The 70,900-nt window shown below is 44.5% G+C and overlaps 3 protein-coding genes and 1 long non-coding RNA gene across 9 annotated transcripts; 2 read left to right on the top strand and 2 right to left on the bottom strand.

Moving 5' to 3' along the window:
- Positions 1–4,525: 4,525 nt before the first annotated feature.
- LOC117310056 (uncharacterized) lies at positions 4,526–18,173 on the bottom strand. 2 transcript variants are annotated; one of them, XM_073798681.1, is made up of 6 exons: positions 18,003–18,173; positions 10,208–10,289; positions 8,416–8,542; positions 7,599–7,694; positions 6,992–7,071; positions 4,526–6,535 (listed from the first exon to the last, which is right to left on the bottom strand). In XM_073798681.1, exons 2-6 carry the CDS (start codon positions 10,217–10,219, stop codon positions 5,738–5,740), a joined length of 1,113 nt encoding a protein of 370 aa, XP_073654782.1. In that variant the 5' UTR covers positions 10,220–10,289; positions 18,003–18,173; the 3' UTR covers positions 4,526–5,737. The 2 variants fall into 2 exon arrangements, with proteins under 2 accessions (XP_073654782.1, XP_073654783.1); XM_073798682.1 differs by having other exon boundaries at positions 4,526–6,532.
- Positions 18,174–25,785: 7,612 nt separating this feature from the next.
- On the top strand, positions 25,786–31,373 carry LOC141277509 (uncharacterized). Its single transcript, XR_012328999.1, has 3 exons — positions 25,786–25,838; positions 29,651–29,731; positions 31,247–31,373. It is a non-coding gene; the product is annotated as an uncharacterized lncRNA (long non-coding RNA).
- A 10,965-nt stretch (positions 31,374–42,338) lies between these two features.
- LOC101328791 (uncharacterized) lies at positions 42,339–61,455 on the bottom strand. 5 transcript variants are annotated; one of them, XM_019921565.3, is made up of 9 exons: positions 61,179–61,455; positions 58,158–58,310; positions 53,648–53,935; positions 53,298–53,368; positions 47,739–47,825; positions 45,805–45,931; positions 44,989–45,084; positions 44,422–44,498; positions 42,339–43,961 (listed from the first exon to the last, which is right to left on the bottom strand). In XM_019921565.3, exons 5-9 carry the CDS (start codon positions 47,748–47,750, stop codon positions 43,311–43,313), a joined length of 963 nt encoding a protein of 320 aa, XP_019777124.1. In that variant the 5' UTR covers positions 47,751–47,825; positions 53,298–53,368; positions 53,648–53,935; positions 58,158–58,310; positions 61,179–61,455; the 3' UTR covers positions 42,339–43,310. The 5 variants fall into 5 exon arrangements, with proteins under 5 accessions (XP_019777124.1, XP_019777125.1, XP_073654784.1 ...); XM_019921566.3 differs by having other exon boundaries at positions 61,276–61,455; XM_073798683.1 differs by lacking the exon at positions 61,179–61,455 and adding an exon at positions 59,230–61,162.
- Positions 61,456–61,494: 39 nt separating this feature from the next.
- LOC101326915 (sperm-associated antigen 11A-like) lies at positions 61,495–65,373 on the top strand. Its single transcript, XM_073798684.1, has 4 exons — positions 61,495–63,428; positions 63,707–63,962; positions 64,062–64,188; positions 64,980–65,373. The coding sequence occupies exons 3-4, from the start codon at positions 64,125–64,127 to the stop codon at positions 65,138–65,140; spliced, it is 225 nt and encodes a 74-aa protein (XP_073654785.1). The 5' UTR covers positions 61,495–63,428; positions 63,707–63,962; positions 64,062–64,124; the 3' UTR covers positions 65,141–65,373.
- The last annotated feature ends 5,527 nt before the right edge of the window (positions 65,374–70,900 follow it).

Here is a 70,900-nt window from a genome sequence, read left to right as displayed (position 1 = left end):
TGGCTGAGGAAGGAATTTCCCTTTCATGCTGACTTTATACTACTCTAAGGTCACAAGACCTTGATGAGGCTTATTTTTAACCAATCAACATTATATGTCACCTTGTATTTATCAGTGTCTTGAAGACACATTTAGAAAAGAGAAATATCTTATGAATTCACTTATATGTGGAACACTAAACACAAATACAAAAAGCAAATAAGTAAAAAAGATTAAAGAGGAAAACAAATGACACAAAAACAAACACATATATTCACAGAACAGAGCAGTGGCTATCAGAGGGTAGGATCGGGGGGTGGCCAATGAGTAACATGGGTCCACAGGATGGCAACAAAAAAACTCAAGTTTTTGGTGCTAAGCAATTTAATGGTATACTGGGGTTGAAATATATTTCTGTGCACATAAAACTTATCTAACATTTTGACCGAATGATACCCTACAAAAATAATTAAATTAAAAGATTAAAGCGTCTGCGCCCCGTTGCCCACATCAGTACATATTTTGTCTGCTGTCGGATTTCTCTGACAGAGAAGCTGAGCGCCACATTTAAATCAAACAACCTGAATCTTAGCTGTGTACCTCTTACCTGTCAGTAGATGCTCAGAATGGTGGGTGCTGGATACTCTGTGCACCTTTGAAGGGGGCTGAGGACAGGTCAGTGGGGGAATTTCACTTTCACAATGCCTTTGATTCTGCTCCCAGGTCACATGACCTTGATGAGGTTTTTCTTAACCAATCAAGGTTACGTATCACCTTCACTCTAATAATGTCTTGAAGACACATTTAGAAAAGACAAATACCTTACGACTTCACTCATATGTGGAACACTGTATACAAAGAAAAAGCAAATAAGTAAAAAAATTTAAAGAAGAAAGCAAATGACACAAAAATAAACACATATATTCATACAACAGAGTAGAGGATATCAGAGGGTAGCAGCAGGGGGATGGCCAATGAGTAAGATGGGTCTACAGGCAAAAGAAAAAAACTAAGTTTTTGGTGCTGATCAGTTTTATGGCATACTGGAGTTGAAATATATTTTTATACATATAAAACATGTAATATCATAACCCAATGATACCGTATAAAAATAAATAATTACATTAAAAATTAAATTATCCATGACTCATTGCATAAAGCCACATCTATACATATTTTGTCTACAGTCCTGTTTCTCTAGGGGATACACTGAACACCAAATAAAATCAAACAACATGAAATCCAGCTGGTACAGGAGTTGAAATATATTTTCATACACAAAAAACTTATCTAATATTATAACCAAAAAATACCTCATTAAAAAAGTCTACTGTGCAATAAATTGAAAAGAAATTAAAGAATCCGTATCCTTTGCCCATAGCCACATCATTATTTTTACCACTGCCCTGTTACCTGAGGAACAAGATGAACACCAAATATACAGCAAATCAACCTGAAATCCAGCTGGGTACTTCCTGTTGGTAGATCATCAGAAATATGTGTGCTGGACAAACCCCCCCGGACACAGTGTGGGTTCCAAGGTGCCTGAGGAAGGGTCCATGGGAGAAGGGTCCTTTTCTTGCTTGCTGTTATACTACTCCAGGTCACGTGACCCTGTTAAGACATTTGTAGCCAAGGAAAGATATCTATCCCTTTTTTTCTTACCTTGTCTCTAAGGAAGGTTTATACATTGTGATTTTTTGTTATCATGCATTTTAAAACTAGAGGGACGCCTGTACACACTTTTAAGAATAATCATGATCTGAAAGAAAATTAAACATTTTTGCATATGCTTATTTTTTCTGAGAATCACAATTTTTACTGTGGTAAAACACGCATGGCATAAAATTTACTGTTTAATCACAGTGAGGTGTCAAGTCCTACGGCATCAAGTGCACTCATGTTATCTTGCAGCCACCAGCACCATCCATGTCCTGATAAAAAATAGACGGAAAAAGAAAGACAGCATTTCCCCCCATGGAACAAATAATCATGCGATGAGAAAGCTGCATTTAATATTGTGGTACATGCAACTGAAAATCAAAGGAAACGATGCTTACTTCTTGAAAATTCGACTTTCCCATCGGACATCAGAGCAGGCCATTATCAAGTACAAATTCACTCAGGAAAAACATTTCCTCCTCTATTAAACTAGAAGCTTCACAGCTGAGCTTTAAATCTTTTCTCTTCAGTGTTTCTTTCTTTTTTTTTTTTTTTTTTTTTGCGGTACGCGGGCCTCTCACTGTTGTGGCCTCCCCCATTGTGGGGCACAGGCTCCGGATGCGCAGGCTCAGTGGCCATGGCTCACGGGCCCAGCTGCTCCGCGGCATGTGGGATCTTCCCGGACCAGGGCATGAACCCGTGTCCCCAGCATCGGCAGGCGGACTCTCAACCACTGCACCACCAGGGAAGCCCTCAGTGTTTCTTTTTTATCTAGTTTCTGTTAATGGAAGACAAAGAGGTTTCAGCTAAGAATGAACAAATCCATTATTTAGGCTTTCAATGCCTATAGAAAATCCCACCTTGTTTTGATAACTGCTGTTTCAGTTCCCCACATAAACCAGAATGCTGATTTACATGCCCTCTGAATTTTCATCTTCTTGTAATAAATAGTGTGAAGAGCGATGTATTGTATCAGTTTCTGTTTTCAGAATTACCCTTAAAAATAAAGAACCAAGGTCACGAACTCACACCATACACAAACCTGAACTCAAAACACATGAAATACTTGCATATAAGACCTGAAACTGTAAAAATGCTAGAAGAAAACAGCGACAGTACACTCCTTGAGATAGGTGGTCATCAATGGAAAAACAGATAAAGAGGAGGTAGTAGGTATTTAATGGAACACTATTCAGTCATAAAACACTTGACATTTGCCATTTTCCACAACATGGTGGGACCTGGAGGATATCATGCTAACAACATAAGACAGGCAGAAAAAACAAACACCTTATGACTTTACCCATACGTGGAATATAAAAAAATTACAAGAAAAAATTAATGATGAAACCAAAGGGCACCAAAACAAACACATAGATGCACAAGACAGAATACTGGAAACCAGAAGGGAAGTGGCAGGTGGAAGGCCCAATTTGTAAAATGCCACAAGATGGTAAAAGACAGAAACTAAGTTTTTTGTCCTGAGCAGGTGCATGGTATACAGGAGTTGAAATATATTGTTGTAAACATAAAACTTATCTAATATTATAACTGAGTGATACCTCAGTAAAAAAAAAAAACAATAGAAATGTAAATTTTAAAAAATTAAAGAATCTTTACCCCATTGCCTAAAGCCATATCACTACATATGTTGACCACTGTCCTATTTCTCTGGGCGATTAACTGAACACCAAATTTACTTCAAACCAACCTGAAATCCAGCCGTGCTCCTCCTATCTGTCAGTAGAATCTCAGAAAAGTGGGTGCTGGACAAACCCCACTGGTCGAGATGCAGTTTCCAAGGTGGCTGAGGAAGGGTCCATGGGGCAAGTTTTCTTTCTGAGCTGACTTTTATGCTGCTCCAAGCTCACAGGACCTTGTGAAGCCTTTCATACCCAGGGAAGGAAATCTGTCACAATTGATAGACAATAGAATTGGTTGCTCATCCTCCTCACACAAGACTGTTTTTCACCCTGACTGTTCCTCAGAATCCCTTGTGGAGATTTGAAAAGTAATGATGGGTCAGTATCATCCTTGTATGTGTTCCTGTAAAGGGACTCGGGCCTGTGGTTTGGGAATTGTGCTACTTTATGCTACAAGAACACAAGTCATCCCATTGGATATCCTGGAAGAATTTCCCTCGAGATTTATGTTCAATATTGGTTTGTGTTGAAGGATAAATTCCAAGTCCTGCAGACAAAGTGGGGAGATCTGCTTTGTGAGAACATTCATTTTTTTCTTGGGGAAAAGTACATTGCACTAATTATTTTAAAAACTGGCTTACATGATGGCTGATAGTTTTAGGCATTTTATATTCCTCGAGGCTTATTCCATGAGCTTATGTGTGGGTAACGAGGCTGGGTTCCTCTTTAGTGAGACTGCTGGGTGCATAATTCAGGAATCAGCTCAATAAGATAGAGAGTACGATCCTGGAAGGAACTCTTCATCCACTTAGCTCAACTCAGAGGTTTTGGGAGAAAATAACAAAAGAGATTTCTGAGGTCTGGGAGGGCAGAGATGCCTGTCTCTTTAGCCCCCGGTGGTTTTCCATCTGCAGAAATATGTTGAGGGGCCTCAAAAAGTGTAGGACTAGATAGATGTCTTTGAGACTTCCTCATGACCTTGCCTGACCTGGTTGATGACATTCTGGGAAACCTGGCCAGTGGAGCTGAAGATCAGAGCTGTGTCACTACCAGGGCCTGAAAGGGTAGATGGGGTTGAGGGATGTTGAAATGAGTGGAGCTGAGTTGTGTGGAAAGAGCTGTGGAGAAAGGGGACACTCAGAGAGTGGGGCTGAGTCTCCGCCCACTATCCAGGAGTGCAGATCTGAATCTCTGTTTACAGGGGCACAAAGAAAACCAGACACCAACACTTGGCTCCTTTAGCCACAGACTTTATTGTTTGAATATTTGCAACTATTATTCTATACACAAATTTTAATTTCTTCCAAACTCTACATTCTATATTGCTAGATCACTTCACTCTCCATTTTATGCTACATTTTCATGAAGAGGTATTTCCACAAATCACAATTTGCCTGAATGTGTGTTAAAGGATTCTTTAAGAGGCTCCCCTCCCACTCAGAGGGTCAGTTTTTTCTGATACAAGATCTAGCTGTAGTTCCACTTTGAGTTTTAGGATTGCTACATCCTCAGTGTGAGAATTTAATGTTGACTAAGAATTAAGTGATCACTGAAGACTTCCCTTCCTTAACGACACTGAGGATGTGTTGTACAGTCTGAGCACACATGTTCCAGAGAGGTTGTTCTATGAAGAATTTCTCATGACTTTACATTGATTCACTTCTTCAGGATGAATTATTTATAAGTATGCTTTGGTGTTGCTCAACATACTTGGGTATTTCTCAAGAGTTTACATCTTCGTTCTTGTTTTAGTGTTTATTTCTTGGAGGAGTTTCTTGTGCACATCAAGCCTGGTGATCAGCTGAATGTTTGTTAACAGTCATTACAGTCTTAGTGGTTCTCCACCTGGAGTTGGCTCGTGTTGAAGAATAATCACCAAAAAAGAACTAGGGGTTGGTTATCCTCTGCTCAAGTCTCTAGGGCAGGGGTCCCCAACACCTGGTCCACAGCCTGTCAGGTACGCGGCCGCACAGCAGGAGGTAGCACGAGAGAGAGCCAAGCTTCATCTGCTGCTCCACATCACTTGCATTACCGCCTGGACCATTCCCCATGCCACCCCACACACCCCCGGCCCGTGGAAAAATTGTCTTCTACAAAACCAGTCCCTGGTGCCAAAAATATTGGGGACCACTGCTCTAGGGTCTTTAGAGTGGGGAGCTGTTGCTAAAAACACCTATATTGTATTTATAGAGTGAGTTCTACTAAGTTACCTAAAATTAGGCCAATGACTAAAGGCTTTGCCACAGAGAGAGGGCACGCACGTATGGATTCACATCCACAGGTGATGCCTGTCTGGACTAAGGAGTGTGGTGCCTGAACGAGTGTCCATATTGATTACAGACAGAGTTTCTTTACTGGGTGTGAACCTTGGTATGGTTAAATGCTAAAGCTATGCTGGTGTTCCATCCACATTCCTCACATGTATGATGCCATGTCGTCTCAGGTCAGGACGTCTACTGAGGGCCCTCCTGACTTTCTCTCCAGTGCTGGGTTCCCTCATGTCGTCTCAGGGAAGAGCCACGACTGAAGCATTTCCCACACCACTGACATTCATAGGGCCTCTCTCCAGTGTGGGTTCTCTCATGTCTTCTCAGGTTTGCATGCTGACTGAAGGCATTCCCACACCGCTGACATTCATAGGGTTTCTCTCCTGTGTGGGTCCTTATGTGCCGAGTCAGTTCAGAAGTTTGAGTGAAGGCCTTCCCACACAGAAGACATACATGTGGTTTCTCTCCAGTGTGGATTTTGTTGTGTGTGCGAAGTCCAGAACGTTGATTAAAGGTTTTCCCACACAGATGACATTCATAGGGCTTCTCTCTGGGATGGATTTTCTCATGTTTTCTAAGGTAAGAGATTTGACTGAAAGTTTTCTTACATAGACAGCATTCATATGGCTTCTCTCCTGTGTGAGTTTTCTCATGTCGTTTCACGAGGGAACTTTGATTGAAGACTTTCCCACACACATGACATTTATATTGTTTCTCTTCAGTGTGAATCATCTTGTGTTGCCTGAGCCTAAAGCCAGTACTAAAGGCTTTCCCACATAGAGGACATTCAAACGATTTAGCTCTAGTGTGAATGTGATCCTGTCCATCAAGGAATGACCCTTGACTAAGTGATTTTCCATGCTGTTTGCTGACATTACTTTTCCTTCTTAAGGGAATTGGTGAATGTTGAGGTGAAGATCTAGGAGTAAATTCATCACTCAAATCAGTCCATCCAACAGGATCCCCTTGTGTGTGAGAAACCTGCTTTGGGAAAGAGATATGAGGCTGTTACTGGTTTGCCCACATCTATGCAGACACTCATTCCTCTACATTTACACCCTATAGCATCAGTCAGTTGTAGTCTCCTGTTAAAATGTTTCCAGTGTCAGTTGCATACACATGTTGTGTTACTCCCTTGCAGGCACAAACGTTCTCTTTTATAGTTTCCCAACCCAGATATCAGATTAATTTTGAAGACTTCAGTCTGTTGTAAAGACTATGAGATGAGCAACGTTTGTGCAACTGCCTTTTTTTCTTAGGTCTCATGTTGTCGTTTTGAGCTCATATTAATTTCTTAACTGATTTCAGCCTATCCAAAACTATTCCCAGAAAGAGCTCAATCTCCACTTAATTACATATCAGCAATTGTGCTCAATTGCCAACTTATCTCACTGCCAGGTCCTTCATTTAGATGACTGTTGTTCTACCCATGAAACTTACCATTGGCATGGTGGCAAATATGTGCTTCCTGTAGACACTTTGCGTGAATATCATTTCTCGTCTAAGCGGACTTTCACCATCTAAAGAAATGGAAAAAATATAGATTTTAGAATGGCATTAGGGAAACAGAAATGTAAACAAACACCAACGTCCATGTGAGTATCTTTCAAAAGTTGGCACTTAGTTGGAGAAACAATGTATAATAAAGAAATACTCAAGGTAGTAGAAATACTTTAAAAGTCATTGTCTATTAGAGAAAAACAGGATTAAAATATAAAAATGTAATGTGGTGGAGAGACATTGGGTCAGCAAATGATGGAAAACACATTAAATGGGGTGATCAGGACAAGAATCACTATGTGAAAGTTTAACTGCAGTGAGTCCACAAGCACCCTTTTCCCTAAAGAATAGAAAATGGCAGGAAGTAATATGAATTTTCATTGCTAGATGCAAAGAGTGATAACAACATGAAGAATTTCAGCCCAATGTCCTCACTTCCAGTTTAGAACATATCGCTCACTTCATAAAACTTTCATTTGGTGTTTCCAAGGACTTAACACACTGACTGAAACTCTTTTTCAGTGAAGCACAGGCCCCTGATTCTTACCTGGACTCTGGCCTTGGAGGCATCCTGTTGCTTCACTCCACAGCTCTTTTCCTTGTTCGAGCTGGGAAATCACATCTGATTTGCTGATCTGATACCCTGTTTGATTTGAAAAAGAAAAAAAAGTGTTGGATTTTGAGTCTGGGCTAATTACCCTTTGCTGTGCTCAAGTCCAGGGTAAGGGAACGAGGAAAATAAAGAGATAATTGAAGGTCAGTGCAGGCAACAACATCTTCAACAGACAGAACAGTGAAGGTCCTTCAGCAGACCAGGAGGAAATCCAGAGCAGCAGCAAACACAGTGAGGCCCTCTGGCGGCTGATGCCTGTGCACAAGTTCAAAGAGAGATTACAGAATCCTCAGTGTTTTCCAAATGGGAAAGATTAAAAGACTCTACAGTGGGCTGAATATTACTTTCAAACAGGAGCCAGTAAGGATACGCCTTACAGGAATCATCAAAATTATGTCATATACACGACTCTGGTCTCAAGCCTTCATGGAGTGACTAGAACAGAAGAATCATTTTAAAATATTTGATCCATTTACTTATGCATTAAAATATCCATTGAATCCCCAGTTCCATTCTGAGTGTAAACACTGAGTAGCCACAGAGATATGAAATGTGGCCAAGATTACTTTCCAGTGTAGTAATGAAAAGTGCCATGAAAAGAAACGTCTTCGTTTTAAGTAGTTATGAGGACTATCAAAGAAGCAGGAAGGACTTGGGAGTGGGACACGGGGAAGCTGATCTAAATGCCTGTTCGGTGAGTGAATGAATGCAGTGAACACACATGCACGTACATCCGTGTTGACAGACTCACCTACGGAGACCAGGTGGGTGATATTTTCCAGCATCACGTTTCTGAACAGGGTTTTCTGGGATGTGTCCAGCAGGGCCCACTCTTCCTGGGTGAAGTTGATCGCTACATCTTCAAACGTCACTGATTCCTAAAACATCAGGGATGTTCTGGTTTAGACAGAGCGGTCCCTACCACTGTCCAGGATGGGAGGGTTGAGATGAGGAGGTGATGGGATCTGGGTGGATAAAGGATCACGCTCTGTGTGGGGTTCCCCTCGGTTCTCTGCCAGCGCTGAGCTGGTGTCTGCCTTTCAGGTACATTCACAGAAACCTACACACTCTGACATCATGAAGCTTTATTTCACAGAAATATCACTTGAAGTGTGTTATAATAAGACATAGACATTTTTTTAATAACCTGGGAATTAGGACTTTCAGATAGGTGATTATAAAATATTCACTTGCAAATTCATAACTCAATTTCTGTTCCCTAATAATTTCAAGGAACTCTACAGACTCATGACAAGACAAACAATAACCATGATGGGCTACTTTGAAAACATGACTTTTGTCTTAAGTTATTTCCCTAGGGGAACCTTTCATTCCCCAAATATGAACTGCTTTGATAACTTGTTATGAGCTTTAAAACATCCAAAGTATTTTTCTATTAAGTGGTTCCTGTCTAGCAAACCTACAAGAAATACATTATTCTATCAATCAAGACCTACCTACGAAGGAATGCCTAGCATTCCTCAGAAGTGAACAAGATTCATACAGAACTAGGTACGAGGAGGTGTTTCCTCTTAACGCTACAGGACACAGGTGTTCATAACAAACTCTGAGGTCAGATGGTTCAGAAGCATAAGCCGGGGACTCAGGTAGCTGGAGTGAAGGACAGACCTAGCCTGACCATCGCTGTGACGGGAGGACTCCCACTCTCTACATTCTCAGGGACTTAGACCTTAGTTATTACGGTTTCTCTTGTAATCTAATCTTGTCTCCATGCTGAAGGATGAAAGAAGCCTAGTTATTGGTTTTGTTTTCTCCAGTTTTTAAAAAAATCTATAAAAGAACCTAATTTTATTCTACCTACTCTAGTCTTTCTCCTTTCTTTTTAGAACAATTAAGAAAATACTCCTCCCTACATATTCCTTCCAGTTACCAAATATGAATAAACGGTTACTTACTAACACGTATATAAAATGTGTGATTTGGGGGAAGAATGCTAATGACAGTTTGGTGACTTTTTCAGAAATCTTCAGTAGTGCATATATACTGAATAATTGTGAAAGGTTTCAAATGGAGAAAAAGTAAAATGATTCCCCTTTAGTTCTAAACCTGTGCTCTGCTCTTGTCAACACTGAACAGCCTCACACCACGTGGTGTAACACTGGATTCGTTACATCACAGGCTGTAACCTCTGACTCTCCAGGGACTGGAAGGTCTGCTCCTTCCTCAGCTCTGCTACCTGCCGTCACCAACTCCTAAGCCTAGCACATCCAAAAACGGTCAACAAGTTAATCTTTGTTTGCCAATCAGGACAAGGGTTGAACAAGTTAAAAGAAGTTTTCTTATCTCTTCTGTAAATACATATGATTCATGCCGGCTCTCATAAGTTTAATTAAAGAACGAGATTAGTTTCTGATTAGTCCTGACCCATGATAACTATCCCAGACACCTAGAGCAAAGTAATTTGAGCTCAGATGACTGAACACTGCCTGACTACACTTAGAACATACAAGCCAGTTTGAAAAACTCATCCATCTAATGGCACTCGGGGTGTAGCTTCAGGAGAAGGAGGCGTCGCTACTCACCAGAGGCTCCATTGTCAACAACTCAGTCGCCAGGAGTCTTGGGATTTCACTCACAGCCAATCCAAGCACTGAGCATGCAAATCTGAGGATGGAGAAGAAGCCATGAGACTCGTCCTGCGCACAACTTCCAGACCCACCTGAAATGGAGCCCCAAACTGTCACCTGGGCATGACCCCCAGCCCCTCAAACCAAAATAATTGATGCACTCTAAGAATCTTCGATGCAGGGTAACATGGTAGAAGGCTACAGACGTGGATGCTAATAAAGAAGGTCAAACTACAGACCTCTTACAAAGAAGCTATGATAAGCCTTGAGTTTTGTGTGTTCAGCAGCCTAGGGCAACCAGAATGATTCAATGTCCTCCTTAATTTAAACTCTCGGGAATCGTGACTCATGCCACATGTAGACTGTGGTTTCCTCCTGTAGGGAAACACTCTGCAACTCCTCAGATCATTCTCTTGCCTCATGCACCCACAGATAAACTACATATTATGACCAAGTAACTCATTTACCCAGGACAATTCACTAGGCCTTAGGGACCCCCAGGAAATACTGTGTAGGATTTGGATTAGCCAGAGAACATGGGAGTGTTCAAGGAGGGAAGGAAGATCTAGGAAAACTAATTCAGACTTGGCCGTGGATTATGTTTGGTTTTGACATCAAGGCAAATTCAGAGTGAAATGGACTGTTATTTTTTACTCTCAGGTTATTTACTCTACAGATAGATAGGAATATGTAAGTCCCTATCTGTTATGCAAGAAATCCCCAGGCATGTGCAACAGGGCATCCCTCTAAGCAGAACCAATATACCTAGGAAATCCCTGTGCAACTCCAGCTCTCAAGTAATAAGAATCAAAGGTTAATATTTATGAATTTTTTTAATAATTACAATAAATACCTCAAGAGATTTATTTTATCTTGAGATACTTATTTTAAAATATCTATTTCAAGACATGTAATAAATAAATGAAGAAAATCGCTTGACGAAACCCATGAAAGGAAATTAATCCAGAAAGGCAGGAAATGAAGTGTTTACAACAACAAAAAATAACACACAAGATACAGATCAACGTGCCAATAGAACTTTGCAAGGTGAAGGAAGTGCTCTGTGTCTGCATTGTACAATACAGTCACTGCCACACACGTGTGGTTATGGAATACTTGAAATTTACGTAACACTACAGAAGTAGTGAAATACAGCTATTTAATTTTATTAATTTAAATTTTATAGCCACATGTGGCTGGTAATGACTGTATTGTTGGGACCAAAAAACATCAAAAAAAAGACACAAATAGTCAAATCTAGAATTATGAGAGTGATAAAATAAATCTTGGCACAATAAAATTTAAAGACCATAAGAAGCTGCTTTGATAGGACAAAAGTCTAAAGACAGATACGACTTAGACAATTTTAAGGGAATGAAGCCACCTCACAACTCACTGTTTGGAGAATTTACCAGAACCCAAAATCAGAGGAGCTAGTGAAGCTAAAATAGATTCAGAGGCAAGTTCTGCTGCAAGCAGCCAATTCTTCTTCCTCCACCATCCCAAACTGCTCCTGTTCTGTTTCTTTTTCTGGGGACAAATGTCTCCTCTGTTTGACTTTCCTTTTACCGGAATCCTAATCTGGCTACATTCCAGGGACACACCCTAACTAGACTCTACTAGGGCTTCAGTCTGTGAGCCACACACCCTGTTCAATTGGATTGGATTTTCCAGACTGATATAAAATTATAACCCTCACACACAGTTGCAGAGCAAAGATGAAAGGACATTGTAAAAGGATATTAGGAAAATCCATTTATCCTTTTTCATCCATAAATACTTTTGAGTGCATTCTATGTATGGGGAAACATTCTGTGTCTTGGAAGTAAAGCAGGACATCAGACATAACGGAATTCTATGTACATGAAGCTGGAGTTCCCTGGAGGAAACATGTACTTACAAATAAAATGAAAGATGAGAAAATATGAAAAGCTGAAATGTAGATAATGAGGTGACAATATAAGTTATATTAGTGGGATGGAGAACTTGACTCTTAAAGCACTGGCTACGTAGAACTTTCAAGAACATGTTAATAATTTATTAATTGTCCAAAGAAAATGGGAAGATAATTTTATACTTTATTTCTTGGTTAATGGAGAAATCAATAAAAAATGTCCCTACATAGTAAAATATAGTAAATAATTTTACTTCCAGGCCATTCACAGTTGATTTATACATTTTGTAACAGGGAAGAACAAACTCTGACTCCATGTTGGATCTGTTTCTTTCACTTTAACCTTTGCTCTCTATTGCTTTTGTTACTATCTGTCTGTAGCTACAAGCATACATAATAGCCTGCCTCTGGGAACCCCGTCCCTCTGCCTGAATGATAAACTAAAGTGCCTTTGTTCAGCTCACAGGGAGAAATTCTGACCCTGTCCACCTGTGAATGGCTGCAAGAAAAGAAGAAATTAACACACCCCCTCCCCAAGCTGGCCAAACCAGATGTTTTGCAAGACTTATGGCCTTTCTTACTTTACTTCCTCACCTTCTCCCCCTCTGTGTTCTATAAAAGAAACTAGCATCCAGACCCTGATAAGATGGTACTCTAGGACCCTGGTCTGCTATCTTCTTGGATGCCGGCTAAAGTCGCTATTCCTTTCCTCAACACCTCATCTCCAATTTATTGGCCTGTCACGTGGCGAGCAGAGTGAGCTTGGACTCAGTAACAAATTTGGCTCAGCCAGCCAAGAGCCTTGCTGATCATGGCTAGCCGGCCCCGGTCAGCAATTTTGAGACAAGGCCCCAGCAGCTTCTGGGGCTATTTCTCCTGAGGATCTTCCCTTCAAAATTCCCTGAAGTGGCACCGGCCACCCCAGCACTTGGCAGTTGGAGCAAGGAATCAACAAACTTCTGCGAGACTCGCTCTTTGCAGGGTATGTAGCTCTGGTACTACTGTGAACAAATTCCCCCCTCAATTTGTTTTGCATTTGGTTGGGCTGCCCTGTTGGAGAGTGGAATTGTTCTTGGACTCTACCTGATTTGGGAACCTGTTCATTTGCCTGCATCGATGTTGGAATTTGTTTGCGTCTTGTGTGTTTTGGTGTTATCAAACTTATAAAAAAATGGGAAATATTCCATGTATCCCAAAGGAGAGCCCTTTGGGGCGTATATTAGATAAATGGGCAAAACATAGCCATGAGCCTATGACTAAGAAAGAGGTGATATACTATTGTAATGGGGTGTGGACCCAATATATGCTAGGCTCAGAGGAGCGATGGCTCCTGAATGGCCCACTCAATTACTGTACGATCTCGCAATTAGAAGTGTTTTGCAAAAGACCGGGGAAAGAGACGAGATTCCATATGCAGAAGCATTTATGCTATTGCATCAGGAGGAAAGGAGTCAGAGGGTTGCACCCTTATAGTGCAGCGGTCGGAAGGAAACCCAAGGGCAGACCTAGACAAAAGAGCTTTAACAAAATTCAGGAGATAAAGCAAAAACCAAATGAGGATCCATCGGAGTTTCTAGAAAAGATTTATCAAGGTTATAGGCACTACACAGATACAGACCCTGAGGACGTAAGGGGCCTTCATTGGACAAAGCGCCCCATATATAAGAAAATTACAGAAGTTAGATGGTGTATGTGGAATGAACCCTTCTCAATGAGTAGATGTTGCTTTTAAAGTATTCAACAACAGGGAATGAGGACAGAAGCAAGAAGATGCAAACTGAAAGGCAGCTTTTCTGGCAGCAGCATTGAATTCCTGGAAGGCGAGTAACCTAAAGGATGGTAAGCAACCATTGGGGAAGGAAAAATGTGCTTACTTCAAGGAGGAAGGGCATTGGAAAAAAGATTGCCCGAGACTAAAGAATAAGAAGAATAATAAAAAGGAGACAGGAGCCTCTCATATGGTGGAAAGAGAGGAACACTCTGATAATGAATGAAGAGGCCGGGGGACTCCCTTGGACTTGAGGCATCCGATTCTAATTTCCCCACTGGAGGCCCGGGTAACTTTGACAGGTGGGGAACAAGTTGATTGACTTTCTAGTAGATACGGGTGCCACATGCTCTGTGGTAAATACTAAGGTTGCACAGAAAACATCTCAGTCTATGGCGGTCATGGGAGTTGTTTGTTCTTACAACCTCTGGAATGCCAACTAGGGGAACTCACATTGAAACATAGCTTCTTATATATGCCAGAGTGGCCAATCCCCCTTTGGGGATGAGATCTCCTTTGCAAAGTGGATGCTGGGACACCTAATCTAAAATAATATACTGAGACAAGAAGCCCCAAAGGGAATTTAGCCAATTCTGAAAAAGTTTTTGAAAGCAGGACTGATTAAACCTGGCAGGTCCCCATATAACATCCCTATCCTCCCAGTCAAAAGGCCAAACTTGGGCTTCCCTGGTGGCGCAGTGGTTGAGAGTCCGCCTGCCGATGCAGGGGACACGGGTTCGTGCCCCGGTCCGGGAGGATCCCACATGCCGCGGAGTGGCTGGGCCCGTGAGCCATGGTCGCTGAGCCTGCACGTCCGGAGCCTGTTGCACGTCCGGAGTCTGTGCTCCACAACGGGAGAGGCCACAACAGCGAGAGGCCCGCGTACCGCAAAAAAAAAAAAAAAAAAAAAAAGGCCAAACTCAGCAGAGTATTGCTTTGTCCAAGATTTGAGGGCTATTAATGAAATAGTCCAAGACACACCCTGTGGTACCTAGTCCATACACTCTGCTCACAACTATTCCGGGAGAATACGGCTGGTTCTCAGTCCCAGACTTAAGAGATGCCTTTTTCTGCATTCTTATTGCGGAAGAATCACAGCAGCTAAAAGTAAAACATTCCAACATAGGTAAATGGGTACGTCAGCCCTTCCATATCGTTGAGGTAGCCACCCAATTCTTTGAAAAAAAGAAAAAAAATTGTCCTTGTTTTACACATCTAGTCTTTACAGGACCAGAGGTGCGGCTCCAGAAATAATCCAAAACCCACCAATCCTTTCGCCACTCCCCAAACCTTCCTTACTTATCTTAGAAAGTCATCCCAGGAGAAACTTGCCTGTATCTTTGAGATGCAAATGTCCTATCTGGTCTTGTCAGGAACCCTTATCTCTGCCATCCTTTTAAAAGAGGGCAAGGCGTAAATAGAAATCCTAAGTGTCTTTTCTGTAAACATTAGTAAAAAGATTTAGCCGTCTAGACAAGCGAGCTTGATTTGTTCCATCTGCCAGAAACCCAATTTTAATCCAATCTCTTTTGTAAACAGATGGGTTTTACGTTGCTGTACCTGACTCAGGGCTGAAATTTTGAAATGAGAGCTATGAGGTCTGTTTGTGTGTTTGTATGTGTCTATGTGTGTTGTAGATGTATGGTATCACCAAAATTAATTCGTAGAAGAACTCTACTTAATTGACTAAAAAAGAAAAACAAAACTAAGTACTTATATACTCAGGAATACAAAACTGGCCAGGATGAATTTTGGGCTCATGTAACCTAGAAAATATTCAGCATCAAACTGATATCTGGTATTGAAGGTGGCTTAAGCTTGTTGATCTAATCAATATAGACCTGTCTTTAGAGTCATCATTATTGAGTATAATACTTTCACTGCACCTAGTGTTCCTGGTGAATTTCAGGTTCTTTCTTTGTCATGAAAGAATTTGGAGATGAAGTGATAGGTAAGAATCAGATTTATTTAGAGAGAAACACGCTCCACAGAGTGTGGGCCACCGGAGGCAAGAGACTTCGAAATAGGGCATGGTTAGTTCTTTTGTTGTTGGGATTTTTTTTGTTTTGTTTTGTTTTGCTTATTTTATTTTTGGCTGCATTGGGATTCTCCCGGACCAGGGCTAGAACCCATGTTCCCTGCAATGGCAGGCGGATTCTTAACCACAGCACCACCAGAGAAGCCCCACAATAAAAGATTTTAAAGGCAAATACATAACAGATCACTTAAAAGGTAAGGAACTTAAAACCTGTTACCAAAGGCAGTTTAACATTTTAAGAAAACTTGTCCTTTTAACAGAAAGAAAGGCCAAATTCAGGTTTTGCACCAGCTTACATTTAAAATTCATTTACTCAATTAAATTTATTCTAAACCTAGTCAATCCTGACCATGCACAAAACTCTTTTCTCAGGGTTCACTTTCCACAAAACTTCCATCACTTTCTGTATCCACCCCTTTATTTTTTCCTTCCAAAACCATCCAGACTTACTTTCTTTTCCCTTCATAAAATGCAATTCCATTCCTCATACCTTCTTTACTAAAAACACACACCTTACTTTCCTTAAAAGTTTTTTTTCACATCGAGTTACTTTCCTCGTTGACAAATTTTAACAGATAGAATGAGGTCTTATTTCACCTCTAGTAAACCTAGGTACAACAGAAATATTATACTTAACATTGATGACTCGAAAGACATGTCTATATTAATTACACCAACAAGCTTACGCCAACTTCAATGCCAGATATTAATTTAGTATTGAATATTTTCCAGATGACATAAACCTGAAATTCATTCTGGCCAGATCATATTTCTGAGTATTTATATAAGCTATAAGCACTTAATTTCCTTTAAGCCAATTAAATAGAGCTCTTTTATGAATTAATTTTGGCAGTACCATGCACCTACAACACACATAGATGCATACGAACACACAGACAGAGACTTCATAGGTCCCATTTCAAAATTTCAGCTCTGTCAGGTACAACGTAAAACCCATCAGTGACAAGGGGTTGGATTCAAACTGGACTTCTGGCAGATGGAACAAATCAACGTCACCTGTCTAGATGGCTAAACCCTTCTTACTAATGTTTACAGAAGACACTTAGGATTTCTAAGTGTCCTTTATCCTTCACAAGTCAAGTTCTAAATTGCTTTACTCTCTTTGAAATTTGCATTTTATTTTATTTTATTTAAAAAAATTTTTTGTCTGCGTTGGGTCTTTGTTGCTGTTCGAGGGCTTTCTCTAGTTACGGTGAGCGGGGGCTACTCTTCGTTGCGGTGCGTGAGCTTCTCATTGCGGTGGCTTCTCTTGTTGCGGAGCACGGGCTCTAGGCACGTGGGCTTCAGTAGTTGCAGTCTCAGTAGTTGTGGTGCATGGGCTTAGTGGCTCCGCGGCATGTGGGATCTTCCCGGAACAGGGATCGAACCCGTGTCCCCTGCATTGGCAGGCAGATTCTTAACCACTGTGCTACCAGGAAAGTCTGAAACTGCATTTTAAAAGGATGATGGAGATAAGGGTTCCTGGAGAAGACCAGGTAGGGCTGGAGTATTAAAGGGAGATTGGCATGGTACCAAAAGCCTGTATTTAATGAATTTTGAGATTAGGGGTTGGAGGCCTTGTTGAGCCTCTGGTTTTATAGGGTACTGGCACCTGGAAGGGAAGTTACTAGTTTCCTTTAAGGTGATTTTTATAGGAGTGACAAACTTTGCCTTCTCTGGGATTCCCTGATCCCAGACCTGCGGAGCTATACGTTTTTTAATTTGGGGGGGAATATTTGGGGTTGGGCTGTCCATGTCTTCTGTAATACGTAGTCCAGCCAAAAACATTCCTTGGCTTTGGTTTTCAGAGACTAAGTGTTGACCACAGGCTGACAGAAAATCCCTTCCCAATAATGAGCTGGGGCATTCAGGCATGACAAGTAACTTGGGAGTTACAAGAATTTTTCCCCAGGTGCAAGTTAGAGGGGTTTTAGTTTTGGCTTTCCTTCGACCCCAACAATAGAGCAGATTACAGGGGCAAGGGACCCAGCGTGAGAAGTCAGGACAGAGTAAGTAGCTCCCGTGTCCACTAGAAATTGGACAAGCTTACCTGCCATGTCAACGGTCACCCGCGTTTCCTCCCGTGTGATGACGACGGTAAGGCCAACTGGCCCGAGGCAGGGGAACACAATCAGACCGAAACTTTCCGGACCACCCAGTTCCAGGAACTGACCTGGGGACTTTCCACCCGGCCCAGCCTGCCCGCCTTTCGAGGGGCGGGACTAACGGTCCCAAGACTGATGCAACCGTCACCGGATATTGCCAGGATACCCGAAGAGACCACCAAATAAGGAATACCCCGCGCCCTCCCAGATTCACCACACCCCTTTCCCGTCTTCCCCTATAAAATCTTGCCCAACCCTCGCCCGGGTGCGACTTCTCTGGCCCCTTTCTCTCGGACCGCGCCCGGGAGCAGCTCCCTAATAAAGCTCACTTGAAGCTTTCCTTTGTTTCTCGCGGTGCCGTTTGTTGAGATCCGACCTTACAATGACTGTGTTCTCGGGGGCCTTGGGGGGGGTCCCAGGTCCTGTCAGTCAGCCACTGCCGTGACTGACATGGAGGAATTTCCTTACTCCCTTCGGAGCTGGGGGCAGTCCCTCTTCCAGTGGCCCATCTTCTTGCAGAGTGGGCATGGCATTGGGGGTTTAGGCTGGGGCCTGTTTCCCGGGCATTCCTTGTTCCGGTGTTTGGGACTCCCACAGCTGAACAGGCTCCCTTCCCTGGCGGAGGTCTTCTGGGAGTACTTTTGGGGTGACCAGGAGGTGGGTTAGGTCTTGTCAACACAGCTGCCCAAAGCCTGGCTTGCCGTCGTTCCTTCCTTAAGTCACACTGTTCCTTCTTTCCCACCTCAGCCTGGTCTCTGTTGTTAAAGACACTGAAAGCTTGTCAATAAGGTTAAGAGGGGTTTGGGGGTCCATGGTAAGCTTCAGAAGATTCCGACGGATGTCGGGGGCTGATTGGCTGATGAAGTGGGTTGCACATACAATGTGTCCCTCGAAAGTATTTGGATCTTCTGTCTGGGGCTCCTTTTCTTCCAGGGGTGCCACTAGAGAGGGCTTTTGTGTAGCTCGAATGGGTCCCAACTGGCAAGGTTCCCTAACCTAGGACTTGCATAGCTCTGGGTTTTCTCTTAGGGCCATAAAAGCCTGTACATAAGGAATTCTGTCCATTTCCCCTGTCTTTTGCAAAAGACGTCTAACTGTAGGATGGCATTATAGTTGAGGCTTCCGTTTTCTGGCCAGGCCTCATCGTCCTTAAGTTTATACATTACCAAAGAAAATGAGCTTTTTTTTTTTTTTAAGGAATTTTGCTTTTTTTCTTTTTTCTTTTCAAATTTTATTTATTTATTTGTTTATTTATGGCCGTGTTGGCTCCTCGTTTCTGTGCGAGGGCTTTCTCTAGTTGTGGCAAGCGGGGGCCACTCTTCATCGCAGTGCACGGGCCTCTCACTATCGTGGCCTCTCTTGTTGCGGAGCGCACGCTCCAGACGCGCAGGCTCAGTAATTGTGGCTCACGGGGCTAGTTGCTCCGCGGCATGTGGGAACTTCCCAGACCCGGACTCGAACCCGTGTCCCCTGCATCGGCAGGCAGATTCTCAACCACTGCGCCACCAGGGAAGCCCGAGCTTTTTCATTTTAGAGAATCTAGAGAAAACTTGTCCCAGTGACTCCAACTGCACCCGAGGGGTGAGTCCTCGGGGATGGTGGAGGTGTTCCCCGTCGTTCCCTCGGGGAGAGAATGCTCCTGTACCAGAGAGGAGCGCTAGCGCTAGGAGGTCCCATGGGGGCTCTCTAGTCCTAATGACTTTATCCACAGTGGGGGCCAGCTACTCCCGCAAGTGGCAGTCCTGTTGGCCGCAGCGTCCTGGGGCCCGTGTCCTATCCTGGCATCCGCAGTACCCAGGATGAGTGCCCTTCCCGAGGTTTCTCTATAGATTCTATAGATTAATCCCTGTGTTCTGGTATATGTTCCCCCGGACATCCTCGTGGTTCTAAGACCTATTTAATCAAGACCCAGGCTTTTTCTCTAAAAAGGTGGTAAGTTTCAGAGAGCAGGCACTGGCCAGTAAGGGGGATGGTTTCTGAAAAAGGAAAAAGCCCTGTCTTTTCCCTTCCCTTTCGTGGTCGGCACCCCTGGGGCCTCGGTGCCACGCTTCCCCCGCCTTCGCACACGTGCTCTGGCCAGCGGGCAGTGGGGCTGGGCGCAGGGGCGGATCTGCAGCTGAGGCGGAGGCCTCGTGGCTGTCGTTGGGGGGACGGAGGCCCCGCGACCCTGAAAGGACACTCCCAATCACTCGACCCGGGGAGGCAAGCACGGTAAAGGCGGGTCAGGGCCCGGGCACGTATCCCCGGGGCGGGGCCGGGTGCAAGGCCCACCCAGCTTGAGCCGCCTGCCCCGCCCTAACAGGGCGGGGTGCCGTCAGGGTGGACCCTGGAGGGGGCGGGCCAAACACCAGGAGGCTGGCGGAGAAGGGACGGACCCACTGCCCTAAAATCCCAACAAGGCGGCGAGGGACCCTCCCCCTCCTGAAACCCCGGGAACCGCCCACCGTGGAGGGAGCACCCCAAAGGGATCGCATCTGCAGTAACCAGGGGCACGAACTCTAAGTAAGGCTGTAGTCCATCTTTTTGCACAACTGGACCTGTTACTAGTGAATTAAATGGTGCATAAGGCCAACCCAGAGGGCAAAGATCCTATGGTTAGGGTCCTTAGCTGTCTGCGAGGATAGCTGGAAGCCTTCCCCGGCATGCCCTGCGCACATGTAACAGCGGCAAGGTTGGACAATGCCTGGCAGATTTTTCCCCCCGTTTCCGGCAAAGCTACGAGATAAGAGTGGCAAGTAAGAGCGAGGTAGGGATGCAGAGTTGAGACAAGGATAGTTAGGCATAGGTGGACCAATAAGCCTATGAGGGTAGCCTCGGGGAGGCGGCGATGTTACGCTTGTACTGAGCCCACCTTTCTGCGGCAATAGCTCTGCAAATGAGACAGACTGTAAGAAAGAGAGGGAGGGAGAGAGGGAGATGGCCGCAAGTAAGGCCGCGCTTCTCAGGCCCAAGAGAGGCCAGAGGCTACGTCCAAAAAGGCAACAGAGAGTAAGAAAGCAAAAGAGAGAGAGTGGGAGAGTAATGGTGAGTAGCGCCTCTCAAGCGCAAGAGCGGCGAGAGGCCGAGGCTCATCGTATTCGTCTGACTGGCTTCGCCGATAGCTCAAGGTGAAGTTAAGGTTCTCTCTTCGCCGCGGAAGAATTCGGAGACGAAATGATAGGTAAGAATCAGATTTATTTAGAGAGAAACACATTCCACATCCAGACAGATTGTAGGCCATCTCGGAAGGCAAGAGATTTCGAAACATCGTGCGGTTAGTTTTAATGGGCTGGTCATTTCATAGGCTAATGAGCGGGAGGATTATTCCAACTATTTTGGGGGAGGGGCGGGGATTCCCAGGAATTGGGCCACCACCCACTTTTTTTTTTTTTTTTGCGGTACGCGGGCCTATCACTGCTGTGGCCTCTCCCTTTGCGGAGCACAGGCTCCGGACGCGCAGGCTCAGTGGCCATGGCTCACGGGCCCAGTCGCTCCGCGGCATGTGGGATCTTCCCGGACCGGGGCACGAACCCGTGTCCCCTGCATCGGCAGGCGGACTCTCAACCACTGCGCCACCAGGGAAGCCCTATCCTGTCTATTTTTATAAAATTGTCTCTTACAGTACCCAGTGTGTAACCAGGCCTCCAACAAAATTGATGATGGCTGAACATCTTGAGGAAATAGATCACATTTATGACTCTCATAGAATAATTGTAATAGTGTGATTCTAGGTATGGGAAGAAGCAATAGGGAAAACACTTCCTGGTTCATAACAGGCTAGTGAGACAGAGAATCCAGAAAATCTTCAATTATCAACAGGGCCTAATCGGGAAATTAGCACCTGGAGTGGCATATCAACAAGAATTTTCGCCTGATCTGGGATGAGCCTCCCAGCTCTGTGGGACAATATCTGGTCATGAAATGTCTCCCAAATATTGGTCTAATTCTGGACCAAGGGGAGGATCTGAGAAATGGAATATTTCCTGCCGTATCAGTGAAGAAAGGATGTCACAAGCAGCAACTGCAGCCCTCCAACCTGAGCTGCTGAGCCCCGAGGGAACTCCGGAAGGAAACAGAATACCTGCCATCTGGCCACCATCAGACAGCAGCCACTGCCCTATGGTGAGCCTTGAGGAAACTCAGGATGTGAAAACATAGAATACTGGCCCCAGATAGCTGAGGTGCATATCAAAGGAATGATTTCAGCGAGCCCAGACTCTTGCATCTTCCCATATATAGAAAAGCCCTAAATTCCTTAACTTGGGATGGCGATTTCCTTACAGCTGGAGAAGGGTGGGTCAATCTACATCTTTCTATAGCTATAAGCATACATATTGACCTGCACCGGGGAAACCTGCCCCTCTGCCTGAATATTAAACAAACTGCCTTTGTTCAACTCACACATTCTGACCCTGCCCACCTGTGAACGGCTGCAAGAAAGGAAATTAACACACCCCCTCCCGGAGGCTGGCCAAACCAGATGTTTTGCAAGACTTATGGCCTTTTCTTACTTTACTTCCTCACCTCCTCCCCTTCCAGACCCCGATAAGATGGTACTCTAGGACACTAGTCCGCCATCTTCCCAGATGCCTGGCTTTCCTGATAAAGTTGCTATTCTTTGCCTCAGCACCTCGTCTCCGATTTATTGGCCTGTCATGCGGCAAGCAGAGCGAGCTTGGACTCGGTAACTATCTGAGTGGAAACCTTATGGTTGTCCAGATGGCTCCTTAAGCTTAAAATTCCTGGTTCCCAAGAGGAAATAATTGAACTGGGGGCACAATAAGTATTTCATTGTATCTGAGGACATTGCAGTGATGTCTCAGAAAAATGCCTGGCAATCCTATGATTGAATTGCTTGTCAATTCTGTCTCCCATTCACATTAAAGAGTATTTCAAACCTTCCCCATTGCTATTCATTCTCCATGGACTCGCATTTTTTCCCCACATTTATCAGGTTGTATACAAACTCTTTCACAAAGGAAATAGATATTTTTGTATTATTTTCTCTATATAAAAGTAATTTATTCATAGTAGAAATCTGTAGAAACCTATAAAGAATGAAATTTTATATTTAAAAATCACCCATAATCCTACTACCCAGCAATGATAACTGTTAACATTTTAGTCTAGAGAAATAGATAATTTTGGATGTATATACATTCTACCACTAGATTTAGAGTATTCCTGTACTGTCATTCATTATTTATGCCATCTCCCTCATAACAGGAAAGGAATTGCCTTTAATCTCAACTTGGTAATTTATTTCTACATTTGTATTCAGTTCCTATTATCTCCTGCCACATCATGAATTTTATGTTATCCTTTTTTTTTTTTTTTTTTTTTGCGGTACGCGGGCCTCTCACCGCGGTGGCCTCTCCCGTTGCGGAGCACAGGCTCCGGACGCGCAGGCTCAGCGGCCATGGCTCACGGGCCCAGCCGCTCCGCGGCACGTGGGATCCTCCCAGACCGGGGCACGAACCCGCATCCCCTGCACCGACAGGCGGACTCCCAACCACTGCGCCACCAGGGAAGCCCCTTGGCCTTGTGTTTCTGATCCCTCCTGCTGCTAGGCCTTGCTTCCAGGGAACACTTTTTCATTGTGTAACCAGCACTCTGACTCAGACTGCCTCTGCGAAGTCCAGGATCTGTATCTGTCGTTCCCTTGAGGGAATCTGTACTCTTATCTACCCTCTTTGTAGGTTGAGTACTATTTTCAGTTTTATAATTGTTAGTATCACTAGGATGATAATGATCTTTGTTACTGGTGACATTCATGATTATTTTTATTCATATATCTGTTGCCCTTATGTATTGTGTTTTGGTTGTATTTATACAACAATGAATAGAGTCTCTCTACTCACCAAGGGTGTCTGATTTTCTGAAGATGCCTGTGAGGGGTCCCCAACACAAATACTCATATACTGCAGCTCCCAGCTCGTGATATTCCCGACTGAACCTTCGGCTTGAAGATGCTCCTGAGATACTCCTCGTTCCCCTTCTGAGGCAGGGGCTCTCCCAGGCTGGAATGTGAGAACCAAGGATGATGTACTGGGCCCTCCTGAGACTCTGCAAAAAGTCACAAGTCCCTGCAAAGCCCAGCAATTGTTTGTAGCCCGCTGGAATCACCATCCGAGGACATCTTTGGACATATTGAGAAACCACTGAATTTTCTCCTTCAACTCAGGGACCCAGAAACAGCTCTTAATGACACAGAAGGCCAGCGAGTGAACGGTGGGCATGAGACTCCTGCTATTTCTCTCAGATGCCCCCAAGGACACAAGAACCAGTCCGGAAAGGCTGCAGGGAGAACACTTCTCCCTCTTCAGAAACTTACTTAAGCTCGAAAGCCAGGAGACCACCATAGGTCAAAATGGCTGCTCAGTCAGCTACCTTGGTCCCCTTGAGCTGATGAAAACTTTCCGGGTCGCCTCTGGTGGCCAGGAAATGTTGATACTGACCCGGAAGCCGTAGAGGAAGTGACCGGCTCACTCAAGCAACCACGGAACTTTCTAAGTACTCCGGGGAACCTTGGAATTTTATGGAATTTACTCCAATTGGGATATAGCTGATGATTTTTCTTATAATTAGTTTGGCTTATGTGTTTCTTTATTTGTTGAATTTTTATTTTGTTCATTTGTTTTTTGAGAAGGATGACAGAGGTAAACTACCATTCTCATCATTTCATTTCAAGGCTACAGGTATGAAATGATTTATCACTAGGATGTTAATGTTGTCTGTCCAGCTATTTACCAGGTTTCTCCAGTGTAAAGTTATGCTCTCGTCATGTCAAAAAGTGCATTGTTTTGGAAGGATTTCACTATGTGCGGCCCTTAAGGAGTGGAGAGTTCTACTCTACCTCCTGGATTGCTGATATCCACCTGAATTATCAGGAATTCCTCTCCATGGGAGATTTGTACCCTCCCCCAATTTATTTATATAGTTAGTCTTTTATTTAAATCAGTATGAACTCTTGGATATTTACTTTGTACCCTGGGTTATAGTGAATACTACTTAATTATTTTGTTGCTCAGAATCTTCCAGTTTTGGCCCTTGGGAATTCTTTTAGTTGATTTCTGTTTTCCTTTGACATAATCCCATCTGTGCCTGTGTGTGTATGTGTGCGTTTATTGTTTTGTTGAATTAACACTTCCTCACTGTCTGGAACTACAAGAGTCTCCAGGTTCATCTTGTACATTTCCTGCTCCAGACCTAGAATGACCTATTTCTCCAGGAACATGGTTTCTTTTCATTGGCAAATATGTTCAAAAACAACAACAACAACGTAGATCTGAATGCGTCCATTGCTACAGGGGAGTGCTTGTTTCTTGGCTTCTCAGCTGACAGTGTGAGGAAGTTTTTGTATGTTCTGACCTATGTATGTCCACCTAAGTTGCATCTACCGATCCATTGATCCATATATACATATAGACATAGATGCATGTCTATAAGGAATAATCGTTTATATTAACATAGTAATATAAATATTTATAATATTAAGCTATCAACATAGCTTAATACGTTAAGCTCCGTCATCCATTAGCACATGGGCTGTTATAGCCGTCTCCCCTCACGTGTCTGTTACCCCCAGGCTAACTGCGCAAGAGCCTGTGAAGGGCTCACTTCCCCAGCGAACAGCGAGCTCTCAGCATCCTGTACCGCGTCCGGCCGCCGGCAGGGGGAGCAGAAGCGCCACGTGGCGTGACGCACATAGGGCGCATGCGCTTTCTGCCCGCGGACCTCGAGGACGCCGCCTGCCCCCGAGAGCAAGCGGTTTGTTTCCTCAGGACAGACCCGACCTGAAGGTACGTATTTTTCTCAAAGAGCGGTAAAGTGCTTTCCGTTTTGTGGACTTTTCCAAGTGTTTTATTCTTCACTTTCTCGTGCACTGATTTAGCAAGACTTCTTTTACAGAAGTATGCGTTCGGTGAGGGGTTTGGGGTGAAAATCACAGGAGGCTGTCGTATTTTTTACGGGTTCAAGATAATTTCTGAGGGGAAATCCCACTACAGATTCGGAGGAAGGGACCCGTGTGGACGCTGGTGGAAGCACCACGACGAGCCGGGGTGTTTGGTCGAGTGACTTGGGGACACGGGAAGGGCCTGGTCAACAGGCACCCGGTTCCCAGGTGAAAGGGAAGTAGTGTTTGCAGCGCTACACGTGTTTATTACTTTCTAGAGGGTAGTTTTTCTATAAAGTGAAAGTAGTTGAAAAAACATTGAAAAATAGAAGAGTAGGTGTATTAAAACTCCCAACCATGTTTAAATGTTGATATTTTATTCACATCCAAATCAGAATTTATTATGATTTCACTTTGCAGGCTTTAAAGGAAGTTGCCTTCTCTCTCATATATTTAAAATAATGCTTCTCAGTGTATCTCGTTTTCAAGTTGAATTATTACCATGATTAACTTTTTTTGTGTGACCCAATGACAGCCCTAGATACTTTTGAATTTCATCTTATGACAGGTCTTCTGCAGGACCTCAGTGTGACAGGAATTGTTGAAATAAACCGAGGACACTCCCAAATTTATAAAATTGTCATAAAAAGACATGGAGGGAAAATATTGATTTTGAAACAAAAGCTTATATTCAAAATGACAGTAGATTGTTTTTAAACGGTTTTTCAGAATCTTGTATTCTTTCTTGCACCAGTAGTCTGAGACATCTCAATTCTAAGTTTTATTTATTTATAAATTTTATTTTACTTATTTATTGTCTCTGCCTACATTGGGTCTTCGTTGCTGCGCGCAGGCTTTTCTCTAGTTGTGGCGAGCGGGGGCTACTCTTCATTACTGTGCACGGTCTTCTCATCGCGCTGGCTTCTCTTGTTGTGGAGCATGCGCTCTAGGCCCACGGGCTTCAGTAGTTGTGGCTCACGGGCTCTAGAGCTCAGGCTCAGTAGTTATGGTGCACAGGCTTCGTTGCTCTGTGGCATGTGGGATCTTCCCGGATCAGGGCTCGAACCCGTGTCCCCTGCATTGGCAGGTGGGTTCTTAACCCCTGCGCTACCAGGGAAGCCCTAGAATATTTTAAAGACAGAAATTTGAGCTGTCAGATAATCCTAGGAGAGAGAAAGTTCCCAAAAGGAGATCATGCTTTGGTTCCAAGTAAAAGGTTGAGATACACTCATTGCATTTAATTATGGGGGAATAACTGTGATCTTATCAAAATTTATTAACGAGATCATTAGTGATTTTTACAAGTGAGGGAGTGTGACCAAGTATGTACTGTCACCATACTGTGACCAAGTATGTAGTGTTTTTCAGTTTTATTTTGAAGGGGAAAGGTCACGTGGCAGGGATGAGATGTAAACTGGCTTAGAGCTGGTTTTTATTTCAAGAGTGTAGAGACTAAATGAGTTTAAGGAGATGGATGGGGAAGTGATGAAGAGGTTGCTGGTACAATAAATTCAGTTTCTAATCTATAATATGAAATATTTGAGGGAGTAGGTGAAAAAGGGGTACAACTGGAGAAGTTGGATTTAGTTAGGAACAGAGATGACTTTTCAGTTTTTACATGAGAAGACACACTGATGAGTTGGAGTCCAGGAATAAGTACAGATTTCACGCCAGTGAGCAGAACTGTTTCTTCACATTATCTAATTCATCTCTGCAGTAGGAAGTGAAGCCATTTTTGAAAGAGAATTTGTGAGATTTGAAAGGTACAGAGAATATTGACATATTAATGAAGCATGGCAGAGTGATTAGTAAGCCATAGTAAGATGCCAGATATTCAGACAAAGCCTTTGGGAGATATATGACACTGTAATTAGACCAGATCAATACCTAAACCTGAACTGTGACAGATGCAGCCATGGGAAGAGGAGATATTTGGGGTCATCTGGGACTGGCGTCTCAGTGGATATGGGGAAGGACTAAGGGGCATTAGAATTGTTGGTCTTGGTGTGTATATGCTGAAATGAGTAATTGTGTGTTACACTGACCTGTAAAAATGAGGAGAGGTGAGGGCTGATTTTGGAAATTGAGGTCAGTGAACTGGAGGTTCCCATGTAGTAGGAGAAGGGCATGGGCAGTATTTGTAGGGACAGGCTGAAAGGAGGAGGTTTGTGAGGGAGAGGTCTCTGGTCATGGATCTGACTGGTGACATATACAGGTAAAACCTGGTCTTGGTGTCTACCCACAAGATTAGAATATTTAGTTATTTGATATTCAGAGATGGGCAGAGCTCATTTTAAATTCTTATTCTGTCGATTTCTAGCCGCACAATTTTGTCATATAAATAAAGCTTCCTGAACCTAGCGCACATCAGTTGTTAAATGTGTGACTAGGGCTTCCCTGGTGGCGCAGTGGTTAAGAATCCGCCTGCCAACACCGGGGACACGGGTTCGAGCCCTGGTCTGGGAAGATCCCACATGCCGCGGAGCAAGGAAGCGTAGCCCCTGCTCGCCGCAACTAGAGAAAGCCCGTGCACAGCAACAAAGACCCAACTCAGACAAAAATAAATAAATAAATTTATTTAAAAAAAGAAAAATGTGTGATAATCCATAAAGGCAGGGTTGTTGTGAGTATTAAATGCAACAACGTATGTATGTAAGCAAATACATGTGAATTCCACTCAGGGTCTCACTAACACTAGCAGATTTTTTTTTTTCTGTTTCCAGGTCCTCAGCATCAAAGGGTTTTAATCATATTCTGTTGACACAGTGTCAGTATTTGGTGATGTAATATATTTAATTGTAAACTTTGTTTTAGGTAGTACTTGAGAGTTGACAGATTCTTTCATATCCTTAAATTATAAAATGAAGGGATAATCTTGTTCATAAAAATAACTAGAATTCCAGGCACCATTTCACTGAGATATCCCAGTCAATAAATTTCCTCCAGAATGAAAGCCCTTCACTATATTTTATGAGCCTGTCTGCCTTATGGGGATTGTGCAGCATAACTGTAGCATTATGACACTTGTACTCCTGCTTGGTTCTGTGCAAGGGGTTGTATATGCTAGACTCGCATGATGAGACTCATTGAGCACTTGAGCAAGGGATGGGTCTCTGAATTGTTTCCGCTCAGCATGAAAGAGATTCCAGAGTTGCTGGGTCACGTATCCAAGGCCCTGAAGTATACAGCTAGGGTTGAGACACTGACATTGCCTGAATTCCACATGTGGAGGAGCCAGATGACTAAAGGCAAGTTATCTTGAGCGAGAGTACGGGACACTGCTGAGCTGAGACGGGTGTTGCAAAACAATGCTAGGGGACCTCACCAAGATTTATAGAATCAGCGACTCCAGAATGGCGTCCTGGGTTATGGATACGAGACTCTCCATATGGCAGGAGTCAGGTTCTCTTAGGATTTGGTGCCAGTGATGGAGTTAAATAATACATCAGAACGCCGCATCTAATTAAACTGTAAAGCCCCATACTTGTGTTTTGTTATCTATGTAGTGAGGATGTCAATATCTGCATTATGAGCGTCACAGACTTACAGTCGACCCTTGGAGAGGAGAGCCCTCTCCCCATTTGTCCTTGTCGCCGCTGCAGACACGTGCGGGTTGAGGAGTCACTACCATGTGAAGGTTTGCAGATTCAGGACGCTGGGCATGTCTGGGAATGTTAGAAAAGACTGGAGTCTCTTGGCTTCTTTCTCTTTCCTCAGCTTTGCTTAGCTTTTGAACTGTCCTTTGGTGAGAATACACAGGAAGACAGGGCGACTGAGTTCCAGACAATGCAACCCCAGGTGAGTAGCACTTGCTCTTCCTCGTGAATTGATACCTGTTTTTCCAGGGGAGGAGTGTGTTTCCCGTCTTGGCCTGGATCTCCTGTGTGCCCCCGTGAAGTTAAATTACTGCCTGTCATATTTCCTCAGGACTCTGGGAGGCTTATGGCAGGTCGGGGATTGATCAAGAAATAATCCCCTACCCAATATTTACACTACTTTATTCCGTTCCCCACCCCCTTCATCATGTCCTTGAAGAAAAGGTGAAAAGTTGTTTCTTCTAATGTATCCCATGTTAGTGTCCGCTTTGGGCTTAGGCATGTGGTGGACACAGGTGATGGAAATGAGTAAGAGCAAACGTTTGTAGTCCTACAGGGAGGCAGATGTTTCTTCAGGTGAGTTCAGTCCATCCAGTGATTCAGATGCTGCAGAGGAGGGCTGTGCAGCATTGAGATTGGGGTAGCAGGGAGGAGAGCAATGAGGAATAATTCATTTATTTTTCCCAGTTTTAAATTTATTCAAGTGTTTATAGAACACACTTGAACATTTAAATAACTTGAAAAAAGAAAACAATTCTTCTTACCCCTCTTGCTCCCAAAACCCCAGTTTCCTTCTTTGTAATTAAACTGTGTTGAAATTTGAAAACAGAAAGAAATGTCTGGGGCTTCCCTGGTGGCGCAGTGGTTGAGAGTCCGCCTGCCGATGCAGGGGACACGGGTTCGTGCCCCGGTCCGGGAAGATCCCACACGCCGCGGAGCGGCTGGGCCCGTGAGCCATGGCCGCTGAGCCTGCGCGTCCGGAGCCTGTGCTCCGCAACGGGAGAGGCCGCAACAGTGAGAGGCCCGCGTACCGCAAAAAAAAAAAAAAAAAAGAAAGAAATGTCTGGAATCGTTTTCTTAATTCGGGCTGTGCATTGCGGAAAAAGGATTGTAACGGAGTAAACCTAGGTTCTTGTAGCAACTTTTGAAGGACTGGAAAGATCAGGTTCAACTGAGGGGCCTCTATTTCCCGTTAGCATATAGACAGGGTTGTGATAACGGGAAGAATAATGATAACCCATGCTTGAAGGTCCCAGAGAAAATGGAAACGCAGAGCCTCACCACAGGAGGGTCAGGCCAGGACACTCCTTCTGCACAGCAGTCTCAGGCCCCTTGGGGTTTGCTTCTGAACTGTACGACTTATTCTCTGTCGCGAACATGTGAGTTGTGTAGAGATGAGAGAGGCCACCCCTGATTACCCACATTCTCTTGGAGGATGTTCAGTCCTACAGAATTTGGCCATCATCTGTGCCCACGTTATTTCCACCACAGTTATCTCACTCATGTTCATAATGATGTTATGTTTTCAAAGTGGGTGGATATTTCTGTCTGCGTGAAAGACACACGACATGTCACCATAAACATTTGACTGGAACCCCAAACAGGGTTGAGCTTTCTCTTATACAGCAACCCAACCGCAGCACTGCCGTGTCCAGTATCTTCCCGTGGCCCTTTGTAGGGAAGGCCCTGGCTTCACAAAATGTCCATGATGTTTTAGGAATTAGTGACCTTCAAGGATATAGCTGTAGACTTCACCCAGGAAGAGTGGGCCCTGCTGGACACATCCCAGAGAAAGCTGTACAGAGATGTGATGCTGGAGAGCATCATTCATCTGGTGTCTGTGGGTGAGTCTGTCAACACTGATATATGTTTAACAAGTATACAGAACAGCTTCCACGTATCCCCCTCCCTTCTCAACCCTCATTCACATTCTTTCATGGTTCTTAAAACTACTTGAAGTTAATTCATTTGTTTATTTATTTACTTACACCTGTTTTGTCAGCCCAAAATAATATAGTTTTCCTGACCACTCTTCCCTTTCTCTCTTCTTTATCTTTAACAATCAGGAATTCAATGAATATTTTTAAATGAATAAAAGTAATAAATATTTACTAAATAACTGTCCTGCTCTGTATACTCACCTGATGGTTAAAAATTCATTTTTGAAAATGATACAAGTGATCTATTTCCAAAGAGAAAATTAGATTGTTCTGGTGGAGCTTCTGTGTTTCGGATTCTTTTTTAAAATGTAAAGTTCATCCTACTGTGGGAACATTTAATTTCTCCGTTGAAAATGCTGAGGATTCTTCACTCTGGCTTTGACCTTGGGCCTGCACACCAGCAACAGGAAGAGCTCCCTGTGTTGTCACAGTGACAGTGTTTCAGCGTTGGGGGTGCTCTTCCCTGGGCTGTCCTCCAGTGTTCACCTTGTCCCTCCTTGGTGTCCTGCCCTCAGATTAAAGGACATGCATGGTTCTCAGCAGAAAATGCAAAACCAATGTATCTTTTTTCCCCCCCACAAACAGGGTATCAACTCCGCAAATCATATGTGACTTCCCAGTTGGAGCAGCGAGTGGAGCTGCGGAGGGAAGGAAAAGGAGTTCAGCAGTGCCTGAGTCCAGGTGAGCTCCAAGCTTACATGTGCTCAGCACGAGGAATCCTGTTATTGGGAGAGCAGAAGCTGGGAAATGGCCGCTGCAGATTTTGTTTCTTTTTTTAGTATTTATTTATTTATTCATTCATTCATTTTTTTGGCTGCGTTGGGTCTTCGTTGCTGCGCGTGGGCTTTCTCTAGTTGAGGCGAGCGGGGGCTACTCTTCGTTGCGGTGCACGGGCTTCTCATTGCGGTGGCTTCTCTTGTTGCGGAGCACGGGGCTCTAGGCGCACAGGCTTCAGTAGTTATGGCACATGGGCTCAGTAGTTGTGGCTCACGGGCTCTAGAGCACAGGCTCAGTAGTTGTGGTGCACGGGCTTCATTGCTCCATGGCATGTGGGATCTTCCCAGACCAGGGCTCGAACCCATGTCTCCTGCATTGGCAGGTGGATTCTTAACCACTGCACCACCAGGGAAGTCCTCACTGCAGATTTTCTTGAGTGAGTTATGTTTTTAGGAAAGCAGTAGAGGCCACTGGGGCCTATACTCTCTTTTGCACTTTCTTTTGGCCTCAGAAAGGGACTGTTCATGTCCTTTTAGAGTTAAAGTTTCACATAGTGTCCTTTGTCCTGTTCCCTTCCCTTTGACAATTTTCCTTCTCTTTACCAATCTTGATTTTATTTTTTCTCTTATTTCAATCCTGAAGATACTTCCTAATTTTCAATTTTCTGAAATGTGTTTCAACTCACTTTACTTCCTTTTCACATTCCTGCTCTGTGTCAGGGTCAGTATTTGAAACATACTCACACGGGCCTTGCATGCTTTCAGCAGGTTTCTTTCTCCAATGCCACACTAGCATTTTTTAACAGTACTTTAGACAGGAAAAGTGGCCTTATGGGAGAAGAAATAATATTTGTACAAGATATCTGCAGAAAGGACCCATCTAATTGTATGTCAGTGGTGAGTTTCAAGGGGGTAAACCCTTTCCTCCATATTAAAGACATGGGAACTGAAAGGCTTTAGAATGCAGGACACGATGGTTATTTGAGTTGGATGTAAATGCTGCCCCAGCAGAAGGTTGTGGGTAGTTTCAATTTAGGGAAAAATTAATGTGTGCTCAAAACCGTAACCTGAGTTCTTATAAAAGAACAATTGCCTAAACGTGGCTCATACTTGAAGTCTTTGAAACTAGTGAAATCTTTAACAAGTTTGATAGCCCAGCAGTTGAAATGTTATGAAACAGGAAATCTCTTTGTGTTGTGGAAGATAACACGCAATGCATATGTAAACAACATGGGGAAGATTTCAGCAGGAGACACTCACCTCATGGTCAAAGTAGAAGTCATGCGGCTTCCCTGGTGGCGCAGTGGTTGAGAGTCTGCCTGCGGATGCAGGGGACATGGGTTCGTGCCCCGGTCCGGGAGGATCCCACATGCAGCGGAGCGGCTGGGCCCGTGAGCCATGGCCGCTGAGCCTGCGCGTCCGGAGCCTGTGCTCCGCAACGGGAGGGGCCACAGCAGTGAGAGGCCCGCATACTGCAAAAAAAAAAAAAAAAAAAAATCTGTTATGTTGCTCAGTTTATATTTTTATGCAGCTTTCAACATAATTACAGAGACTTGGTTCAGTCATAATCTAAACTGAAAAATATAATACAAAATAATGTAATCTGTCATATCACTGTTTAAAAATGTATATGGTAAAAGTTAATACAAACCTGGAAGAATAAACATATAGTTTGTGACTAAAGCTTGATGTTAAAGTAATACTTCTCTTTTGGAAATGTCAAACCTTTCTGCATTTTCCTACCTGTCCTGCCACAATCATTCCTATCTTGAACAGGTCAGAGGAGAAGAGAGAGGGGATGGGAGACCAGGGCCAAGGTGGGGTAGGAGAAAACCAAAAGCGATCAGGAGAAAGCACAGGTGGGTGAGGGGGCAGCAGTTCCTAAGGTGCGCGGCTGGCATCTGAGGCACAAGGTGTCACTGGAGCAGGGATAGAGTGAAGGGAGCGTTCAGTGAACTTAGGGGCTGGCAGAAGCAGAAAGCAGTGTGTGATCCAGGACTGGATCCTGGAGAGTGGAAAATTAACAAATAGCATTTACATTAGCACCAAAAATAATAAAATACTTAAGAATATATTTATCATAATAGATTTGTACACTGAAAACTACAGAATGTTTTGAAAGGAATTAAAGATATACGAAAAAAGGAAATACCTAAATGCCCTAAATGAAAGTGATTATGGATTGGGTGACTATATATTAGATGACAATACTCCCAAACTGATCTACAGATGAAATGTAATCTTTATCAAAATCCCCAGTTGGCATTTTTGAGATCAGCAAGCTGACCATAAAATTCACATGGAAATTCAAGGACACAGAATAGACAAAACAACCTTGAAAGGAAAAATAAGTTGAGTCCTCATACTTCTCGGTTTCAGATCTTACCACGGAGGTACATTAATTAAGACTCTGTGATATTGGCAAAAGAACAGATTTATAGATCGATGGAATAGAATTGAGAGTTCAGAAATAAATGCTCACACTTATGGTCAATTTATTTTTGACAAGGGTACCAAGAACATTCAGTGCGAGATGTGAGTCTTTTTTATGTGGGCATCTGCATGCAAAGGAAGAAACTGTACCCATATCTAACATATTTTTAAAAACCTAAAATGGATAAAATACCTAAATGTAAGAGCTAATATCACAAAACTCTCAGGAGAAAACAAAGACGCAAATATTTGTGCCCTTGGATTAGGCAATGATTTCTTAGATAATGACGTCAAAAGCACATGCAACCAAAGAAAAATTGATAAATTGGACTTCATCAAAATGAAAATAAAAGTTGAAAGACAACCCACATGGGGGTAATTCTATAACTGATGTCTTGTGAAATCTCTTGTGGAGGTCTGAAGAAAGCAACACCACAGCTATAATTTGTAAAGAAGCAGCAGTCACTTGTATATGCTGAGACAGGGGGATGGTGGTTGTTTTTTGGCTTGGACGACGTCCATATTTTGTCTGTGTCCAGGGTGGAATTGTTTTCGTCTTGATTCATCATTGTCGTATAATGGCCTTGAGTGATGCTGATGTTCTGTGGGATTGTTATGTTCACCGGACAACCGTGACCCAGCTGAGGGTACCAGACCAGCTTGCGGCTGACAAGGTCTGCTCTCCTCTCATACAATTCAAAGATGAGGGCAGAAGGGGAGCTGGCGCATTCAGGGCATCTGCTCTGGACTCTAGGCCCAGGAAAGAACAGAAGTGGAGTAAAAACCTGATGGAAAATATTGGAGCCACAGTGAGCCTGACTGGAGGAGGAAGGGAACTGGGCTGGTGGTGAGAACGACCCTCGGCAAAGGGGTGAGGCAGGGTCCAGGCAGCCAGTGAGCCCTGGTTCATTCCCCTTAGGGCCGGTGCCTCCCCAGTCTCTCCGGATGTTGGTCCCCCGCCTTCCCTTGCATCGGGAACAGATGTCGGTTTTCTCCCTACCCACGCCCCCAGCTCTGCTCCACCCACTCCCATACCCATTGCACTCAGCTCAGTCCTGGAAGCCGCTTCAATGCCAGCCCCACAGGATCCGGGGCTGAGCCTCTCTCACTCCAGATGCCAGCTCAGAGCGGAGAGATGTACAAAGGCTGATCAGTGACCTAATTCACGTGCCACAGTGGCTTCCCTATGCCTCATTTGAGAACATTCCAAATAGTAAGTGAACTGATACAAGATAGAAATGTCTACCACAAAAATCATTTCGTATGGAGCATTCATGACAGTGAAAAACTAGTTGAACTAAAAGAAAACAGAAAAACCCTTTGGCTTTTACCCCGAAAATTAATGCGTAAACTGTATGTGAGGTAACAATGAAATGACACTGCACATTGGATCCAACAGGAGTGCACCAGTGGGCATGTTCATGCCACACGCTCTGGGCGCTGTGTCACTGTCACCTGGGCCCAGTGGGCTGAGTCTCCTAGAGGAAAATGGCCTCAAGCGTTTACAGTTTATCTCAGGAACTACTTTTACTCCTGCTCTTGGGGGACCAATGGTCATTTTCTCCTCCAGGAAGGCGAACTTTCTATTGCCCAAACTTCTCTAGCGTTTTAATTTGATTAAGGAGAAGAATAACAAGGAACCATACGAGTAATTACTAAGTGCTTCTGAATGATCCCTCTAACATAGTACAGGAATTTGGTGCTGTTTTATTATTGTCACTATTAAATCTGGATTATCATATTTAGAATATACATTAAAAGTTAATTGATTTATTTATTTTCTCCATGCTGCGTGGCTTGCGGGACCTTAGTTCCCCGACCAGGGATTGAACCCCGGCCGAGGCAGTGAAAGCCACTGGACCACCAGGGAATACCCAGAAGTTGATTTTAGAAATCTACTACAGCTTGTTTTCTAGAGAATCAGCAGAGTGGAAAAATTAAAGTGCCTTTTTAGTTTTGCATGATGTACATTGCTGATTCATGTGATAATATGTTCTAGGCATATAAAGACTAAAACAATGTCTATTTTACATTCTATCTTAGGGTCTGTCATCTAGCAACATTTCATGCTAGGCTCATTCACACACTACAACACTGTCGATGTACAGAAGAAGCTCTTCCAAAATAACTGAAATTAAAAAATTATGTAAAATGAAAAATGTACATTGAAATATAACCGTTATGAAATTTAAAATCAATAGTACTAACAAATATTTTTTATAGCACATGTCAAATATTGTAGATTAAGGTAGTCTAGTTAATAGTAATGTGAACGTTCAAATAAAGTGCTCTTTACCAGGAAATGATATATTTAAAGTATGCCAGAGTGTGAATCACTTAACATTTCAGATGAGAACATTAACCAATACTGGGAATCCTTCATAAATATAAGGGGGTAATAATAATTTCATTATGTGGAAAATTAAAAGACATTAAACTATAATTTCAGATAACCCATTCTTTTGCAAATATACACTTTTTAAAAAGTTAATCAGCACAGAGGATTTTTAGGGCAGTGAAAATACTTTGTATGACATTATAATGATGATAAATGTCATTATACATTGTCCAAACCCACAGAATGTACAACGCCCAGAGTGAACTGTGAACTATGCACAGTGGGTGATTATGATGCCTCAGTGTAGGTTCATCCCTAGTGAAAAATGTACCATCTGGTGGTAGTGTCGATAATGCAGGAGGCCATGCGTGGGTGGGGACAGAGGGAAATGGGAGATCTCTGTACCTTCTCAATTTTGTTGTAAACCTAAAACTCCTCTAAAAAACTGTCTTTAAAAATTTTATTAACATCACATATCTTTCAAATTCTAACATAATATTAGTAATGTAAACTAGAATATATTAACAGTATTCATAATTTGATATTAAATTATCATTACTTTTAATTACTGCAAATTCAGTATTAATGGTATAAGCACAGGTTATATGTTAATGAAATTGAAATTTATATGTTTACCATTAAAATATTCCGCTATGACTTAATATTTTCACTAATTACTGTATCATCAATACTGCAATGATTATTATTTTAATTCACCCTTCTACTCAAAATCTCATTGGTTTTTCTTTGGAATTCCAGATATGACTGCAGTCCACCTATCATAGAATCCTGCTATTCTAAATCTGAGGGCTCTCACTGCCTGGGCGCTGCAGGAAGAAATGTAACTTTGTTTTCACCTCAGTCATATTTGATTTCTAACATTTTAATTAAAACTTTTAAAATGTGAAAACCCCTAAGAATAGTCTCTTTATTAAATGCAGTGGAACTTGAATTTAGCTATAGCTCTTCTCATTCAATTCAAAGATGCTTTTCAGAACGCTTCCACATGCATGTGATCGTGAATCACCGTTTGGATAACCTTTCTCGGGGCTAGTTTTCCCCAAAGGGCAGCTGTACAGTTTGTCTTCAGGAACTAATAAACTGAGTGAGGGATACCTTTGAATATTAAATGTAGTGGGGATATTAATCTTCTAAATACAGCGCAGTTATCACCCAGAGGTTGCCTTCCCATATGGAGAAGACTAGAAACCAGCTGATTGTTCTCCTTGCTGCAGTTACGGCTGATTTACTCAGAGGACCGTGGCTAGGCTCTGGGCACTGTGGAGAGGAGGGTCACAGAGCAGTGTACGCGAATGAGCTGGCAACACTAGAACCAGCTGTAGAGATAGTTCTGCATGTCATTCAATATCTTATATATTTAAACTTAGTAATCTCCAGGTCTTAACGCATGTCTTATGGAGGAACTTCTCAAAGGATTTGAGGACCTGCTTTCTTATCTGGGAGGTATTGTCCATGTATAACTGTAGTGTGAGGTGATGGAATACACCAGGGGTAGAAAAACCTGGTTCCCATGCACCATCTGAGGACACAGAGGTAGGTGACAGAGAGAGTGGTTTTCATGTCCTGTATGGAAAACAGCAGTGAGAGCCCTCCCCAATAACATGAACTGAAACCTAGAAATAAGGTGCATACAAGTTCATCGTGATAGACATTTGTTTTACTGCTGTTACATGAACTACTGCCTCTCAAAAATGTTTTAAGACGATGATACAGGCTTGCCTTGGAGACACTGTGCGATCCGCTCCAGACAAGAGCAAAAAGTGAACATTGCAATAAAGCAAGTCACATGAAAGTTTTGGTTTCCCAGTGCATACAAAAGTGACGTTTACACTATGCTGCAGCCTCTTAAGTGTGCAATAGCATTATGTCTGTCTAAAAAGTGTACAGACCTTAGTTAAAAATGCTTTACTGCTAAAGAATGCCAAACATCATCTGAGACTTCAGTGAGTCCTGCAGTAACATCAAGGTCACTGATCACAGAGCACCATACCAATATAATAATAATGAAAAAGTTTGAAATATTGCAAGAATTGCCAAAATGTGACCCAGAGACATTAAGTGAGAAGACGCTTGAAAAAATGGCGCCAATAGACTTGATCAATGCACAGCGTTGCCACAAACCTTCAATTTGTGACAAACTCAGCATCTGTGAAGCGCATAAAGTGCAGTCCAGTAAATCGAGCAGGGCTGTGTTTCAAACATTTTCATGTCAGATCAGCCTGGCTGGTTCTTCTGAAGACTGTCAAAAGTCACTACAAATAAAAAAGTCTGAGCAAACGTCACAGCCGAGAGAAGCTTAAGCTGTTACATGAAGCTTAAGCTGTTACATTACACAGCCGAGAGAAGCTTAGTTAATAATGTATCAATACTCACGAGTCGCGTCAAATACGGCAGTGGTGCACGATGGTAAGAGAGTACGTGGTGCAAGCAGCTTACTGAAGGGTTAGACCGCTGTAAAGGGCCTTGCGAAGCTTTCAGAAAAGCACCAACACAGAGAAGGTTTGCTAAGACTGGCAGAGTATTCCGTGTGTGGGGGCTTTTTATTTGTTTCGTTTTGGTTTTGGTTTTTCTGGCTCCAGTGTTTAAGGAGATACCTCTCAAATCACAAGGTGACCATTAAGCTAATAGAACAGAGACCTCAGTGGCATTCATGACAAAACCTTTTACAGGAAGAGTTCAGAAAATCAGTAAATAAACAACTAAGCCCAGACCACATAAAGTGTCAACAAATCCCAGGAAGGCAGGAGAATCTGATTTCTAGGTACATTATAATGTTCAAAATATCTAGTATTCGACAAAAATTGTCATGCAAAGAAACAAGAAAGTACAACCCATCCTCAGGGAGAAGAAAAATTAACAGATACTGTACCTGAGGGAGTACAGACATTGGACTTGACGAGAGACGAGACAAAGGCTTTACACAACTGTCTCAATGATGCTCAAAGAACGAAAGGAAGCAGGCAAATGACGCTTCACTGAATCAAGAGTTTCGGTAGAGACAGAAATTATAAAATGGAGTCAACTAGGAATTCTGGAGTGGAGAATTGCTATGGGTTTTAACCTCTATGTTTTATATTATATAAAATACTAATAGAGGGCTGCAACATCAGATTTGAGCAGGCAGAATAAATAACCAGTGAATATGAAGAAAAAAAATCCGTTGAGATTATCAAGTAGTGTTTTATAAATGAGTCAAAGGTGGTCCTTGTATATTGGGCCTCTTGTTTACGTCTTCACAAGAGACTAGGCCCATTAGCTCAAAAGCCCATCAGTGCCAAATTTAAATTTTTATATACTGAATTGTCTTAAACATAACATAGCTCAAATGAGATTTTTAACCATTTAGAGCCTGCCTGCTGTGCATACCCTGTGAAAATGCACCCAACATTTGACCAGCTGACCATAGATAAGCTAAACCATGGGTATACAAGCCTCTAAGCTGCTGCTGGCCTTTTATAGTCCTCTGACCAAGAGACTCCCCATCTTTGGGCTGAGAGACTTCAACTGGACAATGAAACCACCACCCCTTTCCAAACACCTTCTCCCCCAGGTGTTCCCTTGTTATCTTCCCCTTCCTGGTGGTGGTCCCGCACTCTAGCCGCTGGAAGGAGTTATCCTTGATAGGGAAGGTGCACCTTTGTGCCACCCAATACATCTCATTTTGTGATGCCACCCCTCTGTGGTCATGACTTTATGTGATCAGTCCTGAAATCCCTTGATCTCACTGAAAATGCCCAGCACACTCACATGCATAGGTCAGTGTAGACTCCAGTGTGACATGAGCTCCTCTGAGAAGGGAGTGTGCACATCATTCCTGGGGGTCCCAGCACCTACACAGGCCCTGCCCCCAGCAGCACCAGGCCCTTCCCTCCTGGAGACACAGGCAGGGGAGGTGATTTCTGACTAAGCCACCAGATAAGTCTCAAATTCAGCTGTGGCCCAGGATCACAGCTAAAGTCAACTATAGCTTTAGGGTAAATTAGGTATGTCCTAAGCAGATTAAATGTAATAGTAATACAAATCTATTATATTTTTAAGTGATGTGAAATATTTCAATATAAAAATGAGGTAAGGAAGAGTGGTGTTTCCAGATCTCAATTTATAAAAAATATTCTCTATTTGCAAACACAAAGTGCCTACTACCTGCAGTAACAACTTGGTGTATACAGTATCAACTCAGCAGTACTCACTACAACTCTGAGAGAGAGGCACGAAGCTTACTTCTACCTTAGAATGGAGGAAACGGAACCACAGAAAGGTTCAGTAACAAGGTCTCATGGGCTGTGACAGTGGAAATAACCCATGGGGGGTCTGTCTTCCAGACCTGAACTTCTGACTAGTTTGTTCCACTTGACCCTTGTTCACACTTCCATGTGTCCCTGCCTGCTCACAGCCAATACCCCTCCAGCCACAGCACCAAGATGTTCAATTTTGGTTGGTCATCATCCTCGCACACGACTGTTTCCACCCTAGCTGAACAGTAGAATCACTTTTTTCTTTTTTAATGATGATGTATTGGTTTCGCCCCGAGATGTGCTTATTTAATCAGCCTGTCAAGCTGTGATTTGGGGATTGTGCTAGTTTGGGAAGAGCACAGATCAGCTGAGTTATCTCTTGAGAACACTTCCCTTGAGGTTTAGGTTCAGTATGGAAGTTTGTTGAAGGGCAACACATTTCCAAGCCCTAGGCGCAAAGCAGGAGAGACCTGCTTTGAGAGAACTTTCATTTTGCTTGGGGAAAAGAACATTAATAAGACAGGCTTGTGTGGTGTCTGATAGGTTAGGGGATATTATATTTCTGGGGTCTTCTTTTCAGGGCTGCTCTGTGTGTGTGTGTTGGCGGGGAGGGCACAATAATGGCTCCGTTTGGGAAGCAAGTAGGTGCGTAACTCAGGACTCACCTGAATAAGATGTGGGATGGCGTCATACGATGAGCTCCTGCCCCCAGCTAGCTCAACTCAGGGGCTTCACGGAAAAATCCAAGGAGTGTTCTTGGCCTGGAACAGCAGAGCTGCCCGTCTCTCTGGCCCCGTGGAGCTGCCCAGGGGCAGAGGCAGGCTGGGGACTACCCCGTGGTTTACACTAGACGTCCATGATACTGTCCACCTGGTAGGCCAGGGTCATGGCACATCGAGAAACCAGCCAGTGGGGTGAAGGCCCCTGTTGTGTCACCATCGGTGCATAGATGAGACAGCTGATGTTGGTGGGAAGCTGGAATGAGTGGAGGTGAGCTGTGTGGAAGGGGCTGTGGGGAAAGGGAAGACAGAGAATCGGGCCGAGTCTCCCCGACACGCCATGGAGTGCAGACCCAGATCTGTGTGCTTGCAGCTGCATGGAGAAAACTACAACTTCGCCAACAGACTAGACTTTTCAGCAACCAACTTTATTGTTTAAATATTTACAAATAATCTGTTGGAAAAATTTTAATTTCTTACAAAATTCTGCATTCAGTATTCCCAGATCACCTTACTGTTTGCATTTATATGTCAGGTTTTTCCCCATAAATAGTTCTCTCAAAGTTCTGAATTATTTGCTGAATTGTATGTTAAAGGCTCTTTTAAAGGGTTTTTCACCTGCTCAACTTAGCTTTTCTGAATGTGAAGTCTAGATGAAGTTTTCGCCACACTGATTTTAGGACTGCTGTCTCCTCAGTGTGAGAACCTTAACGTTGATTATGAAATGAGAGATCACTGAAGTGTCATCCTCATTTCATGACACTGAGTGTGTTTTGTACAGTCTGAATCCGCACAGGTACCACAAGTGTGGCTCTATGAATAAAGGATTTCTCATGATTTTACACTGAATCACTTCTCCTGGATGAATGACTTGGTATTCCTTAAGAGCCTTCATCCTCTTACTTCCTGTTGTAGTGGGTATTCATTCCTTCACTGAGTTTTCTTGTGCACATCAAGACCGTGCTTGGCTGAATGTCTGTTCACAGTGATTAGACCTAGGGGCTCTCCCAAATGGAGTTTGCCCATGTTGTTTAACCATGAACTATAAATGAAAGCATTTGCACATTGATGGCAGACCTGGATCCTCCCTGATGCAAGTCCCCTAGTGTGTTTAAAGTTTAGAGCTGTTGTTATTATTGACAGTATGAGTTCTCTCATGTCATCTATGGTCAGACCACTGACTGAAGGTTTTGCCACATAAATATCACACATATGGACTCTCTTCCATATAAATTTGCATATGTCAAGTTGAATAAGGATAACCGAAGGATCTTCCCCATTGATTACAGCGTTTTCTTCGATGTGAGTCCTCTGGTGTGTTTAAATGTTAAAGCTACGGTTGAAGTCTTGTCCACGTTTGTTACATTTATAATACCATGTCATCTGAGGTCAGAATACTTACTGAAGGCATTCATAATTTTCTCTCCATTGTGGGTTCCCTCATGTCGTCTAAGGGCAGAACACTGGCTGAAGGATTTGCCACAAAGATGACACTCATACGGTTTCTCTCCAGTGTGAGTTCTCTCGTGTCGTCTAAGAGCAGAACATTTACTGAACGCTTTCCCACAGAGTTGACATTCATACGGCTGCTCTCCAGTGTGTGTTCTCTCATGCTGTCTGAGGTTAGAGGACTGACTAAAGGCTTTCCCACAGAGATGACATTCATATGGTTTCTCTCCGGTGTGAGTTAGATTGTGTTTTCTAAGGTCAGAGCTTTGAATAAAGGCATTCCCACAGATGTGGCATTCATATGGTTTCTCTCCAGTGTGAGTCATCTCGTGTCTTCTAAGGCTAGAGCAATTACTGAAGGCTTTCCCGCACAGATGGCACTCACACGATTTACCTCTAGTGTGGATCTGCTTATGTTGATTAAGGTATGATTGGTCACTAAGGGATTTTTTACACTGTTTGTTGATACAGGGTGTCTTTTCCGTGTGAGTTAACAAATGTTGACTCAGTGTGGAGCTATGAGTGAAATCTTCTCCCAAATCATTACATTCGAAGGGATCCTCTGGAGTGTGAGATACTTGCTTTTGGGAAGGAGATAAAAAGCTATTAACGGTTTGTCCACATACATACATTCTTTTCTCTACACGTGAATCTAAAACAAAGCATTCAGTGAGAGTCTCCATTTAAAATCCTTCCGATATGACCTGCATACGCCTGATGTGTTACTCCCTGCATACACAAAGGCTTTCTCTGTATAGCCTCCCAGCTGCAGAGGTTATAGGCTAATTTTGAAGACTGCAATATGTTTCAAAGACTAGGCATATGAGCAATGTTTATACAGTTGCCCCTTTTTTTTAAGATCTGAGGTTATGGTTTTGAGCTCAGGTTAATCTCTGCACTAAATTCAAACCACCCATAACTTTTTGCTCAGAAATAGCTTAATCCCAACTTAATGTAAATCAGGCTATTGTGCTCAATTACTAACATTCCATTGCCAGGTCTTTAATTTGGATGACCAGGGTTAACACTCAGGAAACTTACCAGTGGGATGGTTGTAGATGTGTCTTTCCTGCTGATATGCTGTGTGGCTAACATTTCTTTAAGGGCACTTTCCCTGCCTAAAATAATTGAAAAAAAAAAATTAGAATGCCATTAGGGGAATGAAAATGTTGAAAAGCTCCAAGACTTTTATGAGTATGTTTCAACAATTGGTACTTCAATAGGGAATACTCTAGGAAACAGAAATACATTATAGGGCATTGACAATTAGTAAAGATTTTCAGGACTGAAATATGAAAATATTAAAATGGAGATGAGATGTTGGGTAGAGAGAGGGAAAACCTTCAAAGGGGAGGATGAGAACAAGAGTTATTATGTGAAAGTTTAACTTTCCCTAAAGCCCAAAAAAGATAATGGCAGGAGTACACATGAATGTGACTGAAATATGTAAGGAATAATAACATCTAAAGAATTTTGCCCCAATGTCGTTCACCTACGTTTTAGAAAACCTCACTCACTTAACAAAATCTTCAGTTGATGTTTCTAAGTACATACTCACTCACTGACTAGGCACCTCCTCATACTGAAGCACAGGCTGCTGCTGCATACCTGGACTGTGGCTTTGGAAAAATCCTCTTCCTTCAATCCACAGCTCTTCACCTTGGTCCAGCTGGAAAATCACATCTGATTTGCAATGCTGATACCCTGTTCATGGAAAAAAGGTGGATTTTGAGTTCTGTGCTAATAAAAGGGCATTATCATCAAGTTCAGGACACGCTACTGAGGAAGAACAAGGAGACCACTGAAGTTCAGCCCAGGCAACAACACCATGAGCAGAGGAAACACTGAAGTACAGATCATGTGACCAAAATAGTGAAGACCTCTGGATGCTGATGTCCATGGCCAAGTTTGAAGACAGAACACAGAATCCTCAGTCTTTTAAAAAATGGAGAAATTAAATGTCTCCACAGTCGGTTGAATATTATCTTCAAACAGACGCCAGTAAACATAAGTCCCACAAGAATAATCAAGGTTTTGCTATTTTCTCTAGTCTGCTGTCAAGCCTCAGCATAGTGACTAGAGCAGAATATTTAGAAAATATTTACTCAATTTATTTATGCATTCAAAAACATTCATTGAGTTCCTGGGTCTGTTCTGAGTGTTAGAGATTGAGTAGCAAGAAAGACATTAAATTGTGGTCAAGACTACATTTTAGTGGGGTGACAAACTAGATATAAGTAATATATTAAACAACTTTCTCTCATGTAGTTATAAGGTCTATGAAAGAATCAGGACAGGGAGTGGAGTGAGTATGCGGAAGCTGTTCTAGATACTTATCGACTGAATCAATGAATACCTACCTACCTACCTACCAACCTACTTACCTACCTACCTGCATACATACATAAATGTTGACAGACTCACCCACGGAGACCAGATGACTGATGTTCTCCAGCATCACATCTCTGAACAGCTTTCTCTGGGATGTGTCCAGCAGGGCCCACTCTTCCTGGGTGAAGCTGATTGCTACATCTTCAAATGTCACTGATTCCTAAACATGGATATTGTGGTTCAGACAAAGCAGCCCCTACTAATGTCCAGAGCAGGAGGGTTGATGTGGCAGCACTGAGGAAAGGGGCGGAGAAGCTGGGTGTACAGAAAGATCAAACGGAGCTTGGGGTTCCCATCAGTTCCTTCTCAGTGCTGAGCTGGCAACTGCTTTTCAATATATCACACAGATATGCACAGTCTGAATTATAAAACTTTATTATAAAGGAATATCACACGAAGTGTGGTGTAATTAAAAAAAACCTGGAAATCTGCCCAAAAAACTGGTAATTGTGAGTTCAGACGTGATTAAAAGCTGCATTTGAAAATTCATAAAACTCTTCCTGATTTCCAATAACTTATTGACACGTCCAAGGCAAACGATAACTATGATTTGCCACCTTTTTTTTTTTTTTTTTTTTTTTTTGCGGTACGCGGGCCTCTCACTGCTGTGGCACAGGCTCCGTATGCGCAGGCCCAGCGGCCATGGCCCATGGGCCCAGCGGCACGTGGGACCCTCCCGGACCGGGGCACAAACCCGCGTCCCCCGCATTGGCAGGCGGACTCTCAACAACTGCGCCACCAGGGAAGCCCCGATTTGCCACTTTTAAACCATAACTGTAGTTGTATCATTCCCCTAAATGAACTTCAGACTCATCTGTTAAATGGTTTAATAACCTGTTATGAGTATTGAAAGATCCAATGAAGTAATGAAGTTCTCCCTACCTAAGTAAACATGTATTAAATACAAGCCTTAGTCTATTACTTATTAAAATGTCCGAGAACCTTGAAACCGTCTCCAGCATTATTCAGAAATGAACAAGTTTCATACAGGACTTGGTATCAACAGGCGTGGTCTCATTGAACTCTACAGAACTTGGGCGTTCATAAGAAGGTATGAGGTCAGATGGTCCAGCAGCACAAGCCGGGGGGACTCTGGGGTGGCTGTGCTGAAGGACAGACCCAGCCTGACCCGTCCCTCTGGTGGGAGGACCCCACTCTCAATGTTTTCTGGGACCTCAAACACCAGTCCTTACTGTCGCCTTTCTTTAGCTTGTCTCTCTGCTGAAGGATAACAGAAGCCTCTTGACTGGTTTTGATCTATCTAGTTCTTTAAAACTTTCCACAGGGTCTTAAATTTTACTCTATTCCTCCTCAATATGGAGCCACAATTAAGGAAATAATACTCTATACATTAATTCCAGTTACCAAAAATGAAAAAAGCGTTAATTTTTTTTTAGAAGTTCCTAAAAGAGCAAATATATTCTATCAAAACTTTAAAATTGGAAAAAAATAAATGAATGATCCCTCATGCCTCCTTTGGCCTCAGCTTCTCTCGTGCTCCCTTCACAGCTCACAGCCCGCACCCAGGACCTGTGAAGACAGGACTGACTGAACCCACCTGATAAGACCCTGGCCTCCCCATTGGACTGTAATGTTCTCCTCCTCCCTCCTCTCTATTCACCACAACCTTAGACCACGATAGCCACTAACGTGATTAACGACTGAATTATTCCCCAATGAGACCATGGACAGATTAGAGAAAGAAAACTTCTCTCATCTCTTCTGTAAATACACAAGCTTAGCAGAGGCTGGAATAAATGAGTGTGATGTTAGGAAGGATACTAGTTATTAAGGAGTTCTTGACCCATGACAACCATCCCAGAGTCCTGGGGAAATTTCATTGGAGCTCAGATCCCTGAATGTTTCTTGACTGCACTTAGAACATCCATGCAAGTAAGAGAAACCTGCCCATCTGCTGTCAGCAGCAGTGTGTGCAATTCCAGCAGAAAGAGGCACTGCTTACTCACCAATGGCTGCATTGTCAGTAACTCAGCTGCGAGCAGTCTTTCTCTGGGTTTTCACTCACAGACAGTCCAAGCACTAAGCAGGCAGAGCTGCGGATGGAGAAGAAGCCGTGAGACTCCAGTCCTGTGCACACCTTCATGAAGCCCCAAACCTTCACCTGGATGTGACGCCCAGTCTAACCGACAAACATGCAGTGCACACCCTACTGGAAACACACAGAGGCCTCTACTCCTCTCCCAGGGTCAAAAGTAAGAAGACTTTAACTGTGGTTGTTGATTTAAAAAGTAGAAATACAAATAACTTACAGACAAGAACATGGAAAGTATTGAGCTTCATATGTTAATTAGCCTGTGGTACCCAGAGTTATTCAGTTCTCTCCCTGACTCCAAACCAGTGACCCCTGACCCACGCTGCAGGTAGATTTTGATTCCCACCTGCAGGTAAACACTGGGAATTCTCAGATTTCATTATTCTGACTTACACACTGGCAGGGGTTCCCCAGCATTCATGGCAGTGCTCCCTTAACTCGACCTGGAAGTCAATCAACTAAAAGTCTGTTTTATGAGGGAGTTAACTTAAGGACTTATTCCACTTGGAGGAACCGTGGCACCCACCCTTCCGGTCTCGTCCTTAACATCCGCTGCTCCAGAAAGAAGCAGGGGTACACGAGCCATAGTGTTCCAGTCATGGACTGTCTTGAGCCCTCTGTGTCAAGGATGGCTGGGCTAACTCCAGCTGATCATCTTAGTAAAGGGGTAGCTGAAATCCTTGAAATCATGTTCTGCATTAATCTTCATTAGCTGCAATATCCCTGCATTTCATTATACACAAACACACGTATGTGTACATGCATATATATATATATATATGTGCACACAAATGTGTGCAAAAGACACACAGAGAAAGCATTTATAAAGTGTAAATTCTCCCCTGAAATACCAATAACTAAATATATTTCATGGGAAAATGATGATAATGCATCATAAACAAAAGCAGGATTAACTCACCCATTTGTACCTGAGGTCCAGAAAAAGAAAAAAAAAAAGTTTGTATCAAACATGACTTAGTGCTTGGATATTTACGTATATTCACTCATTTAGGCCTTAAAATAAACCTGGCGATTTTAGTTTGTTTACCAATATAACAAATGACATACACAGAAGAGGTCCAAAAAGTTAATCGTATAACAAAGTCACAGCTAGAAATGACGCGTCTATAATTTAAATTTTGTTCTGCCTGTCTCCTATGCTCATATTCCTTATGCAACACACATCATATCCAGGTTTTACCTGGAATACTTCCTCTGACATTAATCAGGAGCCCCAACCTGTAACTACAACCCCTCTGCCTTCTGATACCCCAAACTCAGGTCCTCTGCCACATGGGGACCCCCAATGTACTTGTTTCACTTCTCAAACATCGAGCTACATCTCTCTACATTTTTCCTGCTCAGTTTAATCCACACTTACTCATTTCAACAGGCACTTACCAAGACCAGAACACTTTCTATGTCCCTTGGACTATTAACCGGATTTCCCCATCAAAATCCCAATAGCAGGTGACTCCTTGTACCTGCCTTTTCCATGACTGCATCCGACACACACTACTACTAAGTTGACCCCTGTCTAAACACAGAATCACCTACTCCTAGCTGTTTTCAAATATATCTGGCAACTCTACTATGTCTGGCAAAGTAAAACAGAAATATTTCAAATATTTGCTCCATAAATATTTCAAATTGTCACCATACCTTTTGAATCTACACTCTTCACATTTCAAAAGATGAGGTTATTTCCTGCTACACATAGTGTATTAGTTTGCTAAGGCTGCTGTAACAAAGTATCACAGACTGGGTGGCTTAAGCAAATTTATTTTCTCACAATTCTGGAGGCTCTAAGTCCGAAATCAAAGTGAAGCCAGGGTTGGTCTCTTCCGAGGCCGCCCTTCCTAGCTTCCGGATGGCTGTTGCAAAGACACCAGCCAAATTGGATTAGGGCCCATCCTAAGAACCTCATTTTAATTTAAGCACCGCTTTTAAGGCCTAATCTCCAAATACCATCACACTCTGAGGTCTGAGGATGGCTTCAATATTTGACTTTTGGGGGCACACAATTCAGTTCATAACACAGATGGATTACATGATGTGACAAAGTAACTCGGTTCACCATCACGATAGCTACAGATATTCCTACATTCCTACCCCTGGGTTACTCCTTTTCTCCCTTCAAATTGACGGGTCATGCTGCCTCTAGCCTAGCGTCTCCAGCTGAACTCCTTTCTCTCCTGTTTTCTTGTTCTCCTTTACCGGACACCTGTCCATCAGTCCCCTCATCAGTTAAGCTCATTATGTCTCTTTTTACTTGAAGCAAAAATCTCCTCTGAACCTATTTTTTCTCAAGTCCCTGCCCATCTATCCTCCCTTCACCATCAAGCTGGAAGTACAGCCGTCAGCCCCTCATGTCCTCCTCTCCCTTGACTTGCAAAGACCCTCAATGTTTATCTCACGCATACATATTGTTAATATCACCAAGTATCTCCCCACAGATAGAGTCTTCCTTGAAAACAAAAGTTGAAACTTGACCTCCTTTCCGGAACTTTTTCCTAGCCTAAACTGAAACCTCATTCTCCTGTCTTCGATCTACTCTGTCATCAGTCCTCTGCAAAGAATTCCTCGGTCCTACTGGAGTGTCTCAAGATTTAATGGGAGCTCCTGTTCTCCTCTCACACATTTATTCAATTGCTCTCATTTCTTCTACTGCTATCTCTGTTGAAAATGACCAGCTTCTTGTCTGGATTCCATTTCTGTGCTATCATCTCTCCTTGCAAACTTACATACACCTAAAACGAAATATTTCTCAGGACAACACCTCTGCCCCTCCAAATACAAAAATCACTCCTCCTCTAGTCTTCAGTCTTAGTTAACGGCTCCACCAGACATCCTGGCATTGATGTGTGCATGACCTGGCTGAGCCCACACACATACTGCTGTTATCTCTACACTGGGGGACTGGTATCAACCTTCATTTCCACCCAATCCACACACACAACCTTCCCACCCATACACAATTTATGTCAGCATCAGTTTAAATCTCAACTAGCAGGAGACTTTCACTAAACTCCAACCAAGTTAAACCTTTCCCTTCCCCTCTGCCCTAACTTACACAGAACTCTACCACTCCTTGAGGCCATTCACCTAATTAGTCATTAGATATTTATATATGCTCTGCCCTCCCAGTGGTCTAAATCTACCTATACATGGTAAGATTAGGCAAGTTCACCTCTGACCATTACATATGAATTATAAATACAGAGAAACTCTATGTCCACAGTAAGGAAACTTGCCCCCAAGTGGCTGCACTCATGTGATCCATCATTTCCTGATTATAAACTCTTCTGAAATAACGGAGTTGTCTTTCCTGACAAAAATTCTCTCTACTACTTACCCAAACCCATGGAAAAGCCAAAGAAGCCAACTCTTTATTGAGGATGCAGTCACCACCCAAACGAACTCAGAGTTTCTTTCTCTCTCTAGATAAACCAGCTTTTCATGGCAAGCCCTCTTTGTAAGCAGCTGATAATCTCATCAATCATGTAAATCGAAAGACACACCCTGATTAATTTGCATGCCAAGTCAATGTAGATCTAATCAAGGCATATCTTTTTTTTTTTTTTTTTTTTTTGCGAGCGGGCCCCTCACCGCTCTGGCCTCTCCCGTTGCGGAGCACAGGCTCCGGACGCGCAGGCTCAGCGGCCATGGCTTACGGGCCCAGCCGCTCCACGGCACGTGGGATCTTCCCGGACCGGGGCACGAACCCGTGTCCCCTGCATCGGCAGGCGGACTCTCAACCACTGCGCCACCAGGGAAGCCCAAGGCATGCCTTTTTTAATCAAATATTTTCTCACTAATTAGGTAAATCACATATATGGAATTAAGGAAAACAGAGATATCCTTTCATTCTTTTTCTAAAAATGCTTTATTTTTTTAGAGTTGTTTTAGGTTCCAAGCAAACTGAGCAGAAAGCACAGACAACAAAGTCTATGGATAACTCTTATGGAAGATCTAAGAAGCCCTCTACCCAAACATGTCATCAATATTGATCACATATTAGGTAACAGGAGTATTCTTATAATCTTGCCATTTATTCATTTGCCATTATTATTATTATTTTTTCTTTTCTTCTGGCCACAGCACGTGCGGCTTGTGGGATCTCAGTTCCCCGACCAGGGACCGAACTTGGACCCTTGGCAGTGAGAGTGCAGAGTCCTAACCACTGGACCGCCAGGGAATTCCCTCATTTGCCATTATTATTGTCACTTTTCCTTTCATGAAACCAACCTGGAAAGGATTCATGTGACTTAACAAAAACTACGCAGCATATAATTGGTTGAACTACGTTTCACGCTCACGTGTATCTGGCTCAAAAGTCTGTTCCCTGACCACAGTTTCATGTGAGTTATGTCCTCTCATGGTTCGGTGTGCAGGTGAGGGCGGTGAGGATAGGCCTGAGTTACACGGGGGCGTCGCTTCCACCACCTGGCAGGCGAGTGTGGCCTGGAATTGAAAGTGACCGCACAGCGTAGCAGCGCCTCCTGCAGAAGAGCCCCGGCATCCTCCCTCCCCTGGCCTGAGGTGTGGACTTCCAGGAGCTGCAGGACTTGGAATCTGGCATTCTGAGGCCAACAGAGAGGACGTTAGAAGCAGAGAGGAAGTCTTCAGTGCTGGGAGGAATATTTTAGTTCCAGTTATAGCAGGGAATCCATCCTTTCTAGTTGAGACAATACTTTGGTTGTTGAGCCCACTCTCATACTGAGCTTCTGAAGATGCTGGGTTACTGCCTGCAGGAATCCACCTGACGAGAAGGAGTTCACCAGTTTTAGGCTGTGGAGTCAATCAACTTCAGAGACAGCCATCATGAGCCCCTAGTCAGGCACGAGGGGAATGTCCACCAACTCCAGGAAACACAGAGCCTGCAGCCTGGGCAGGTTCATCATCTGCCTGCCTTGGAAGGTAAGAAGAGGGTCCAGGACAAGGTTGTGTTAGAAAAGCAGTGGAGAGAAGTCACTTTCCTTGAAGATCCGTGACTCTGAAATTTCACAGTTGTATAGTTCCACACTTGTGAGGACTGGGCATTGGTGATCGGGAATTTCCTCAAGTATAGAACATGCAACTAGAGTTCAGTTTGGTGAGGGTACCTCTTCCCAGCTTCCTTAATTAAAGATGGAATGATTTCAGAAGGCTTTATGCTTCAGATCATGTAGAGCCCCACACTCAGTGATTGGAACCCTGCTCTCACGTGTCTCTGGAAGAGATGCCTGACAACCGGGGCCTCTCCCTGCAACACCCAAGCATTCCGATGATCAAAGGACAAAAATCAACCGCGTTCAACCTGAATCAGGGAGTGGAATGACAGATATTCAGGGCCCCTGGACAATATCAAAGCTCACCGAGCCGTCATATATACCTGCTCCAAGGAGCCCAGCATGGGTTTTGTGTAAGAACTGCCATGCCCGGTTTACAGCAGAGACCCTCAAGCATTTTCCCAAATAGAGGCCATACGTACCTTGTAAGGTGTCAGGTACACATCTCCATAGTGCAGAATGTTCAACTAGCATCTTCCAAAGCTTACAAACTCTGCAGAGAGAAAACTGACATTGATCTCGGAAACTGACGCGAGCCCATGGTTTCCCCTCCGAGGCCCCTGCTGTCCTCCTCCGTGACCACAAGGCCAGAGAGTGGTTGGAAGCCCTGCTCCAGTTGTGCCCCAAGCTCTTATCCCAGTGTTTCCGTTTTAGTGCACTTGGACTGGGTCCTACGTTCTACACCCCTCAAACACCTGCCTCTACCCCAAGCTCTGAGGTACCTGATCTTCAGAATAGTGAGGACGCCCCTCCCCCAGACATGGGTCCATACCTGGAAATGTGAATCTTCTCTGTAACACACAGGAAGGAGAATGTCTTCAGCATCACAGAGACAAGTAGTGCCAGGGTGGTTCTCGAGCTTTGCTCTCTGCCCGTTGTATGCATGCACTCTGATGAGGAACTGGAACCTTCTAGGGTGAGTTGAGGGGACTGAGGATCTAGAGGGTTATTTAAATGTCTGTGGGTGGGTGGGTGGCGTGATAGCTGGATTCTGGGCACTGTTTCTTCTTATTTTCCTCTGTGAGTCACCCAGCAGGGAGGAGAGTACTTTCAATCAGATCTGAAAGGAAAACCCCAGATTAATGCAAGGATCTGATAACTGGGGAAAGGTAGTCAATACCTAGGACAGTTCACAATCTCCAGAAGATACTCCATAAATACGGTTTACCTACTGAGTTATCGAGAGCATATGGGAGAATCCAAGGACAAGGAAGGAAAATCTAGGAAGACTAATAAGGCACTGTCCATGGGATTACGTTAGGTTTTGACTTCAGGGCAGATTTAAATTGAAACATAAAATATTTTTTTTTATCTTGAGGATTTTTCTTCTAAGGACATCCAGGGACATCCAGGGAACCACGATGCACATGAAACAGAACAGCCCTGTGAGTGGGAAGGAATGTACCTAGATATCACTGTGCTTTGCCCACACTTCCAAATAGAAGGCATCAAAGAAGGTCATGAGTGGATGAGAACTGTAAATAAAAGCAGCCCCTCACTACAAAAAAATAAATACCAGGTCCCACAAACTTTCCAAATGTCCTGTGTTAAAGTCATTTCTTTGAGCCAGGAGGAGTTCCTGCTATTCTCTCCAAACTACTACCATGAACTGATGTGGCTTAAGGAGAACTGAACTCAATGAAAATAACTTGGAAAAAATAACCAAAGCAGTAACTATTAAAAGACTAAAGCATAAGAGAGGTTGGGGTAAAAAAAAATTGAATATTAATATTCAAGGAACCCTATGCCTTGGAGCAAAACATTATTTAAAAATTATCCAGGGGCTTCCCTGGTGGTGCAGTGGTTAAGAATCCACCTGCCAGGGCTTCCCTGGTGGCGCAGTGGTTGGGAGTCCGCCTGCCGATGCAGGGGACACGGATTCGTGCCCCGGTCCGGGAAGATCCCACATGCCGCGGAGCGGTTGGGCCCGTGAGCCATGGCCGCTGAGCCTGCGCGTCCGGAGCCTGTGCTCCGTAACGGGAGAGGCCACAACAGTGAGAGGCCCACGTAATGCAAAAAAAAAAAAAAAAAAGAGAGAGAAAGAATCCACCTGCCAATGCAGGGGACACGGGTTTGAGCCCTGGTCGGAGAAGATCCCACATGCCGCGGGGCAACTAAGCCCATGCACCACAATTACTGAGCCTGTGCTCTAGAGCCCACAAGCCACAACTACTGAGCCCACGAGCCACAAATGCTGAAGCCCACACGCCTAGAGCCCGTGTCTGCAACAAGAGAAGCCACTGCGATGAGAAGCCCGCGCACCACAACTACTGAGCCTGCGCTCTAGAGCCCACAGGCCACAACTACTGAGCCCACGAGCCACAACTACTGAAGCCTGCACGCCTAGAGCCCGTGCTCCGCAACAAGAGAAGCCACTGCAATGAGAAGCCGGCGCACCGCATCGAAGAGCAGCCCCTGCTCGCCGCAACTAGAGAAAGCCTGCACGCAGCAACGAAGACCCAATGCAGCCAAAAATAAATAAATTAATTAATTTAAAGAAAACTATCCAATAAGTTTAGTAATGGACTACAAACTATTAAAAACCCTAACAGAACTTCAAAGCGTAATTACAAAAATGAAAGACATTATAAGACAACAGAAGAAAGAAAAATGACTTGACAGAGCTCCAAAACTTCCAAAGTAAAATAAATTAAGATTTATTAATAATTTAAGAGAAAAGATCACAGTGGGAGACAAGAGAAAGGAAAATGACAATGCTAAAAAGTCATTAATTTACATGGATGACAGGCTTTAAAATCAGCAAAAGAAAAAAGAATTAAGTAAGGATTAAGTAAAAACTACTGAAAGGCTTAGAGAGAAACTGAAAGATGTGAAAGACATGTCAACCTATAAAATCCATGTTAATGGTAAAGATAACAAAGGAAATGATATGACAAAATAATGTTATGATTTAATTCAATAAAGAAGTATTAAAACATACAAAAAAGGAATACATAGAACAATACAGTATAACAGAGACAGAATGCAGAATGATGGTTGACAGGAGACGCGGAAGGAGGGAACAGGAAGCTATTTATTGTTTAATGGATTTAGTTTCAGTTTTGCAAAATGAAAAGAGTTCTAGATATGAATGGTGGTGATAGTTTGGACAACAGTATGAATAAACGTAATACCACCTAACACCACTGAACTGTACACGTAAAATGGTTAAGATGGTAAATGCTATGTGTATTTTATCACAATTAAAAAAAAACTGAAAAAAAATGAGGCTGGAGTGCTCTCTGAGTGTTCTGCCAGAGACAGAATTTATTCCTTAAATTTCTCTATTGTTCCAATACAGGAATGAACCTCAAATTAATCAACCATTTGCTCACTGCTTGATTTTAAGTTGGCTTCTCCTGCCTCTTAGTGATGTCAACATGAATGAATACTTGGCATTCTTAATTAATAATGAGTTTATTACTTTGAGGGAGACTGGCAGAAGATGCATTCTAGTTGTGGGCTCATGTGTATTTTAAAAGTGAACAGATATTGCCTGGTTGCTAACCCCCAAATGTAGCACACTTTTGTTCTATCTGCAACGTATGAGAATCCAGTTTTCTTTCATCATATGAAGTAGGATTTTTCACTTTGTTCATGTTACCAGTCAGAGAAGATTAAGCAAGGCATGTTTACATAATTGTATCATTGTTTCAATACTTTGCCCTCCCACTGTCAGATAGACAGCTATTCCCCTGTGTCCATATCTATATGTCTGTGCACCTTCGTATGTTTACAGAGGTACATCCATTTCTTTGAGCACTTCTGGGCAATGAGTGTTCATATGCTATGCCTGTTTTGGAGGAGTTTTTACAGGAAGTTAATATGAATTTCCTGCTTTCTGTAGTTACACCAAATTTCATGGCATTTTTAAGAAGAGTCTCTGGCTCAACTTTATCTTCTTGTCCACAGAGTGCCACATGTTACTGCATCTTCCCTTAAACCATCCTTCTACCATGGAGGATCTCACGGAGTTCTTCATAAAGTCTATTCCAGGTAGAATGGGATCTAGCTCTGGCTCTGAATGGATTGTTTTGAGTGTCTATAGTTTATAAGTATTCATATGATTAAAAATCTTTCCCATCCTCTGATTTGTTCATAGTTATTGCCCCCTTTTTCATCTGGTGTTTTATTCCCATGCTTCCTGCCAGCCAGAGGAAGGGAGATGACACCTTCCAGCAGCCCCCGGCAGAGATACTGGAACAGAGGTGCACAGATACTGAAGGACCCAGGAAGAGCAGATGGCAGACAGGCAGCCAGAACTCAGGGCTGAGAGTGCTGGGGCTTAACATTCCTCGTAGGGGAGCAGGGATCCCTGCCTTCCAGGGAGATCCCCACTCCTGCCAGATGTCCAGGGGATGGGATGGGGCGGCAGGGAGGCCCTGGACCTGGGCTCCTCTCTTCCTGGAAAGTCTGACCTGCAGATGATCTCCTAGGAGCCCTTGCTTTCACCTATGCCCCACTTCCGGTGTTTCTTTTTCTCTTTTGCTGCTTGTCCTTCACCTTCAGAGAACACGTTTCAAGGAGCAGACCTAGGACTCTGATTCGAACCACCCCAAGTCCTACTGGGTATCTGATCACTCATTCACTGAGGTCTGTAGTCTATTCTCCCATCTCCTTCAGTTTCTTCTTATTATTGCTCTTGTCATTAGGACCATTTTCATTATTGATGTTAATCACCGTGATTGTACTTATTACAACAATTATGATTTATCACTCTTGTTAAAAAACACTGAATCAGCTTTCTCTATCCACGCAGGGTATCGAGTTTACTGAAGCGGACTACAGAGGGTTCCACAAAATACAAACACACAGATGCTTTCAAGTCACTTCCAGTGCCCTTTCCAGAAACGAGTGTCCACAAATTTCCCAAGTTTGTCTCAGGAGGCCTGGAGTGGCCATTTTGACAGGACAGACTAGATGAGGACATTCTGGCCTGCCTGAGCCTCTAGAAAACATTCTAAGTCATCTTGGGGACCAGCAACCATTTGAGCCTGCCTGCAAGGCCTGGGGAGGGAGTCCATGGCTGGCCAGGCTCAATGAACAACTTCCTAAGACCCCTCGGAGGCCCTGGAACAGGTACAAGAGAACACGCGTGGAAAGCTAAAGAGGAGGTCCTTGCTGCCTGGAGGCTGTGCGGTATTTTCTGAGTGTGCCCAGAACCAGGCAACTGCTCACGCCGCGCTACAGTCCTGCAAGCACAGGAGGGCAGGGAGGGACTATCCAGTTGCCCACCAACTGTCCCAGGCTCAGAGGCAAGATCCCAAAGTAATGATACATACCTCTAGGCTGTAGGGTGGGGCAGTGGCAGAAAGCGCAGAGACGGGGCTGAGAAAGCGCTCTAGTCTTATTGTTCAGAGCAGGTGGAGCTTTGCAGGGCTAGTGGGCAGGGCATGGTCCCTGAGTCTGGCCTTCTTCCCAGGAGGCCAGATTCCCTGGAAGACACATACACACATACTTTAATGAACGTGTGTGTATATGCGTGTACATCCAAAATGTAGAGACTTTTTATCCCCACTTATTCCAACGTAGAGACTTCAGTACATCCAGTGCACACATCAAATTTGACTTTGTAATTAGCCACAGAGAAAATTTTAGCTAAATGCAAAAGAGAATATATCAAATAGGCCACATATGCTTACCACAGTAAAATGAAAATGAAAATAAACAATAATCAGGTAGTACAAACAAAACTAACAATCTGAAAGACAATGACAGTTTAAACAACAGGGTTACAATACAATCGAATGACCATTGCCAATTCGAGTCATCATCACCATGAAGAATGAACATATCAACTCCATAGAATAGGGCCACAGTTGTTACCTGGAAAAAGTGTTTAACTTTAAATACACTTAATAGAAGCAGAGAGGGCTTGTTCAACTTTATAAACCAAGAGAAAGTAAAAGGAAACAAGAGTGAGTTGTCATTTCAAATTGTTACAAATTAAGAAGATAAAGTTAAAAGAAACAAAAGCTTAAATAAAAGATTAAAGACGAAAACGGAGAAACAGATTATTTGACAGAAATCAATGAAAGTTTTGACAGTCAAATCAAGGAATTAATAAAGACACGTGGAAAGCCTCTTTCTCAGCCAAAATCAGCCTTGAGATCCTCCCTCGGTGCGGAGGGTGTGCCTCTCACACCAGCTCCCTACGCCTCAGCCACAGGAAGGGACTCACTAAGTGGCAAAGACCGTCCCCTGCGGCCAGTGCAACCACAGGGACTCAGAAGTGTTACACAGGAGGCGGGCAGATGGGTTTTTCCATTTCCTCAGAACGCCCTCCCATCCTACGGAAGCCCACATACTCCGTGGCAGCAGTGAGTGTGAGCGCCCCCACGGTCTCCTCCGTACCTGCTGAGCCCAGGGTCACCTCGAGTGAGGACGGGAAGACGTTTCCCTTCCTCTTGTTCCCGAGCTTCTCAGTCTCCCTCCCATCCCCGGCTCCTTGGCCCTCGACAGCATTCTTGCTCTTTCTTCCGGCTCCCTTCAGAATCAAGTGCCCTCTTCTCGCGCCTCACTGGAGAGAGACTTTTGATCTTCGCTTAGTTTGTGAAGTCCGGGCCCTCCCTTGTCGAGTGGCCTCGTGACCCCCTGCTGGGTTGGAGCAGGCAAGGGGGTCAGCAGGAAAGGCCGGCTGAGAGGAACCAGGTCTGTCCTCACAGGAATGACACGGCCTGGATGAGACAGTGCAGGGTTTGGCCTTCTCACCCCTGCCTGCTCCTAAAAATCACATTTCCTATTCCTGAGCAAGAGCCACTTCCTTTCACGATTTTAATCACAATAATCTCAAGTATTTGACTCCTCTTTTCCAGAAGAACATCACATTAAAACCATCAAAATATGACACGGGGCTTCCCTGGTGGCGCAGCAGTTGAGAATCTGCCTGCCAATGCAGGGGACACGGGTTCAAGCCCTGGTCCGGAAGACCCCACATGCCACGGAGCAACTAAGCCCGTGAGCCACAGCTACTGAGCCTGCGCTCTAGAGCCCGCGAGCCACAACTACTGAAGCCCGCACACTCTAGGGCCCATGTGCCGCAACTACTGAGCCCGTGTGCCACAACTACTGAAGCCCGCCCGCCTAGAGCCCGTGCTCTGCAACGAGAAACCACCGCGAGGAGAAGCCTGCGCATGGCAATGAAGAGCAGCCCCCGCTCGCCGCAACTAGAGAAACCCCACGTGCAGTAATGAAGACCCAACGCAGCCAAAAATAAAATATAAAAAGAAATTTATGATCTTAAGAAGACCTAATTGGTAGCACTGGAAAACACGAAAGGAGGTCAGCAATGGAAACAGCTCAGCGAGGAACAGAAGGGCTCTCTTCCAACTACTTCTGAGGACAATCCAGCTCACCCTTGATCACTTTCAGAGACACGACAAAGGGAATATATACTTGGCTGGAAATTTCAGTTCACAGCCCACTAAGTTAAAAGCTCATAAAAGGGGATAAAGATGTTGAATATCAGACTAAGTGGTTAATCTAGGTTTTGACTGTTGACATAGAAAATTACCGATATCCTTAGTAAGAACACACTGAAATAGTGTAAAATTACTTGCTAAGCACTGAAGAATATTTTCAACATGTGATGAAGACTGGAAAACCACTGAGACCTCATCATCGGACTCTGACACAATACCTGTAAACGGGACTGTAAGCTGGAAATTTAAAAACACAACTAATGAATCCGGGATCTACCTTTCTCTTGCCCCCGCCGCTACTGGTGCTCGTAACTCCCTCCCCGTCTCTGCCCTCTTCCGTCTCTGCTGATCCTCTTTTGGTCTATTTTCATTTATTCCCCTGCTGCCCAGGTCATTCTCCTTCACTCTTAGCGGGTCTTTTCAAGCCCATGGGACCCACTCCCCCAACCTCAATTCACCCCTGCTTTTACTATCTCACTCTGTCTCCCTGGTTCTCCCTTGATCTCGCTCCTTTCTCGTCATCCCCCTGCCGCACCTCTGCAGTCGCAGGAATTGAATGCAGCAGCCCCTGCACAGCAAGAGCACGCTTTCCAGGGCGGCCCCGGGAATGTAAACACACCCTGCAGGCACGGCCGGGTGGGATGGGATTCGAGACCGCGGGGTGTCACGGGGCGGGGACGGATGAACGCCCCCAGCGCTGGGCTCAGGGGCCTCTCTGAAGAGGTGACTGTGACGGGAACGCCTGGAGAGCGGCAGGGCTGGGCCCCAGAATGGAGCCAGGATGGGGACGCAGATTCAGGAGAGGACAGGGGGCTGCAGGACGCAGGGTCGGGAGGAGGCGGGACGGCCCGACGCCGCCCTCCAAGGCCGGAGAATACACACCGAGAGGGACCTGACAAGGCGCGGGGTGGGGAGCGGAGACGGTGAGAAGAACTGGGGCAGAAAGGTCGGGCGAGGACCAGCCGCGCAGCGATTTTACCGGAACAGATTCAGGTCCGGCCCCGGCAGCAGAGCTCCCCCCGACTAGGCGGGGCTCCCCGCGGGCGGGGACGGTAGCGGTCGAGGGGCCCGGGACTCCGGGTGTGGAGGACGCGGCGCTGTGGGTATCCACGAGAGAGTTTGAACGAGAAATACTGAAACACACGGCAGGTAACGGTCCTTCGGGCCAGAAGAGCTGCTTCCGGCTCAGCCGGAAATTGCGAGTCGGGGGGCGGGGCCAGGGAGGAGGGGCTTGCGTGGGGCCATGACCTGCGCCCTCCGCCCCGCCCCCAGGGAGTTTCCGGTCAGTGGGTACAGCCGCGCACGGAAACTGACTCTCCGCGTGGGCGGGAGGGCGTCCCGCGTCTGGTGAGGGGCGGTGCGCACACCTTCCTTCAAGTTAGATGTTGACGGTGCTTCAGGGTAAAAGCTTAGAGTTGGGAGGCCACTTGTGCTGAATGCGGAGACCTTTCCTTCTCAAAAAATAGAAAATGATTTAAGTCAAAAATCCCTTTTGGGAGCGTGTCCTGTGAGTCCTGTGATACCTTTGAGACGTGAATGACATCCTACACATTGCTTAAGTCGTTATTGTCTTAATATATTGTAATTTCAGAGTTTTCTTTATTACCTAAGTTACCTGAAAGTATTTTTTATTTATTGTTTTGAAAGTATTTTTAATTTGAAAAATGAGATATTTTATTTTAAATATTTATTTATTGTTATTTTTGGCTGCATTGGGTCTTAGTTGCAGCGTGCGGGACCATTCATTGCGGCGTGGGCTCTCTAGTTGAGGCACGCGAGCTCAGTAGTTGTGGCATCCCCTGCATTGGAAGACAGAGTCTTTACCACTGGACCACCAGGGAAGTCCTAAAATGAGATCTTTTAATCTATGTTTTCGTTTTCTATTTCCTTTTTTTAAATTTTTGGCTGCACTGGGTCTTCGTTGCTGTGCATGGGCTTTCTCTAGCTGCGGCGAGCGGCGGCTACTCTTCATTGCACTGCGCGTGCTTCTCATTGCGGTGGCTTCTCTTGTTGCGGAGCACGGCCTCTAGGCGGGCGGGCTTCAGTAGTTGTGGCACCAAGGCTTCAGGAGTTGTGGCTCACGGGCTCTAGAGTGCAGGCTCAGTAGTTGTGGCGCCCGGGCTTAGTTGTTCCGCAGCATGTGGGATTTTCCCGGACCAGGGCTCGAACCCGCCGCATTGGCAGGTGGATTCTTAACCACTGTGCCACCAGGGAAGTCCCCTCATTTTCTATTTCTGAATGCTTTGTGTCAAGTATGGATAATGAGGCTTGTAAAAAGTGTGCTTTTTAGGAGATATGTGGATTTTGCTTTTAACTAGTGGAAAATCAATTTTTATTACTCCCAGATACCTTTGACTGGAATATATGTTCTCTCATGTGAACATCAGAAAGCATAGTAACACTGTATTTTCAAATTTCAGTTGCCTCATTTATACCCTTAATATTTTTAATGTGAAATATGTGAGTTAAAATCTCTTCTATTTTCTTTGAAAATTTTGAAGTTCACGCTGGAGGGAATTTGGCAAGACTGAATTCCAGCTATTCATGCTGCAGCAATTTCTCAAAAGATTATTTCCATAGAAAAACCCATCTGGTTCTCCTGTGACTAATACAAGTTTCTTCAACTTTTAAGTTTGTTTGTTTTTAATATTAGATATATGGACTCAAGTGGATTTAACTGCTAGAAGCTAACATTCTCTTAGGCAGGGGGACAGTGAACACCTTGGGGCTCATATGGGGGGAAGAGGTGGGAAGCCCCACCCATTGGTCCTCCAGCTCTCCAGGGCTGCGATCACGTAACCTGAGCTCAGCTCACTCCTGTCAGATCTGTGGGAACTGGACACAGATTAAGGAGCCAGGACTGTATAGGATTTGGGGTCAAGGAATCCAGGTATCTGAGTAACTTCTGCCCACAGCCTTAGTCAGTAGACCAGATAAATGTGCTCATTCCTGAGTAGTGTTCCTAAAAACCTATAAATGTCCTATTTTTGTCCCTCTCCTCTCCACTCCACTTGGCTCTCTCATCAGATTTGCTTTTCTGCACAGGAGGGCGGGGAGACCTGAGGGAACCTTAAAACATGAAGGTCCTCTTTCTGTTCGCTGTTCTCTTCTGTTTGGTCCAAATGAACTCAGGTAAATATCTCCTGGTTAAGGTAGGAAGCTGTTCCCAGCCAGGAGGGATGAGCTGGGAGAGCCTAGGGAAGGCAGTACAGGAATTTCATTGATTTGTGTGTCCGTGGAGGGGGGATTGGGTGTGTATCTGTGTGTTGTTGGTGGGTGCAGGTGGACCCCTTTGGGGCTCAGCTCTGGACCATTTTGATCTTCCCTATAAAGAGGTTTTTAAAAGCTAAGTATGAGTTTTCAGGGTCATAACCCAAGTCAAAGGGTCAACTTTGTTCCGATACAAATAGAAAGCATTCATCACAGTCTGAGAAAAGGTTGCGGAAAGAAATGACAGTCATACAGATGTCAGAGCTGGAAGGGAATGAATGCTCTTCTATGGAAACCCCACACTTTACAGAGAGAGGAAACCACGCTCCCGAGAAACGCCACTGTCCTGCGGTGCAACTGACAATCACAGTCATAGCAGTTATTCATCCTGACACTGGCATTCCTCCAGCTTTCACAGAGAGCCGATTTTACAGAGGAAAACTGAGCCATAGCCAGGTAAATGAGTTGTCCAAGGAGAAATCATTAGTTACCGGAAGAAGGAAGGCCAGTCCAGGTCTCCAGATCCCTAGTCTGTGCTTCTTTGATCTTCATTAGATGTGCAGCCCATCTCTTCACTCGGCTGTCCTCCCCAAAAAGCCATGACGGAGCTGAGATGACATGGCATCAGAGAGTACACCCCATTTGGAGCTGAGATATTGCGCAAGGTTGTTTTTTAAATCAGGTAAGACCAACACGGTGGGTGTTTTGGTTTTCTGAGTCATGATAGATTGGCATTTGCAGACCTGACATAAGACCTTTCTTTCAACCATCTCATTCCCAAATAGAAAATGCTTTCTTTTTTAAAATTGAAATATAATCGACATATAATATTACATTAGTTTCAGGTGTACAACATAATGATTCAATATTTGTAGATATTGCAAAATAATTACCATAAGAAGTCTAGCCAACAGCCATCACCACATGTAGTTCCATTTTTTTTTCTTGTGACAAATAGAAAATGCTTTCCTTATGGGAACGTTGGGTAGTTGTGCTTGACCTACAAGTCCACAAGTTATGGTGAGGAGAGCTCGGTTTTCTTTTCTTTTTTTCACTGTAGGCTGTAAAGCTGAAAATTAGGCCACAAGCTGAGAATCAGAACGATTTCCTATTTTCCTAGAGACCAAGACCCACCCATCCAATCATGCGACTCTGTTCTCCAAAACTCTCTCTGCTTCTCCCTGTTGCATTAGCTTACATCCATCACCAGGAAGCTTGAGAAGCCTGATACAGTACAATAACATATAAAAATGTATGTATTATATATATATCTTCCTGATAAAATTTTGAGATATGGATTATTGTCCCTGTTTTAAAGCTAAGAAACTGAAGCCCAGTTAAACTGGAACCTGTCCAGACACTTCATTTTTTTAAGCATATAATAACCGTGTGGAGTTGGCCTGTGGGCTGGGGTCATGCTTTATTCTTTTGCTATATGAACTAAATATCAGCTCTAATTTATTGTATCAATAGGGGACATTCCACCTGCAATTAGAAATGTTATCTGTCTTATGCAACATGGAACCTGCAGACTTTTTTTCTGCTATGCTGGTGAGAAAAAAGCTGAAATCTGCTCTGATCCCTGGAATAGGTGCTGCATACCACATACAGAGGAAGAAAAAATAAATAAATAAAATAAACCAGAGATGGGTGGCAGATCTAGCCCCTAAAATGTAAGCTTCCAGAAGGCAGATGGGATCTTGAGGTATCCTAAGGGCTTAGAAGAATGTGTGGCTTGTAGTAGGTGCTCAATAAATATTTGTTGAATGACTCCAGTACCAGTGGTGAAGGTCTTATAAAAGATTTTTCCTAAAAGCTTACCTACTTTGTCTTTTTCTGTTTGTTTTTTTTTTTAAAGAGTCTCAGAGGGGCTTCCCTGGTGGTGCAGTGGTTGAGAGTCTGCCTGCCGATGTAGGGGACACGGGTTCGTGCCCCGGTCTGGGAGGATCCCACATGCTGCGGAGCAGCTGGGCCCGTGAGCCATGGCCACTGAGCCTGCGGCTCCAGAGCCTGTGCTCTGCAACAGGAGGGGCCACAGTGGTGAGAGGCCCACGTACCGCATAAAAAAAAAAAAAAAAAGTCTCAGAATTTTATAATATCCACCTCCTTTCCCTGGTCCAGGGACTGTCTCTTACCTACCCACAAATAGGGTAGACCAGAAACCAAGCTGATCTCATCTTCAGAGAGACAGAAATGCAGCCAATCTACTGGTCTCTTTTCCACCAAATGACATCTTTCCTCTCATCAAACCCAATCCCAGCTTCATCCTACTTATTCCCAGACTATAATGTGCCTTGTCCCCTTTCCATAGACTCCTCAAGAAATAATAACAACAAGTCACATGTAAATAGGATTTTTTAAAATTTTCAAACATTTAGTCTTAGGTTATCTCAGCTGATTAACACACAATCTAATGGAGAATATAGTCAGGTTGAGGCAGTTCCATTTTAGGGATGGAAAGGAAATGAAAATCAGAGGCTTAAGTGAACTTCCCCAGGTGAGCAGTTCGTGAGTGGATTCCTGAAAATCAGAAGGCTAAGTGAACTTCCCCAGGTGAGTGGTTCCTAAGTGGATTCCTGAAAATCAGAGGCTAAGTGAACTTCCCCAGGTGAGCAGTTCGTAAGTGGATTCCTGAAAATCAGAGGCTAAGTGAACTTCCCCAGGTGAGCGGTTCCTAAGTGGATTCCTGAAAATCAGAGGCTAAGTGAACTTCCCCAGGTGAGCGGTTCCTAAGTGGATTCCTGGCATATCTGACCAATCAAGTGCCCATTGTTCTATGTTACCTCTGAAGAACATATATCTGAGTGAACAAAGCAAGGCAGGGCTCTTGTTCGTGAAGATTCCTTGCCGCTTCAGCCCGTGGTCCTTTGCGTTTCTCCAAATCCTGCTGGAAGTTGTCACTCATACCATATCGTTGAACCAGTTATGCAAAGAGCAATGAACATTCATTACAAGTAAGAAATGTAAAAGAATAATAAAAGCAAATGTCCTGATGTCGGAGACCAGGAGCCAAGCTCTTTCTAGGCTAATTACAGAGCGTGGTAGGATACCTTCTTTCCGTATTTCTGTTCACTGCTCGAGTCCAGTTTGCTCACAGATAAGCTGAACTTACTTTAAGAGTCACCAAGAAAATCTCCTTCTGGTTCCTGTCTTGATTCCCAGCTCAAGTTTCAATGAACATTTGGTATAATGCCTCGGCCTCTCCCCAGGCTCTCCTAAACTTACTCGTGGCTGTTTTCTAAATGGAATCAGACAGACGCGTGGGGCTGCATGGAGTGGGGTCTCTCTTAATCACAGGCATCTCTGTGGAGCCCTTTGTCGTCCCTTCAAAGGATGGAGGAGCAGTGCCGGCCTTGGAGGGAATGCCTGCCTGGGAAGGGATTTGAAACAGGCTTAGCTTTTGCTCCCAGGTGAAACACGACAGGTCTTCGTGCTTCAGGACAGGCAGACACATACTCAGCCAGGAGTCCTGTCATTCCATGGGCATCTCTCTGTCCACTAACGACTAAACAAACACACACACAAAGGAATGGGCCAGGGCCCAGAATACTGGGGAACCTGGGTCTGGTTCTGCCTCTAGTCCCTTCACTTGACCTTAGTTTCCTCAAAAATAAAATGAGGTAGCTGGTCTAGACCTCTGAGAGCCATGACAGCTTAGCATGTGGGTGTAGAATCAGTGCCTCATCGGTGATCAGGGATAGCTGGGGCCGGGGCAGGGGGGCAGGGGCATGCCTGGGATTCTGGCTAGTCTCTTCTCTGGGTGGAAGTGGAGCTGGGAGCCGGGACCCTCTGCTGGCCCCAGGAGGGCCTGGACTGTTCCTGGTGGCGAGATCCTGGGCCCCAGGCAGCCGGTGAGAGACAGAGGGGCCCAGCAGTGTTCATACCTGCAAAGTCTTTATACATCCCCCACGGCTCCCTTTTCTGAGCTAAGTATAATTATCTCCCACTGTGCCTCTTCCTCTTCTGAGATGGCCAGTAGCAGCTAGGAAGGACAGGGCAGTCCTTCCCTCCACTCCAGCGGGCTCCAGTGTCCCTCCACTCAGGACCCTCCCGCCCCCCCCCCCCCCCCCCCCCCGCACACTGCACAGCGGAATCTGTTGCTGGAGCTCTGTGCCCCCACAGGCTCTTCGGTGCCCCCCATGTTGGGATCTATCACTGTGCTGCTGTTACTTATTTACATGGCTGCTTCCTCGCTGGCCTGTGAAAGCCTCAGGACGGGTCTGGGTCTTACTCCTCTATGGAACTTTAGCGACCAGCCAAGCACAGTCAGTGTGAAAGAGGTGAAGAAATGAATCAATTAATCCAAGCCTCAAACACCAACCTTCAATCTACCACTGCTGTCCTTTCTGCCCCAAGGACAGGACGTGGGAGCCACCAGGGGACTGGGGACACCACACCGTGACGACTGCCGCATCCCTGTCACAGCCTAAAGCCTGCATCCCCCCTCTTCTCTCACAACTGGTCAGAAAGTGGGACAAAGACCTTACTAGCTCTGCCCTATTACATAGCCTCACAGCTGAGCACGTGACCCATTCATTTTCGGGGGCTCCCTGCTCCCCCACCGTAGGCAGCAGAACTAGAGAAACAAGGCTGGGAGAAGCCCTGAAGAGCCCTCCTGGACCCTGAGTCTCCACGACAAGTATTCGCCTGCCTGGCCCGGCCCCTCAGACACACAATCGTAGACGGAAAAGGGGCCCAAGAGGTCATTTAACAAAACCATCTCCCGATAAGGAGCACAGTGTCATGGAAAGACTCTTGACTGAGGAGTCAAAACCCCAAATTCCAGTCCTGCAACCGTCATGCCTGTCAGGCTCCTCATTTGAAATGTGGGCATATATTTGTATCCGCTGAGTTCAAATTCCTTGTGAATGATAGAGCATTGGGCCTCTGTGGGTGATTAATTTTGTTAGTTAATGGTGGAAACTTCTCGATTCAAGTAAGACATAGAATGATTTGAGATTGCTTTTCAACGTGGAAATAGTACACATCACATTTGAATACCAGCGGGTGGAGTAATTTAGTGATCAGAATACAGACATGCATACACACGGACCCATTTACACAAGGTCTTTCCCTGTACAATTATAGCCTGAGTGGATTTTTAAACCCCTCAAGGGTGAAACAGTCCCTCAGCCGAGTTCAATGTCGATAATCTTTGTCAGGGTCATCTGGACTCTTCAGACGAACATGTTTGCCCTCCCCATGTCTTGGGGTCTTTGAACACAGGTAAACTGCAGAGAGAGGTGACAAGCTTGCTCCCTCACCTGCCTCTGAAGGAGATTGTCGCCACCAGGTCCTACCCTGCGACAACCGCGTGCTGTGGAGGTGACTGTGCTAATACCATGGACCATCTCTCGGGCCAAGCCCTGCCTGCTCACACTTCCAGAGCAATCCTCTGCCTTCTGAAACCCACGCCGGCCTTGGAGGCAATGCAGCAGGAAAAGGCTGCGATGGAATTTTAACAAAACAACACGAAAACTCTCCAAAGTGGGCCACAGGCCGTACACATTGACGATCGTGTTGCACTAGCGCAGCCTGTCAACTTCCTCTTCTGGGACAGAACCCGCCTCCACGAAACGCAAATGATGCCATCTCCTCTGGAAGAACCTAGTAGAGCCCGATCACGTACGGAGGAGTCAGGGAAGCCAAGGCCCTGGAAACTCAGAAATCCACCCATGGTCCCGGGCTACATCCCTCTCTTGGGGGTGAAATAAGGATCCTCCAAACTCGGGAGTCTGCAGCCAGACCAGACCTTCCGAGGCCCCGACCCTCACTTCTGCCCCAAAGTCTCCAAGGGCTATTGCCTGTCCTCATGTGGGGCCCTGAGCCGCTCCAACACGGACTACGAGACCCCTCACACCAAAACCCGGGTGACCCCAGCTTCAGCTGTCCCCTTGCTGAGCTCCAACCCGCCCAAGCGGCCTGAAGCTCTGGGACTTCCTTTGATCTTTTACCTCCTGGATTTTGTACGTTCTGCTTCCGAGGCCCTGGCGATGCTCACCCACGTCCAGTCTTTGCCCTTCAGGCCTAGGCTGACACGGCACCTGCTGGGACACGGCACAGCGCCCCCAAGTGACCTGGGGCCCCTGCTGCACTGCCCGAGGACACCTGGGGCGAACACCATCCCCCGCCGGCAGCCACGCTCCTCTGCTTGCCTGATGCGCCCTTGGAAGCCCAGGGCCTGAGGCCTGTCCACCATTTGTCTCGAGCTTGTAGCTCAAGTCCAGTACATTTCAGAGGCAGAAGAAGAAGGAGAAAAGACAAAAAGAAAGACAGGAAGTTAAGAGAAAGCTCTTAACTTTAAGACAAGTTAAGACAAGCCACCAGGCCTTGTCTGCAAAGAGAGCTGCTGACCTCTCTGAGGTCAAGGCCCAGGATCCCACGTTTCTCCTCAGGGAATGCTCTCTCTGTCTGAAATGGGGTGTCACCCACCTGGCGTCTCTCCTCAGCAGATGGCGTCTGGCAAGACAGCCCCCCAGATGTGGGGGGCTATCAAGGGACTCCTCCTGCCGCTTCCTGTTTCTCTCCCTGACAAACAGGGCCTAGAAGCCGCTGAACATTCACAGTCCCCAGCAGTGTGTGCTCTCTCCCTGAAGAGAGGCAGGGCGTACAACCCATCACCAGAGGAAGCAGTGAATCTCTCACAGGGCAGAAGGGAAGCATGCAGCCTTTCACCTCATAGAGTTCTGTCTGTCTGTCTGTCTGAAAAGGGGAGCTGTCTTTCCTCCTCAGAGCGCTTTCTCTCCATCTGAGAAACAAGGCCGGCCATTCGGGATTTCTCCTCATAAAGGGCCCTCTCCTCTTCTGAGGTACAGCACCGCCAACCTGGCCTTTCTCCTCAGGGCACGGTCTCTCTCTGAGGTGGAAAGCCAGCCAGTGCACTTCTCCTTGGAGAGATCTGCCCCTCCTTCTGAAACACTCAGCTGCCATCCCCGCTGAGTTTCTCCTCGAGGAGCACCCTCTCTGACTGAGGGGAGTCCGGCCCCCCCCCCGCCTCTCTCCTCAGGGAGCTCTCTTCCCTGTCCATTGGGTGCCTCTCCTCCTAGAAGGCTGTCGAAGGAAAATGGCCAATCCTCTGGCGTTTCTTTTTTTTTTTTTTTACTTTATTAATTAATTTATTTATTTTTGGCTGCTTTGGGTCTTCATTGCTGCACACCGGCGTTCTCTAGTTGCAGCAAGCAGGGCTACTCTTCATTTTGGTGTGCGGGCTTCTCATTGCAGTGGCTTCTCCTGTTGCGGAGCACGGGCTCTAGGCGCGCAGGCTTCAGTAGTTGTGGCATGTGGGATCAGTAGTTGTAGCTCGCAGGCTCAGTAGTTGTAGCTCGTGGGCTCTAGAGCGAAGGCTGAGTAGTTGTGGCACACGGGCTTAGTGGCTCCGCAGCATGTGGGATCTT

This window comes from Tursiops truncatus, chromosome 21 (genome assembly GCF_011762595.2).
Source record: "Tursiops truncatus isolate mTurTru1 chromosome 21, mTurTru1.mat.Y, whole genome shotgun sequence".
NCBI classification, from domain to species: domain Eukaryota; kingdom Metazoa; phylum Chordata; class Mammalia; order Artiodactyla; family Delphinidae; genus Tursiops; species Tursiops truncatus.
Note: the sequence above shows the minus strand (reverse complement) of the source record. Positions and strands in the feature narration are given on the sequence as shown.

What these genes read in the sequence shown, in the direction of transcription:
- LOC117310056 (XM_073798681.1), bottom strand. An exon ending in CACCCACCTGGTCTCCGTAG is followed by an intron (nt 7,695 to 8,415) that starts GTGAGTCTGTCA and finishes CAAATCAAACAG; the next exon opens with GGTATCAGATCAGCAAATCA. An exon ending in TATTTGCCACCATGCCAATG is followed by an intron (nt 6,536 to 6,991) that starts GTAAGTTTCATG and finishes TCTTTCCCAAAG; the next exon opens with CAGGTTTCTCACACACAAGG.
- LOC101328791 (XM_019921565.3), bottom strand. An exon ending in TTTCCAAAGCCACAGTCCAG is followed by an intron (nt 44,499 to 44,988) that starts GTATGCAGCAGC and finishes CAATTATTTTAG; the next exon opens with GCAGGGAAAGTGCCCTTAAA. An exon ending in CATCTACAACCATCCCACTG is followed by an intron (nt 43,962 to 44,421) that starts GTAAGTTTCCTG and finishes CCTTCCCAAAAG; the next exon opens with CAAGTATCTCACACTCCAGA.
- LOC101326915 (XM_073798684.1), top strand. Translation starts at nt 64,125, where the DNA reads ATGGCATCAGAGAGTACACCCCATTTGGAGCTGAGATATTGCGCAAGG. An exon ending in AAGGTTGTTTTTTAAATCAG is followed by an intron (nt 64,189 to 64,979) that starts GTAAGACCAACA and finishes TTGTATCAATAG; the next exon opens with GGGACATTCCACCTGCAATT.